Here is a 60948-nt window from a genome sequence, read left to right as displayed (position 1 = left end):
TAGATAGATAGATAGATAGATAGATAGATAGATAGATAGATAGATAGATAGATAGATACATAGATACATAGATGGATAGATAAATGGATAGATAGATGGATTGATAGATATGTAGGTGCAACCGGCGCCCAAAGATGATTGTTCATTTTCTGGATTAACTCAAACTGTCAGTTTGATAACAGTAGGCCCACAGCCTGTTGGAACAAAGACCTCAAAATGCCTTCACCCCCACAACAGGTCACACCCAGGTGTGAATCCTCCAAGGCACCCAAACTGTTCATTGGCTGAATTGACCCCCAGGTGATGACATCATCCGGGCCTATATAAAGTGAAGCACACAATCTCTCGCTCTCTTTCTACTGACTCTTTCTACTGGATCTTGCTCCCGGATCTTCCTCCCGCTCTCTCTCCCTGATCACTCAACTCCAGGAGACCAGCTTCCAGCTGTCCCCTCGGCCCTGGACCTGGCCTATGGCGTGGGATCCCCACGAAGGTTAACCAACCGGTTATCCTCAACTGAGCACAGCACAGAGCGATCCGAATCCTCTTTTGCCTAAGAGCCACAATCAGACAAGAACTACCACGGAGCTTCCTTTCTTCACCCAACCACTGGCATCAAGCAATGCGCAACATCTCCTATCTCATGGACTGGTAACTAATCACCAACTGGGCATTACTACATGTTATAGGACTTTATGAACGGTTAGATACCATTGTAACTTTGTCATAAAAACTGAGAGATCAGGCTTCCGGCCTTTGTGTAACAAAGAGAATGTTCACACCTTCTTCGGGCCCCCACCTCTTCTCTTTGTCTCTCTCTCTCTCACACACACACACACGCACACACACACACATACACACAAACATACGTTTGCTGTTAACTTTAGTTAGTTTATTGTGTCTTGTTTGTTGCATTTATTAATTTGTTAATAAATGTTTGTGTTTACCATATGTCTGATTATTTAATATTACACAAAGATGAATGAGCCAGCTTCTACTAAGAAAAGAACTTTTAAATCCTTCAACTAGTTAAACTATTATATTTATTGGTGTTTAACCCTTAATTAGTAGTTTAATATATTTTATGAGACTTTAATATTAGTTATCACTCCGTCTATGACGGTGGTGCCCCGAGGAACTCTGGTTTAACTAGAGTCATTTTTATTATTATCTTTGATAATTATTGGTGATAACTAATATTTACTTGATTAACGGTAAGTTTATTGAGAATACTCAATCTCATAATCTGAACGTGAGTCAAGGCAATATATTTGATTGGTTCTCCGTGTGACGTTTTTAATAAATTGAAGTTAGTAATTTTTAGTAATTTTTCTTTATTAATTTTCCTCATCAAATATTTCATTTGATAGTCACTATTGATCCAATTAAACCCAAAGTACCCACATTGGTGCCCCGTGTGAGGCTTAGTTATGTTGGCTTGGCAATAATTCATAAGTGTGTGATATTAATATTCATCATATTCTTGGACATTTTACAATTTTTGGATTTTTCATCCAAAATTTTCCAAAGTCGTTCCATTGAACCCCACTTGTCTTCCACAGGAGTAGACATCCAGCTGTACTTACAAACAAGTACAAAGTGGTGTTATTTGATTAATTCCAAATTTAGCTAAAGTGATTTGAGAATATTGATAACCTCTGTAAGCCTGATAGTTACCCTTGAGATTTTTCTATTGCTGCTAGCTATTGAAGTTTGGTTTAGCATTGGAATATCACATATTCAATGCAATCCAATGAGTCTTGTCAGAAATTGTTGCTAAATTAAGTGCTCCTTCCCCTTAACTCATAGCGTGCCCCCGGCCCTATGAACCCGAGAGCGTGAACTGTTGGAACTGCCTTGCATTTCAACCTGAGTGGAGATAGATAGAGCCACAGTGTGCTACCAGCCCTGTGAAATAAAGTTACATACCCAGCTGTTTCTTCCACGTGTCTCAGCTTGAGTAGTACTTTACAGATATAATTCCCTGACTGACGGCACCGCATCTCAGTTAGTGTAAATTCTGGTCCCAGAACCACATGGTGCTGTAGTTGCCCCTCCCCGCGCAGGAAGCAAGCTACCCACAAAGTGTAGATCAGAGGAACTGTTGTTTTAGGCTAGTGTACTACCCAATTTACATCACAAGGTGTCTGCCAAGCAACACCAGAGCCAAAACAATTGCATTGTCGTACTAGACAACAAGTTTAATCTCACCTTCCATTTTAACACAATGGAGAACCCAAGTGTAGAGAATTTCATTTCTTCCCTAGCACAGAGCCTTAAACCTGGCTACCCTGAGTTCATTAACACATTGAACTTAAGTGAGTGCAGGAAAGAAATAGACTCCCTTCTCAGCGACACATCTAAAGGGTCAGTGTTGAAATGTTTGCTCCTGAACTTCCACCGGCAAATTAACATTGTCTGTCAGAGCAAAACAGCATTAGAAAAGGAGATAGAATCCCTTAAAGCTCAAAATGCTAATCTCATCAGTGAAGTTCAGATAGCAAATCACAAAGTCCTGCGTTATTTAGAAGATTTGCACTCAGCAGAGTCACAACTCTTCTCCCACAAAAAGGAATTGTTAGGGCTTAGATCAGAAACTCTTGCTCCACCAAAGTCGTTCAGCCTTGCTGATTCTGGCTTTTCAAATTCAAATTCCTCCCTCAATGAGAGATTAACGCCCTCTCCAGAGCAGACCAAGGAAGTTCAGTCCTGCTCTACCTCCTCACAGCATCACTTTGAGAGTGATGACAGAGCTAGCATAGTCTTGCCTTCACAAACGGTGACCTCACAATGTCCCCGCCTTGAAGAGCTTGAGCTTCTAGCTAAAGATATGGACGTGTTTGATCCAGACAACTGCGATCATAACATTGAGGACCATTTTAGGGAATTAGATCAAAATCTAATTGACCTGCCCAATGCAACACAGAGAGAGAAAGTTAAACTTGTGTGGAAAACCAGCTCAAAAGCTGTCCGCAAAGTTATACAGTCTCAACCTGCCAGAGTCAGAAATGACTACAATGAGCTCCGTCATGCACTGACAGAAGAATTTGCTTCTACTGCAGACGAGATCGCTTCTTTGGTTGCAGCTAGTCAAATAAAACATTCCCGTCAAGAGAGTCCCAGAGACTACTTTAGACGTTTGAGACACGTATACTTTCAAGGAAAGAATGCACCAGGCTTAGAAGAGAACCCAACCTTTAAGTCCCTGTACTTGCAGAATCTTCATCCTTGTATACGTACGCATGTTATTCTTGAGACAAGAAAAGATAACCTCTCTCTTAACGAGGTTAGGAAAATAGCACAGGTGGCTTGGGAAACTGTTGTCAATTGCAAAGCAAGGGAAACAACATCTGCTTCCAGCAGCTCAAACACCGTGAGGTCAACCAGACCTTCTGTCTCAGAACCCCATCCTCAGAACAGATCGAAAGGGGGGGACAAAACACAGCATAGGGACGCAGAGCGTAAACGCCATGTCCGCCAGCTGCCACGGGATAGTCATGCCCAGAGCAGGAGCTGTAGAAGGCCATATTCTGAGATCCTGGCCCAGCATAATGACCTGCCAAACCACTGCTCAGATGATGACCAAAGCATCTCTGACCGCAGCTCAGAACCCGACAGTGACAGCGCCTCTGAGTGTCTTTCTGTACACGGCTACAGGCAGCGTTACAGCCCTGAGCCACGAGTTAAGAAGAACTTCAAACAACAGAGCTCCAGAGTCCGATCCTCTCGGTTCTGTAGGTAACAGTCCGTCTGCACTGATAGTAAGATTAATGCAAGCTCAGCACCCTTACTTTTCTTACAATTAAATTTGTAAACTTTGATTTGTTAGCAGCCGCAGCAAACTCAATAAGACCCAAATTGTAATTGGACTTAACACCTTGTACAAACTTTGCAAATACTTTTGGATCAACTCCTTGTATTTTGTAATAAGCTCACTGGTAAACACTAGTTTAGAACACATCTTGGATTGACACACCAATCATACAACTGTCCTCATGCAACTGACAGCTGCATCTCATCTGTATCTCACCCTAAGTCATTTACATAACTAACACTTCTGTTCTCACTAACCTGAAGAGTAGCTGAGAAACAATGTTTATTATGTATTTCGTATAGTGCCATTGTCATGTTTAGATTTTGTTTTGTAGCTTTTGTTCTTGCCTAGTCGAGATATTAGTAGTGTTTAGCCAATTCCCAGTTGGTGAAATAACTGCCCAAAACGTTGCAAACACTAAATGAACTGACAAATGAACTCTGTACATCTATGGACTGTGAAAGATGCCCTTAAAACCGCACATCGGGTGCAGTCTCAAGGACATCGGGGGGATATGTAGGTGCAACCGGCGCCCAAAGATGATTGTTCATTTTCTGGATTAACTCAAACTGTCAGTTTGATAACAGTAGGCCCACAGCCTGTTGGAACAAAGACCTCAAAATGCCTTCACCCCCACAACAGGTCACACCCAGGTGTGAATCCTCCAAGGCACCCAAACTGTTCATTGGCTGAATTGACCCCCAGGTGATGACATCATCCGGGCCTATATAAAGTGAAGCACACAATCTCTCGCTCTCTTTCTACTGACTCTTTCTACTGGATCTTGCTCCCGGATCTTCCTCCCGCTCTCTCTCCCTGATCACTCAACTCCAGGAGACCAGCTTCCAGCTGTCCCCTCGGCCCTGGACCTGGCCTATGGCGTGGGATCCCCACGAAGGTTAACCAACCGGTTATCCTCAACTGAGCACAGCACAGAGCGATCCGAATCCTCTTTTGCCTAAGAGCCACAATCAGACAAGAACTACCACGGAGCTTCCTTTCTTCACCCAACCACTGGCATCAAGCAATGCGCAACATCTCCTATCTCATGGACTGGTAACTAATCACCAACTGGGCATTACTACATGTTATAGGACTTTATGAACGGTTAGATACCATTGTAACTTTGTCATAAAAACTGAGAGATCAGGCTTCCGGCCTTTGTGTAACAAAGAGAATGTTCACACCTTCTTCGGGCCCCCACCTCTTCTCTTTGTCTCTCTCTCTCTCACACACACACACACGCACACACACACACATACACACAAACATACGTTTGCTGTTAACTTTAGTTAGTTTATTGTGTCTTGTTTGTTGCATTTATTAATTTGTTAATAAATGTTTGTGTTTACCATATGTCTGATTATTTAATATTACACAAAGATGAATGAGCCAGCTTCTACTAAGAAAAGAACTTTTAAATCCTTCAACTAGTTAAACTATTATATTTATTGGTGTTTAACCCTTAATTAGTAGTTTAATATATTTTATGAGACTTTAATATTAGTTATCACTCCGTCTATGACGGTGGTGCCCCGAGGAACTCTGGTTTAACTAGAGTCATTTTTATTATTATCTTTGATAATTATTGGTGATAACTAATATTTACTTGATTAACGGTAAGTTTATTGAGAATACTCAATCTCATAATCTGAACGTGAGTCAAGGCAATATATTTGATTGGTTCTCCGTGTGACGTTTTTAATAAATTGAAGTTATTAATTTTTAGTAATTTTTCTTTATTAATTTTCCTCATCAAATATTTCATTTGATAGTCACTATTGATCCAATTAAACCCAAAGTACCTACAGATAGATCCCTTTCTAAAAGGAGCTGAAGACGTTACATCACCTATGCTGTCTTTAAAGCCACTGGACTCCTTCAACAAAGACAGTTATTTTACCTTGCAGAACACATGAGTTGCTGGTCTATGCTGCCTCAATCAGTTAGTCGTGTTTAGCTTCTGCCCCCATCCACAGCAGTAGCCCACATTGCTTCCGTGTCAGTACTCCTTTCTGCTTCTCCAAACCGGGGATGTGCTGACTGCCATCCACCGTACGTAATACACTGACTATGGATAAGTAGGTTACCTCATACAACCCCACTTTGAAACATCCAAACTCTTCCTTTAATATGAGCTGAGAGAGATTTTACACTTAGGATGCACAGCATGCATTTACAGAAGTGTTTTTCATTACATGTAATAGTTTTGCCCTTATTCTGGTTACACTTTTATTCAAAAGATATAGTTCACTTAGTTTCGCTATTAGTATCCCATATTACCTCTTTGCACAGATGCCTCATTTATTCAAAATCACTCCTAAAAACATGAAATGGCTTTGAGCACCTACAAGAAACAAACCACGAGGTGAGGCTGATGCTAGAAGAATGATTGAGCAGATTGACCCAAACATGCACTGAACGGGATGTTTTTCAAGGAAAAAACACGAGACTGTGATAGTGATAATGATAATAATAATAATAATAATAATAATAATAATAATAATAATAATAACAATAATAATAATAATAATAATAATAACAATAATAATAATAATAATAATCAATCCATCCATCATCTGCAACCGCTTGTCCCTGACAGGTCGAGGGGAGCTGGAGCTGATCAGAAACTGACATTCGGCGTGAGGTAGGGTTCAACCTGGATAGGATGCCAGTCCAATAATAATAATAATAATAATAATAATAATAAAAATAATAATAATAATAATACGCAGCAGTAGAATGATTATTAATTCTTATTGACACTTAAATTAACTGCACAAATTAAAAAAAGATCAGTTTGATGGTTGTTTTACAGCTTTGAGCTTTTCACTGTGACGTTTCAATCACCAGCTGCTGCCAGCAGGCAAAGCAGGTTATTACAAAGATGTAATTGCAGAAGAGCCTGTTCTTTCCATCTTGTCAAATTCACGGTCACCATGTGTTTTGACTTTTTTTATTTTGCTCTTTTGTAAACTTTATTGACACACATTCATCTCTTTACTTCCAGCCCTATATGTTACCCCCTAAAATTCATACACACACACACACGTTTCTATTACACTTCTGCCCTTACTACAAGCCTGACTGAGAAGCTGGAAGTTCCCGATTTCCGATTACAAGTTAACGTAGCATAATGGTTAGTGACGATTTAGGCCAGTAGACCAATCACTGTCAGCAGCGTCACTTACATGGCGGCTTATTTACATTTAGAGGGGGAATGTTTTTTTCACTCTAATATTATTATTCATGTTACACACACACAAACAGGACCTATATACATGCAATTAATGGAGAGATGTTAGAGCGAGGGGGCTGCCAGTGAACAGCGCCCCGAGCAGTTGGGAGTTCAGTGCCTTGCTCAACAGCACCTCGGCAGTGCCCAAGAGATGAACTGGCACCTCTCCAGCCACCAGTCCATGCTCAATTCATGGTCCACACAGGGACTTGTCCTCGCCCACAGGAGTCGCCATCTTGTCAGACTTTGACTCAGCCAAAAAGGGCATTGATGTGACGTTGGGGGTAGGGACATACATCTGTTTGGCTGATGGAAACCTTCTAGGAAAAGTGAGGGCCAGCGGCTAGCTGTCACCATAAAAACAAGTAATGCAGAGGAGTTTGACTGTTACCGTTACAGCTAAGAAAACATGAAAGTTAGCTTACCGATCAAGGAGAAACGTAGCCATTTCCGTGTGCGTTTTAATGCCGTTCAACTCATTTATCTCAGTTCATCGAGTGAATGCTTGGCCTATATTGACTCTGGTTTTTGCCCATCTCCGGTCACTCAGCTGCTTAAACAAATAAGCAGCTGCAGGATTGGCAAACTCCATTTTACCCAGTGCCAGCCTACAGTAGCTGCACCCAACAACAGACAACCCTGGCAACTTGCAATGCCGGCCGTGTAATGGCTGGTACAATGTAAACAGAACGTGGCAGAATGTCATTGTCAAATATGAATTCAGACTAAATATATTTTTTTTAGGAAAAGCAATACTTTCATTCTGTACCCCTCAAAACGGCCCGTGGGTGTGCTATTATTATTGGTTTTTTTAATAAAGATTCTATATATTCAACCTTTAATAGTGACGTATTTGAAAACAACTAACTTGAAATTAACTAAATGTGCACCTTTGAAATAAAAAATGTTTACATTTTGCAGTTGTTTTGTTGATGTCAGATTATTATAACCTAGTGGTAATTAATGCTGGAGGGGCCCCTGTGAATTTTTGCCTGGGGCCCCAACAGAGTCTTGAATCGCCTCTGAGCTGGCATGTCAAAGGGGATTTGGTCTTTGGAGAAAAAGTAAAAAGCATCTCAACCCGTAAGTTTGGAGTAAAAGCTGTTTATCTGCTCTGCTGCACTCATTCGGAGCGACAACAGGAAACATGAGGCTGCTGCTGCTGCTGCTGCTGCTGCTGTGTGGAGGGGGGGGGGGCCCTCGCGGTAATGACTGGAGTCAGGTAACCACAGTAGGCTACAGACCGGCTCTAGTCGTCCTCGCAGACGGGTTTAGACACGAAGGGAGGCGGTGTGAGAGCCGTCGCTTACCGGGGACGGTTTCACCTCGTGTTTTTTTAAACAATGATGCGACCTTCACCACTGAAACAAACTTTGCACAAGTGAAAAAGTTTGATAAACGTAGCAACGTCCGCAATTCGTGTTCACGAGCGTCGCGTGCGAAACAGCTCAGCGCGAGGCTACTCAGGTGTTCAACTACACGGGGGAAGTTTGTGTCGTATTTTAGCTTTGCTGCTAACTAATTACTAATAACGCTGGGAGGAGGATTTATCTCTCTGTTTCTTCGCTGTTTGGGTCGCGTATCGCCACTATTCGGCTTGGTTTCGTTTTCCTCCATCAGTTGATTGGACTTAAAATATCAAGTTGCCAAGTTTGAACAGGTAAGTTTATCTTCAACATTTTTTTTTTTGCATGGGTTTTAATACGATTGGTGTACGTGGTCGGTTGACACCTTTTGAAACTGGGCCAAGAGCGGTGGAAATGAGCCCAGACAGAGTCGGACAGCCCAGGCAGCTGTTGACTTGTCTGACCTCTGTTAAGCATTGCAAACCAAACAGTCATATATTGACTAAAAACCCTTTGGCTGTTCAAACACTGGTTGGCCTACATTTGCACTTTGATTTTCTTTGTGCATAGTTTATACAATGGCCACTTTATCATAGCTATTGTAGTTTTTATCTTAAAAGCTATGACGTGTGTTTAATTGCGCATAAGTTTCAACTTTTCTCAGAATAAAGGAGCTACATAATGGCTGTAGCTCCTTTCTTCCCCTTGTCAGTTTTATGAGTAATTAAGTCCAAAAGCCTCAAGTCTGCAGGGCATTTACAGCAGTTTTATGATGCAGTTAAGATTGTGGAGCTAATTTTTGACACTTTTCTAGCTGCTGTTGCAGCCGCATCTGCACAGCCAAACACAGGCCATGCAGTCAAGCTCTCAGTTTCTATATCAGATTTTCTGACTTTCATTGTTATGAGTTACCTAGTTTATGGCAAAAACATACCGCTGTTTCATCACTTTTAACCACAGCTATAACCTAGGTCTTTACTATATCGTTTCATTAAAAAAAAAAGACTTTTTTCTGCTTTAAAAGCCATCAAACAAAGTGCATGCAGCTGAGCATGCTGATTTACAACCAAAGATCCCAGCAGGAGCTCCTGACACTGCTCTTCTTCTGTCAGACTGAAGAACCGAGGGCCTTGGGGCCATATCCGGGGGTGTTACTCACCTCTGTCTTAATTTGACTTTCAGGAAACAGTTACTTTCATGAGGGGTTTTTAACAAGCATACTTATGTCAGAGGATTCAAAGAAAAGTTGCACATAAAAGATAATTGAACACGATATATGGAAATAGAAATGTCACAGCAGCAAAGAAGCAGGCGGATCACAGATCAGCAGACCAGCAGACACAATAACAGGACCAGCGCTGCCATTGTTTAATCATGCAATAAAGCTGGTGTCAATCTCACATAATCCCTCCTGTTACAAAACACTGTGAATAACTAAAAAAATAGAAAACATAAAAAAGTCATAACAGCCCTGCTGTTGAGAATGATGCTGTAAATAATATCAGTGTTATCATAAGTGATCAGGTCAGCTTTGTAGTGACTTTGGGTTTTGAAACGTCAGCGTGACGTCCACATGTCACTGGCTTTGTCATTCTGTTGTAGTGGAACGATATTCAACTCTGTCATGCTGCTGTCACATGTTCAGCTCTTTGACTCCACTGAGCATTGCGCTGACTGTTCATGTTTTGTATTCTTGTATTCACTGACACTTTTTTAGTCATACTCATGAAGTTCGCCAGTTAGTCTTTTAATAATAATAATAATAATGATAATAATAATAATAATAATACATTTAATTTATAGGCGCCTTTCTAAGCACTCAAGGACACCATACATTTGTTTAAAACAGTGCAACACAAACAATAATAAAAATGTGGAGTAAACAAAATGATCGAAATCAGGTAAAAAAAATAACAACAACACAGTGCAAATGTGATCAAAGGGAAAAGGCAGTTTTAAACAGGTGGGTTTTCAGTTTGGATTTGAAGTGAGGGAGTGAGGTATTGTTCCTGAGTTTCGGAGGTAGGCAGTTCCACAGACGAGGAGCAGAGCGGCTGAATGCTCTGCTCCCCATGGTGGTGAGACGGGCAGGTGGGACGGTCGATATTCGACACAAAGATTAGAGCCCATCCGATATTAGCTCATCGCAGATATATGCTGTCAGCTAGGCTTGTGCGATATCAGGTATTATGATATACAGGATATTTAAAAATCCAGACAGTATGGTCTTCAATACTGTCAAAAATACAGAGGCTCCTCTTTCTATAAAACTAATACAGAGATGGTGTATTAAGGCGATGTAGCCTATTTCACTGTGTGGCGCGTGCCACCAGAGGTTGGTCTACTTTCTACTGGTGGAACAGGTAGCTGCCCTGTTAAACATGGTGACTAAAAGTGGACTAACTTAGTTAAGAAGACAAATACAAGTTCTTGGAATATTTTGAGTTTAGTCCTGATGATAAAGATGAGCCAGCCAGCATGGGTGAAGCTGAATGCACTATTTGCCTCAAGAAAGTAGCGTGTCCACCAACAGCGGCTCCTTCTGCTGCTGCTACTGTGCAGCGCAGCCACATCTACACACACCCAGCAAGAATCAATTGAATAAGGGTGCTTATTTCTTAGCTTTTCATTATTCTATGGGCCATAAGTAAAACTCAGCAAGACTAAATAGGCTTATTGCATACTAAACACACAACATTGTAGGGTAGACAGTCCTAATACAATGACTAATATCACCAGCAACACAGCTTTTATGTTGTTTTTTTGTTTGTGTTTTACACAAATACTACCATATACCACATACCCCAGTGAAATGTCAAGAAGGTATGAAAAAAATAATTACCCCCCAAGCCTACTATCAGCATATACTGTACTGTATATCAGCCAGAGATGAGGAAACACTCAGGTCTCACACACAGTGGATTGCAATGGGAGGTTCGTCCTCAGAAGATTCGGACTCAAGATTTGGGATTTATTATATATTTTTTGGCTTATTGACCTTGTTAATGAAATGCTTGATGAGTTGAATGTAATCAACTCCCTTATTATCATGCGTAACCCTACACATCTGGTGCAAACAAATGCTGAATGTATGCTAATGGATAAAGGAGTGATGATACATTACATGCTTTGAATTCCAAAGATATGCTGCATTTTACACAGACCAGATGATCTGCAGCAGAAGAGAACGCTCCTTACAACCATAGGCGACTTGAGACTTGACTTGAACTTGCAAAAAAAATGACTTGGGAGCATCTCTGATATCAGCTGATAAATGACAAGAAATTTCAATACAGATATGCCAAAGATATTTTTTGTCTTTGCAGTGACAAGTTTATTCTTCAACTGTAAAATGCCTTGCCCAGTACATTTCTCGACAAAAAAAAACCTGTATCGGTTGGGCTGTAATAAAAATGCTATCCTGAATGCAGTGTAACCCAGAGCTTGTTGTGGTCATACCTTGCTTGTGCAGCAAACAAATAAGATATTCCATCTGTCGCTTTGTGGATAAAGCCGAATTCAAAGGGACTTTTCTGTCTGATCTGCTGGCCTGTTTGTTGCTGTTCAGCTGAAATGTTTTCTTCTTTGATGAATGCAAAATATAACATAGAGTGCCGGTCGGTGTGCCAGTCACTTGATTTTGCTGTGAATCTGCACTAATCTACTCAAATGTACAAAGAGGAAGAGAGACGAGTTGAGTAGACGAGATAGCTGTTAAAGGCAGATAAAAGGGCAGGAGAAACTGCGTGGTCGTCAGCACCACCAATCAGCTGAGAGTTTTATCTTTTCAAATCATGTTGAAGAGAGTAAGAGATAGTAGTCAGACTAACAAGGTGGGGGAAGATTAAAAATCAGCAAGATAAAGGGGAGGAGACAAAGGAGTAGCTGGGAGAGATGAGCTCCACCACTCTTTTGCTTGGCAAGCTGGGTGATGGATGGATTTCCAGCAGGAGGGAAATTCCTCACTACCGTATCGCCCCCAGCATATCTCTCTGTTTCTCTGTCCAACCTCCGTTAGTTATATTGGATTTCCACATCTCTTTCCCTCTCACATAGTGCTGCGTTATTATCAGAAACAAACTCCACTGTGATTGTTAGTGCACATCCATGTTTTAACTAAGCTGTTGACATGAATTTGCTTGGAAGCACAGCCTGATTAATGATACAACGTGAACATTACAGTAAATTACACTGTCAGAGTTTCGCAGTTCTTCCTAACTCTCCCTCTCTTTATGTCATGTTGCCATTTCTTGGCTTGCTCTAGGCTGTTATTATTATGGCTATACAGAGGATTAGACTCAAAAACCAGGTGAACAAAGATCACCTGGACACAAGATGAGTAACACAGTGGCCACCAGGTTGGTTTTTCCATGGGCACAAAATGCTAAGACAACTCCCAACAGTCATGATTCAATTTGTATGCATTCATTCAGGGCTTTAAATGAACTTTTTTGATCACCAGCCACTGTGAACACTGAATACATTTTACTTTTCTTTAGATGGTTTTCATTTGCATTGATGGCAAATTTCCATTAAAGTTGTAAAAATATATATATTTAAAAACATTCATCTTATAATACCAATACCAAAAACTAATGTTAACTGCCGTCACATGCTATCTGTGTACATCTCATGCTGCTCATTAAAACAGGAAGCATGAAAACTGTACAGATAAATTCTGCAAATCCATATTCACCTTAATGTTCATATGGGGGGCAGTAGATCAGTCTGTGGGGGACTGGGCATGGGAACCGGAGGGTCGTTTGTTAAAGTCCCATGTGCAATTCTTACAGTAGTTTATATTCAAATCTTGCCTCTCACGACCACTCAATAGTTGTATGACACGTCACGGCATAGTTTTAATGGCAAATGTAGGATTGGCTATACAAGTGTTGCCAGGTAAGGATAACGTTTCCAAGATGAAAGCACACAATCCGCCCAAATGTTTTTTCGGAAAACGGACCAACCTCGCAACAGTGACTCAAACTGATGCAGTGCTTCATTCATCAACAGCCAAATTGGTTAGTAACTTTTCAATATTGCCTGCCAAAGTTAATTTTTACCCACATTCGGGGGGTTGGCAGGTGTCTATTTAAAGCCCTGCATACGTATATGTGGCATGCTTTTTGTTGATGCAGCTAGAAGTGGAATAACATGCAATACTGTTTATTTCAATTATGACTTTGTTCTGGTTAAGATTCATTCAGGATTCAAGAAAACTTACGAGGAGATAGGACTGAACAATTAGAACTTTATGGAAATAACAATGAAGACTAGTGCAATATCCAAATTAATGTCCAGGCCTACAGATCAAATTGTTTGGCACAGATATTTGCAAAAAATCACACCTTGATCATTTAAATATATTTTTCAATGGAAATGAGAATAATGATACAAAAATTACCTGTAATATGATGAATCATATATGACAATTCACCATGACGTCAAAACAATAATATACGTTGTTCTGGGTGGAAAAAGCTGAAGCGTTCTTCGATGGCACCACTAGTAGAAGAAATCATTTCCGCCCTGGGATTATTAAAGTATTTCTGATTCTGATTCTGATAAACAAACCCTTCCGATTGAGAAAACAGAGCAAATGGCTTGAATTACTCGGTGATCTGCACCAAAGTGTAGAAGTATCTACAAGTGAAATTTCATATTTGTACATGGGCATTTACGTTAATTACACTACATTCATCCCTTGATGAGAGAAAGCGAATGACGCTTAGTCGGAGTGGCTCAGGTGTGGTTTACATTAAAAAGTACTTTAAGACTTATATTTTTGAGCTGTTAAAGCATGCCATTTTATTGTGAAGTACTGACATATGTTCCTGGCTGTTTTGACAGCATTGATGTTAATTTGGATGGCCAGCAGCTCCCAGTGTTCAGGGCGAGGAGATCGAGGTGTCCGACTAGGGCTGAGAGTAGCACCGGTGTAAGCGTCCGACGACTCTTGTAAACACAAAGCTAAAATACTTTTGCTGTATATCAGGTGGCACAACCCCAAACACAACACAACACATTTCATTTTGAACTATGTAACACTGTTTACAGTAGCAGCTGGATCGCTTCAGGTCAGTGGAAGCTGCTCGCCTTCTGCCATCCGAAAGTATCTTGATGCCTGGTGTTTACAAACATTCTGAAATGCCATATTGCAATTGCAATAAACAAAAACAATCCCAATGAGGTACCTCATCTGACCAACAGCACGCCTCTGCATTATGCCACGTCTGTCCTAACATACCTGAGATTCCAGCTACACCCCGCATTCAATTGTCAACTATAGTAACAGACTCATCCTTTTGTCTCTTCTTTTCCTTTGTGCCTTGTTTAGGCACAGGAGGCAGTTTACAGACGGCGCTCTTGTGTGTCTGTGTGTGGTATTGCTTTCATTTGCAATAATCTTTTGACTTGAAGCCTCAGAAATCCTGGCTGGCAGTTGGTGAGAAAAGTAGGAGGAGAGATAAAACATTTACCATCGTCAGTTTACTTTATTTGTGTTGTGCACAGTAAACATGCCCTTCGTTTGACACCGGTAACAATGTATTATTCAAGGAGACAGGGATTAGACAGTTAAGTAATGTGTTGTTGTAGTAAAGGAAACGGTCTGAGAAGATAACCAGAAAGTCCTGAGCTGTGTCAGACAGCATAATATTTTAGCCTTTTAGCTTCACAGCAAGTCTACTCTAAAGTCCCTTACACATACACACTGCAAAACAGCAATTATCTAGACATTCCCTGGAAGAATTGAATACAGGAATGAAAATGTCTGAATCAGTTGAATCGGACATTAAATTGACATGACCCTCCTAGCTAAAAATTAAATCCAATGCCTCCTGTTTGCTCCACCCAGGCGCCACCCTTCACCTAAACCAATCAGATTATTTAAAGTAAGTGAGAACACATCTGACACAACAACAATCTCCTGTTGTGTGCTACAGTACATGTGTAAAAAGGAAATTCCCTTCAGTGTCTTTAGAAGATGAATATGTTTATATTTGTAATCCCTTTATTTCCATTTTATTCTTGTTTTAAGTGTTCACCTTGAATATTTGCAGAATTTTGCTACAACACTACATATTTATGTGCAAATGAAACCAATAAGACAACAACATAATGCAACCTCAAGATGCCACACAAAAAGGTGGCCATGGCTAGGTTACAAGGTCTGGTTAGTCATAGAGCACAGCTCAGAGGTGCCATACACAGTCGCAAACAATTACCTGAATGGTGTTTTTTTGTGTATCTGACATTAAACATAGGATATGCATTAGGTACCATGCCCCAAATTGATTAAACACAATTTATTAATGGATGGCAGAATTTAGCCCACATTTTTATGGTGAGTGTATATCTTTGTGGTAGGAGAGAGGAAGAAATGGAAGTATGGTCACAGTGTAGCGATGCCAGCAAGCTGTCTAATTTTACCCGTTCTTCCAAAGCTGCAGCTAATGTGGGATGTTGTTGTCTAGTCAGGTAAATGGAAAAAGAAAGAAATGTCTCATCACTGCCAATTCACAACTGATTTGGAAGCTCACCTGTCACTGAAATGCTCAAAATGCCAACGACATACACATCCCACACTGGAACGAACTGATTTGCCAAGCAGATTTTGTTGGTGGTTTTGTTCTCAGTCCTGATGGAAATGCAGTCCGAATGTTCAGTATAAACATCCTTTTTCATCCTCTGAGGAAGCTTGGAATTTCTTAACAATTTCTTTTCATGCTTAGAGGCATGCCTTTTGTCTGGAGTTCTGTTCAAACAAAATATTACGACTCTTGTTGCACTGCTTAACACTGCAGCGCTGTCAGCACAAGTTGCTTTTCTCTCAAGGCTGACTATCTAAGTAATTAATTTGTCAAGCACATGTTAAAGGCAATATCCAGAGAGGAACGGTAGTCTATATTCAAATGTGGCATTTCCAGACTCTTAAAGATCACTCTTTTGCACTAGATAAAGAACAGTATGGTGTTGCTATAACCAATATAAGGTATATATCAGTATTATGGTATTCTTGACAAATGGATTTTTAAAAACTGTGAAATAACTGGGAAAATGCCTTTTTTGGGGCGGTGGTTTAAGAAACTTGTTCATCATGCCTACTGCTCTCTTGAAGTGGGCTTTGAATACTGTTTGCAGTCCCACTCTGATTTTGTTTGATTTTCATTAGGCAGTGTTACGCAATATTCTATCCAGATCCAGTGTGCACGCTTTACCTGTACACCAGGTATGCAGCTTGTGATGGAGACTTTCAGCTGTCCCTACACCAGAGTAGTATTCCTGCAGTCAACTGCAGTCTCAGTCTGTTTAGCAAAATGCCATCCGTCCTTTTGTAGTAGCGATGCACCAGTCAGTGGCGGACAACTGACATTATTTGCCTGCCCGGGTCAAGAGAGTGTAGTTGTGTTTATGACCTTGTGTTAACTTTAACCTAAAGAGCACATTATGTCGATGAGGAAATCCTCTGCACCAGCTTGTTGACCCTGGTTCAGCCGGTGATGTGAAGTGCTGTTGACGGAGTTGTTATTGAAACCCCATAGCGTTGGGTCCTGGGAACCATCTAGGACATCTAGGCCTTGTCCAAATGGCTTTGGAGCTTGGTGAAAATGTATATCAAAGAATTTCAGATGATTGAGCCATTTCATTTTAACATCCCAGACACTTCAACAACGTTCAAGACTTTCATGGAAGATCAGATATGTAGTTGTTGTCTTACAAATATACTAGTTAATGTTTAAGTGTTCCTTCTGTATTTCTTTACATATTACAAGAGAGAATGTATTATTAAGGTTTGCTGTGTACATGATTTGTGAAAGGCTGTCAATACTGTCAGACATAATTTTAACTTGCTGTTGGTTAATGTCAGATAGAAGAAATCAAAGTAAAAGATTTGAAATCAATAAATAATCAGAAAGTTACAGAAAGAGCTGTTAAAAAAAACGTTATATTATAGACAGAATGGGAGACAGAGGAGTGGATGAGGGCAGATGTAAGTGAGAGAGAGATGAAAGCAGAGGAAGAGGGGAAACCGGAGAATGATGAGGTACACTGTAAATTCAAGTGTCTTAATACAAACTCTGTGCATATAAAGAGATCAGGTCTGTTGAAATGTAATACAACTCAATTGGAAATTGCCAAAGAAAACTGAGTTTCAAACGAGATATTAAACCGAGAGGGCAGCGGCTGTTTTTTCACCTCTTTGAGCTTGTTAGGCCAGATACTTTATTTTAACAGTTAGGAGGTTTTACGTTCTCATATTTATGGTGCCAAAAGTCTGCGTTTGCTCCCTAGGGAAGAGACATCTGACAATCGCAGAGGAGAAGTCAAATCAATGCACAGATTTTGCACAGAGATGCTGTCTGACCCTCTTAACATTAGGCTGCTATGAATTGGATTTTGATCCTGTGTCTTAAATCAATTGTCCTCAATGCCACCGGTGATGAAACACATTTCCTACATTTATGTTGGACAAATCATATTGATTTGAATTTCTCCATCGCATACAACTATAATCTTAGAGATGAACAGCTGCAGTTTGGAAGACAAGTGTCTGGGTTGGAAATTAGGTTGTTTGTTCAGTGATGATGACGAAGGAGGGAAGTTAAACATTACGTTGCCCAACTAAACATTTACAAGGTGACCGGGCGCACTTTTTTGACAGAAACTTTATGGCTCGACATTGCGATGTCTTATCAGCTGGTAGTGAATGACCTACAGATGTATTTGTAATGTTGTACTGTGTTTTCCTGGTGTGTTTTTAATTCCGATTTTCGCTGTCCTGTGTTTTAGGAGATATGTGTGTAATCATGACTGAGCTATGAGGCCCCCCGAGGCATGCTGGCCTTCGGGCTTTTTACTCCATGACAATAGCGAAAATGAAGCGAGACCGGATTACACCAGTCCTACATTCCTCTCCAAACCTGTTTCACACACTGACACACACACACACACACACACACACACACACACACACACACACACACACACACACACACACACACACACACACACACACACACACACACACACTAATCCTGCACAGACAGACAAATCGCTGAAGCAAGCCAATACATGTCTTATACACACTTTCTAAAAGTGCAAAGACAAAATGTACCAACTGCATGTGTGTACATGGGGAGTCAGGAAAATAATTAGTAGGAAATCCTAGAATAGTTTTAGCAAATACAGACCAAATCATTGAAAGGGAGTTTCCTTGTAGTTTTGTGTGCCACTACAGTACTGTTGTGTGCTACCATGTGAGTAAAATTGTCCCGAGCCTGAACAGTATCGTCAAACAAGACATGTTTTTAAGTGACTGGTCTTCAAGCCAATTCACATGCCTTTTTTCCACATTCATTATGCCGTGGGAATGCCACCCGTCGAAATCCTGTGATCCATTAAAGCAATTGAACCTCTTTGGAGTGCAAAGCTTGGTGAGTGATTAAACCACAGGGCAGCACAAACGAATAACCTGAAACGAGAAGTTTCAGTGAAGACCCCACACTGACAGAGTGTGTCACTGAGCAGAGAAGGAAGAGCCACTTTGGGTTTTAAAAAAAAGCTTTTTGACTTTGCCATTGGCTTTTTGCATGTGTACTATGCTTCTAAAGTGTTCAGTTCTGTTATTTTCATAGTCCCAATATTTGTTGATTAACAGATGTATTGCGAAGAAGATGAGAAGATGTTTGGTATTTTAGCTTGATAAATGACTAGCAGATGGTTAAAGTTACTGTCACACTGCGAGTCTGTGAGATCCTGGCATATATTGTAAGGTGTCTCAGCGTGAACTTGATGTGTGTCTTTGAGCTGGTTTTGGTGGAGATGCAGGCTGAATGTTTATGCTGTCACAGCCTCAAGTGTCTTGTCAGGACTTGTCAGAAAAGGTGTCTCAAACTCTGATCCCCTTCTTCACACCGCTTCCTCTTGTTCATGCTCTCTCATTCGTTTTAACCTCTGGTTGCTTGCAGGATTTTCCATTTATATGCCGTCTCTGTCTTATCTGTCTTCATTTCTTTACCTCTCCCCTTACATTTCTCACTGCTTCTCATGGCTTGTCAGCTGTAAGGCGAAGAGTCGACAGGTCATGAGAACTGGGTCTTGTGTCAGTCTAGGTTTGTTGCACTGGGTTTTGTTTGAACAGACTATGAAAAAGTCAGTGTTAACCTTTTACTTCCTTTTTCTGTTTTTTTTTCTCTACCACCAATTTCATCATCATTTTATGCCATCTTGCAGAAACTTGACCGATGTTGATTTCTCTAAAATTACAGGTACATATACAGTCATATGTCATGCATAGCACGGCCAAATGACTGCCAACACACAGGGGCATGACATGGCTGCAGCGGCATGCGCACAGCTGGTTTGTCTATTATATCCAGTGAAAGGCTCTACATAGACAGCTGAAGGCGTGCCGGTGCATACTTCTCAACTCTATTTTTATGCACTCATGTACTTTAGACTTAAGTGTATCAGTTTCTAATAATGGCTCAGTTTTGGAAGTCTCAATCAGTCAAATTACACCAGCTTTGGGATCGGTTGTTCTACTCCTGTGAAGAGGTCATACAGGTTAAAACTAGACACAATTGTGTAAAAAAAAACACACTACAATCTGTTTAAGAAAGATAAAGATGCATACATCATTTCACCAGAGGCAATGTGAGGCAGCAAAGCAACCCTGTGGGTGTTTTTATACTTCACATTAAAATAAATAAATCAATGTATCCATGATCCTTTAGTTAATTAATTCAGTACCACTTAATATAGCCTCTGCTTCCAAACTCTACATAACCAACTGCATTATCCCTTGGCAGAACTCAACATGCATGAAGTTAAGTTTGCAGTGGCCACACGCTGCTGACAGTCTGTGTAGCAGGTAAAAAAAAACCTGCTGCACTGCGTCACACCTACATACACTGGCTGACCGTTCCCCAAGTATTTTGGCTGTTAGACCAATGCAACTATGTGACTTCTTCAAAGTTGAATTAAATAAATAATCCTGCATGTTAATCATACTCAGTGAACTGAGATGACTCATCTAACCTGCATGGCATGTTATTATTCAGCTTCAACATGCGTATGTATGTTCCAAATGACCGTGTTAATCTCTGCAGCCGCTCTGCTGATTTGATGGGAGGATGACACATTTTTTTACAAAGGCTTCACATGCTGTCACTTTTGATCTGCTGCTCGGTTTAATGGCTGCGGAACTGATTTTCTCACCCAGAATCCTTCCTGACTTAATATTTTAAATGTGTGCGGCAGATGGAGATTTTGACATGGCTGGTGATCAGAAGCTTGCCCATATTGGGAATCACAGAGAGGGCAATATCAAGCAGTATGCAGCCATGAGCTATATTTAGCTTCATGTCAACCATCTGTGTGTTTTAATAATTATTTGATCAAATCCACTTTCCCTGGGTTAAACCCTAGTGGCTATTGCCTCCAAACTTTATGATCTCTTACTCAACTGGAATTCATGTTTGGTATTTCATGTTTCACTTGTACCTGGAGAAACCAATTCCCACCCAAGCAGCCCCTTGCATTGTTTTCATGCAGGGCTGAATGCAGACGTGCATACTGTAGGCAGAGCCAGGCTAAGATCAGCCTGTTTTACAGAGACTCTATTGTTGTGCGTGTGTTCGTGTGTGCACGTTTGAGTAACTGCCCCCCCTCCCACACACACACACACACACACACACCCCACACCTTTTTTTATGGCTGTTTAACATAGAGACAAAATGAGAGCAAAGGAATTTGTTCCTTTGAGATGGTATTGTTTCATCATATTCCGCGCTCTCAACACAATTTAGTCAAATTGTCAGTGCATTCAGCTTGCTTTCGTCTATCTGGCGTACACCGCGACCTGTCGGAAGATTTCTTTTGATATTCCCTTGCAGCGATGCCTTTGATGCTCTTGAGTGCATGCATCCCGTTGTGATCACTCGTCCAAGCTTACTGTACATATCTGCGCAGTTACTACCCTGATAAATATGGGATTGGTAAGTTAATGATGGCTTTTGATGCTTTGAAGTGCACGCATTTATTGGAGCGTATGTGTTTCTTCCGAGGTTAGACTGAAGACGGACTGTCATGCCTGTGAAGTGCAGCCGTGACAAATAAAAAAGCTCTGTTGTATGTTGTTGACTTTGATGATCCCTAACACGCTCCAAAGTCTACTATACTGTTAGCTCTGTAATGTAGGTGCACACATATCACATATTAACCTTTCATCTTTTACTTTACTTCACACACACACACACACACACACACAGCAGTGGAATGCAGTGTTTTCATTCCCCCGACCTGGACTGTCAATCAGAGGAACTTGGCAGTGTGCTGTTGCTGCAGCACCATCCAAGCTCCACAAATTCCATCCATGCCACCCACCAACCCACAAACACACCCACACACACACACACACACACACACCCTCCCACTGTGTCAGATTTATTTCTCTCTAGATAAGCAGGATATCCATCTCCAATAATGCAATTTCTGCTGCAGTCTGTAAAGCAACTGAAAATCAATAGCTGATGAAAAAGCACTTTACAACAATCTGCTCTGTCCATCCGTCAAGCTATTGAGCTACTGCCTCTTTGACTGCCCCGTCTCTGATTGAAGTTCTTGAATTTTGTTTTACAGTTCGTTGGCCGTCTGTTTAATTCTGGCTCTTCCTGAGCGATGACCAGTGACGACAGCAGAGGATGCGCAAGTTCAGAGATCAGGGTCGTTGCGATTGCATGTTCTGCCTCTAATCGTCTGGAGGACAGCGATGTTTGTACTCTTCCTGTTCCCAAACACATGAGTGGAAGGATATTTTCAATTTGCATTAGCCTTGGAATACTCTTGTCTCACAGGCCTGAAACTGTCCTTCAGTCTGTTCAGTCTAAGTAGCGTTGCATTTTTTAAAAATCTTCTACTTGTCCGCTCCTATCTTGTCTAGTTCTGCTCTTTTAGGCTGTGCTGTTTTCTAATCCCAAAGAGTTGAAAAGACAGTAATGTTGAATAGAAGCAGGATAATAAGACCTGTAGAAGCAGCGCCATGAATGAGCCTCTAGCAGATGAATTGCACTTCAAAGCAAAAATTATTCCAGCGTGGCATCACTAATACTAGTATTAGAAATTAATAAAACTATTAATGTGAATACTCAAATGCGCTTACAGCACTGTATGTGATTAAGGGCATACAATCTAAACACTCCGTTACCTCTGCCTCCCACTCTCTCTTTCCCCTCTCTCTGTTTTCACTATAATCATCCCCCACCTCCATCCACTCATCTCTCCAAGAAATGGAGCAGAAACTTTAAAGTGCAGAGAAGCAGGGTGGCCAGCGGTCTAACAGCAGCGTAATTGCATCATCACACAAAAACAAAATGTCACTGGGTGGCCTTTTAATGACTCTCTCCTCCCCCTCCCCCGACCCCTATAGACCTGAAGCTATTTCAGCAACCCATTGTGTGTTCAGTGGCAAGTATCTACAGAACCAGCCAATGCAGAAGACTGTTGCTCTTTGATCTTTCTACATAGCTCCCGAGCATTAAGTGCAACATATAGTAAACTGTGAATTGGGGTTTTGGACTGAATCAAACATGCAGTTTGAATACATATCCCCTCTGGCTGATGGGAATTATAACAGGCATTTTTACCATTTTCTGACATTTTATGGTCAAAACAATCAACTGATTAATCAAGGATAGTCATGATTTAATGACTGCTGTGTTCATCCCCATGAAGTCAAAGTCAAGAACCCTGTACTCTTACTTTTCTTATATTTTGCGTCCATACCCATTTTATTTATTATTGAATTTAAATAAACTATATTTCCTGATTCCATAGTTTTGCATATTATGGAATGAGATTTAAATTCACTGACCTTTTCATTTCATCTGGTGTAGCATTTTTAATCTAGCACTGACATTTTATTCTACATGCTGGTTAATACAGAGCAACAGCCGGCATGGGTTATTCTAAGTGCTACCTACAAGCTTACACTGTGATTGTACTGATTACCTCTCAAGCTGTCTTTTCACCTTCTTTTTAATCTCTCAGAAAATGAAATGCTTTGACGTTTGTGCTATTTTGCACAGTTTGAAAACATAAACCTTGCTTTGGATTTAGCTAAACAAACATCAAAATAGTTTATCAAAAACGTGTGCTCTTCTTTTGATTTAAACAAAAAAAACAGCCTTGTAGGAGTAGTATTGCTTAAGATGTTCATTCTTACAGTATATACACTGAGTTGAGCACTTGCCTGTGAGTGTGTCAGAGAAATTCAAGAGTAGTGAGCTGTGATACTAAATGATTCTTATAGTTTTTCATTCCAGACACCCTGCTGTTCTTTCATCTGTTGCCACAGAGCTAATGTCAATACACCAGCACTCAGCATATAAACTTCATGGCACCCCACTAGGCAAATATACATTGTTATATAAACATGCACACATACACTGAAGGCAAATATACATTCTTTGCACTAGGACAAGAGGAATGTTTCATGCTGACAGTTTGCAGGAAGACTGAATGACTGAGAGGCCGCAGGACTTAGTAGAACGCTCCTGGATCTCCCTGTATGCACACTGTAAACTCTCATAATGCAATATATGATTACTTTCACATCCTCCTTCTGTTACTTTTGATTAACCAGTATAGAGCTGGAACAGTTGTCTGATTGCCCAATTTGTAAATGACAGGACATTTATTAGCAACACTTTTGAAAATCAATTGTTTTAGTATTTTTTATGCAAATGCCGAAGATTCTCTACGATTACTACTGTATATCTAAAAAAATAAAAAATATCCAATTTCCTTGAGTGATGCTACTGACTCAGACTCGGTTGAGGCTGAATGAAAAATAATCAGTTTGTGTGGATTTAGAAAGAAGCGAGTTCACCAGACCTCTTCAGCTGCTCCTCATCTCTGCTTGAGGCTACATTAGCCGCTACTAGCACAACACACTGTAATCTTTAACCGAACTGTCGTCAGTAGAGTTGCATTGAGGGTAATGTAGGTGGCATATTTTGACAAAGAAGAAGAATGCGTGAAATGAAAAATATGACACCTCTGCCACAACAATTACTTGGACTCTGTATGGACCGCGTTAATGTTATCAGTAACACCTTTTCTTCTTTTTCTACTATGAGAAGTGAAAAATATTGGCAGCAAAAAAAGGCCCTATTCACTAATTGGTGCAACCCTACTACTGTATATAGGCTCTGCCATGATTGGTCGCAGAAAATGTGTCAACGTCAATATTTTGATCCAATGCATTATTTTTGACTCATTATGCAGAGGCGTACTGATTTGTACCGTTGCTAAAAATGTACACAACCATTAATATCCTCTTCTCTCTTTAATTAACTTTAAAGTGTTACATTTGAGAAGGGAATTTACTAGAATGGGTTAGGTTTGGTTCCCCAAAAACTAAATTATAAGACCTCTTTTTGTCATTAGGCCTATTTATTTTTTGTTATCTTGCAGTTGCCAGTTTAAACCTACAGTTTTTACTTTTTGTTTTGTGCTGCATTATACATGCTGATACAATGGCATACAGTTTGCCAAAATAAAATGAACTAAAATTAGAGGAAAATTAATTGTTTAGATTAATCGGCGTATGGCTAAAATAGTCATTAGTGGCTGCCCTACTACCAACAATGTACTCTGGACTACAATTCCTCCTGCCTCTCCTCTAGTGTTTTGTCTTTGGCCATAGCACCTTCAGTCCCCTGTATGACTGAGGGAGAATGAGAGACTCAAAATTGTGGGAAGTCATACACTGAGGTCAGCCAGCCTACAACTTTCTCAACTGGCAAGTGTTTGTGTAGGACACCAAAAACCTGTCAGTTTTAATGGAACAGAGGCTTAATTAGTCATCTGGGTTGGCACGTAAAAGGTGTTAAAGGGTTCTTTAGCAGCCGAGCTGTTGGTGGCCTTGTGCCATATTGGTATTTTACTGCTGCTGTTTGGTTCTGAGATGTATTGCATTAACAGAGGTCCCACATCACATGTGTGGGTTGCTGTGCTTTCTGAATACCACGAGGGTTGTGGGAGTTGTGTGAAAATTAACAGTTAATGTGCTAAGATTCAACATTATTAACACTTCTGATGGTTTTATAATGTGGACTCATAAAGAAGAGTCATGAGTTATAGCAAATCCTGAATGATTTTAATGATCTATTATATTGTCATCCTCACTTTCCATATTGTAACTTTACTATAGTTGTTTTGCTGTATATGACATCTGGAGAAGGGAGCCTCCTTCCAAGGGGTCCCAACATCAGTCTGAGATGGTCACACAATGATTGAAGGAATAAGAAGCCAAACACATTTCTACTACATTTATTTTTCTAACTTCATCTTTTCTTTTGAAATTCTGAATACACTTCTTTGAACAATCAGGGCTGTACGCAATATTTTAGAAATACCAAGATCCGAAAACTAAGCTTGCCTGGGGGTTTCATGCTATTTTTAATTGGTCTAAATATGTGCATTTTAAGAGGCTCCCTCTCTCTCATATCCTCTTGTCACTCCGTCTCCATTACATTATTTCCTTTCATGTCTCTCTGTCCTCTACTCTTTTTTCTCTCTTTTACTCTGTATTCACTGTCTGTCCTTTCTGACTCCTGACTTGTCTCTTCTGCCAAAGTTTATTAAAAATATGTTAGTACATCTGTATTTGAGTCTGCATGATTTTGGATTTGAAATAAAGAAATGTGTCTCATTACAGTACATAAATATAAGCAAAATGTGTGTTGTATATTAATAAATTTATACAATACAATATACAATATTATTACATTATAATGATGCTAGATGTTTGTGTTGTTGTTAAATTGAGCATATAGGTTTCACTGCAATTACCAGAGAACATTGTGTGTGATTACATTGTTTGAATTGGATCCGGTTCAGTTTTTGTTTGTGTTGAACAGCCCAGGGACATAATTCTAATCCTATCCTGGGAACTGTGGGCAGTACCTACCGATTAATGAATAAACAAAATAAACTATAAGCATTAATTCTTACATGTATTTTCCTTATTCCACAGAAAGATACAAATGTACACCTTCTGAATACAAGTATCCCTCTTTTACCAAACTAAGGCTTAATTGCCAAGCACACTTTCCACTGTTTCAACAATCACCAACTCTGGTTTGGTTTAAATAACCAGAGCAGCGGCTTGTTCTTTCAGGGCAGACCATTAAATTAATCAAAAATTGGGAAAAAAAAAAAAAAAAGTTGCCCTAAAAACAACCGGTTATGTACTAAAGATTCGACAATATGCGTTACAATCATCCAATGGACCAACCCTAGCGCTGTGGTCTTTGCTTTAAAGAGTTCCTCCTTTATCACTCTGTTGTCTGTCTATCGATATTTATAATTTTCTGCCTTAACTGTCCTCATCTTTTTCTTCTTTTTCATCTTCCTCTTCCTCTTTTCTCTTCTCTCTTTTTCTCTCTTCTACTTGGAAAACCAGCTAGAGGTGCATGCCGGTGTGTATGTGTGGCACAACCAGGACTCCAGACTAACTTTTTTCACTAGGAGCACTGTGGCCCCCAACTGAACATCTTAGGAGCGCAACCAGAAATTTTAGGGGCACACACCGTAAATCAATAATAGATGCAGAAAATTACAATGTGCTGTTTCAAATTCAGTGTCACATTTTAAATGTGCACTTTTGAAGATGCAACATATCGCTGTCATGACAGTACAATATTAGAAAATATACCATACATTCAGAATTAGAGGTGTGACGAGACCACGAGTCCACGAGAGCAAGAAACGACAAAATTTTAACACTGTTTTAAAATTTCAGTATTTTCTTTTCAGGGTGGTTGATTTTAGCAGAGATCTGTGGTGGTGCTGCAGGTGTTGTTACATAGTACTTGTGATAGCTGCAGTGTAGCCTATGGTACTTACGGCTGTAAAGTATACGGTATTTGTGTTACGGTGCTGGCACTATCTTCTTACAGTGCTTACATATTGTTCCTGTCTTTTCTGTCACTCTGTTGCTGTTTAGCCTCCTACATATTGATATGGCGAGACATCTGGTTGCACATGCGCGACCGGATGTAAATTGCACACATTCAAATTTTGGTCACAAATGCAAGCCCTGAAAAACTTGAGCAAATGCAGTGGGCGCCAAAACCGAACACTGCGTGAGGCAGAGAAGATTTGGTTGAAAATGATTGAGGAAGAGTCAAATTATTTTTCTTGTGCACACATGCCCACACAATACCTTAAATTATTACATTTCTTAAAAGTGAATTTAATCATATAATAATAATAATAATAATAATAATAATAATGATGATGATAAGGGACATGTTTAAAAATAATAATAATAATATTTACCTTTTTTCATGATGGACCATGCTGATAATCCTTTAAATTTAACTATCTAATGAGGTTGCAAAATTTAGTTTAGCTGGGGACAGATTCTTATGGGAAACATAGTAGACCTAATCCAAAATGTCTCAATTCTTCCACTTCTTGAACACTCTCCTCTTTTCTGTCTGTCCTGTACAAGATTTGTTCTTTCATTTGCATCATCCGTTTTGTGGCCATAAGGTGATCGGAATAGCAAGCCGGTTGCTGCATTTCCCTTCGCCTTATTCCCCCCTTGCCGTTTCTTTCTCTGCTGCTCTTCTCTCCAACCATCTTGACTTTCTTAGCCTCTTAACTTTTTGACTTTGTCAGCCTTTCCTTCTCTACCCTCCTGTATCATGTCTAATTATCGAAGTCAGTGCATGTCTACAGGGAGCTCCTCAATACCTCCTCATCAAAGCCTCTGTTTGTATTTGCTTGTTTATCTCTGGCTGCTATTCTCGGCGCTCTCCTGGAGCCCTGATGAGACACAAGCCTCCACTCCCTATGGAGGCTTATACTGTAAGCTGTCACTGCACCTCCAGTCATTCAAAACACTGCCGAAATGAGATTTTGTCTCATTCTACCTCTGTTGCTTATGAAGGATATCTCTTGTCTCTCAATCTCGCTCTGTAAATATACTGTATATCACGTATATGCTGTATATTCAAATGCCTTTCTGCTGATCCTCTGTCTCACCGGTCTCTCAGTTCTTGAGAGGAATCCAGTTTAATGAAAGGCAAGCTAGAGGTTGTTTCTCCATCAAGACATTTCCCCTTCCCTCTTTGTCTATTATCCTTCTGTTGTCCCCACCATACACAGTTTACCTACAATTTAATATTGTCTTATATGGGCCCCCCCTGTGATCCTGCCACCCACCCAAACTCTCAAGGATGAAGAAATCCTAAAGGTGTTAGTAAGGAGAACTTCCTCACTATGTTAACCATCTCCCCTTAAGGCCCTGAAAGATCTACCATATTAGAAGAGCAACAACAGCATCATCTCTGCTGAGTTGCCTTCTGGGTAGAAAGGAGAAACCTCATTTGTAGAGAATGCGAGCGTCGGCTGTGAGGAGTGGGGTTGGGGGAAAATGGGTTATGTGGCGGATGTGTCAAAACTTACTGTGACAGTTTGCATGCAAGTTTTTTTTTCTAGAACTGGAAGTGTTGTAGGTAAGGTAAGATCACCATCCAAGTGTTATGTTCCTGTTGGTGTCCATAGATTTTAGCTTCTTTATGAAGTCTTGCAGGTTATGCATCTGAAAAGTGGGAGTGTTTGTGTGTGTGTGTGTGTGTGTGTGATGGCAATTAGCAACAACGGCTGTGACAGTGTCATATTTGTTACAGAAGTAGCGTGCCGTATTGCTCAGAACTCACCTAATAAGAGGTCTCAGTTGCTGTGATGGCTAAATGTGTTTTTTTGTGTAGGACAGATCTCCTAACTCCACAGAAGATTGTCAGTAACTGGAAGATTATTTCTGCCATTGCATATAAAGCTCAGATTTTATTATACAAAGGTATTTTTTTGTTTGAAACCTACACCGTGCAGAATTCTACGTGGGTCAAAAAAAAGTGCCATTTCTCTGCTGTTGACTAAAAGCAGAGTGATGGCTCGGGATGGCAGGAACTCGCTAATGACTGAGTTGCTGTGAGCTGGTTTGCTATGTATGACTCTAGTCTATGCTCTCTCATGTGCTTCTGAGTTTTGGGGAGCTCAAACATTGTCCCATTTAGTGTCAGCTGCAGGGGAAAACAAATATTGCCTAATGCTCGTTTTCTTCAAAATGCCAGCGGCTATGTAATGACAAAGGCTTAACGGGGTGTAGGGGAGATGTTTTCGGTAAGGGTAGGAATGGTGCATAGGATTAAAGGTCATGATTCACAAAGGCATGACCGACCATGATATTTTTCCAATTGCATGTTCCACAAATAGCAGAAGCTGAAGTCCTGATCTTAATGTGTCACCACTCACCAGCGGCCTCTACTGTATATCCCTTGTTGCAGCATGGGTGTTTGGGGTCTAATGCAAAAAATGCTGTTTGATTATTTTCTTCACACAATTCAATTTCATTTTATTCATAGTGTCAACCCTGACAAAAACCTTAAACAGAACCTGTAGGTGGACGGCCATCCACCTTGACTGGACAAACTCTTTAGACCAAGGACAACTGCATTTACAAAATGATCTCAACAGGAGACGATGCTAACTAGGGTTTTAAGAGAATAGCAGAGGATACATCTGAAATAATGTTCCTTCTCTCTCTCCAGTTAACACAGGAATAAATATATCTGGTTCTCATACTAGTATTTGTTTAACCTTTTGCCCTCTAACCTTCAAACCTGTCTTGTTGTGTCACAGTGCCAGAATGGATGAGACGGAGAAGTATAAACAGCGACTGGAAGCCATTGCTGTGAGTCCATGCACGCACACAAAGAAATATTTGATATTTTCTGACACCCCTAAACGTACAAAAACATTGCAGTGCTGTAGGTTTACAGGTGAGGTATCTACTTCAGATTTGTCTACATGGGGAAAGAGAGGATAAAGAGACTTTGCTCTCCAAGCTGTCCGTAACTCCTAAATAATTCATTGAGTGTGCACTGATGTGAGCCAGGGTGTCCCTGGTCCCACGAAGACAACACTGAGTTGCTATGGCGACAGCTGCTCTGAGCATTATGGGATATAGAGTATACCTATCACAAGTTTCCTTGTGACAGATGGTTGACCAGGTGTCCCCGTTTTACTCTTTCCCAGTGATGTTTTATTCACTGCCGCCTCTTCCCATTCTTTGTTTCTGTTCATTAATTTACATCAGCTTGTTAATACGTCTGACTGCTGATCTGAGTTTCTCATCTTTCTTTTTATTTGAATAAAATTGTACTCTTTTTGCTCTCACTACCTCTCTACCTAAACTATCAATATCTACATTTCATTCCTTTCTTTGCAATTGTCCGCCTTCTTTTCCCTGTCAGGAGAAGCGTCGGCTGCAGGAGGAGCAGGACAGAGCCAGGAGAGACATGGAGGATGAGAAGCTCCGACTGCAGCAGCTCAAGGTCTGACACACATACACTGGATGATCTAACCCGCCTCATTCATTCATGCAACCTTAATTTTACTCAGCTTAAATCCTCTGCAGACCTATTTTAGCTTGTAGCAAGCAGATATCAAAATGTATTTGGTTTTCTCACACACACACGCACACACACACACTCACACTCATGCATACACACACGCACACACACACACACGCATACACACACGCACACACACACACTCATGAACACACCCAGCTGTGTAACCTTCCTTCTTCCTGGTTCTGCCAGTCTATAGCAAGGTTAGAAGCAAGCCTTCCTTTGCTGAAATCAGTTTTTATGTGAGTGTTTACATACTCTGCAAGTCACAGATTGGCTCTATTGTTTTCACATCATTTCCAGACTGCCGTTCCCACTTCCTACTCCACTGTGCTACGCTGGCCTGGGGCACATTCCTCAAATTGTGTGAAATTTATGCAGTGTGTGTTTGTGTGCAAGCGGGTATGCATGTGTCAGCCGGTGTGGCCATAGAAGAGAATATTTTGCATATGCTCACTATAGGTTTGTGCACAGTGCTCCAGGCATGGATTGTATCTATATAATCAAGTTGCAAGAGGCTTCGGAATTTAATTTAAAATGATCATGGCGATACTTACTATCTCACAGGAGGTGATATCATCATAGCTTTGACTACATTTATCAGCTTTGACATTGACTCTAACCCCAGGGTAGATGTAAGGATGTGATAGGAGGGAATAGCAGCTTATACATAGCTCCTGACCTGCAGAAAGTTTTAGAGAGGGCTGTGCCCAGTCAGCCAAAGGCACAGGGAGGGGAACAGAGCAGAGCTTGTTCAGCACTGCAGGAGAAAACACAGAGATGGTTTTGTGACGCTTATAGTTAAGTAGGTAGCTACTGGGTATTGGTTGCCAGATTTTGAAAACATGGGGCCATAGGCTGGAGGGGAGTGTGGGTTTTCAGATGCTTCCACCTCAGTAGTAAGTGAGAAGCTTTCAGTCATCAGAAAGTATAGTTGCTGTCAGTACTTTGTACTGGATTTTATTGAATATAGCCGCATTATTATAACGAGATAATACTGCCTTTTTTAATAGATTCCATTAACTAGAGTAAAAGTTCCCTGCAGACAGTCTCTGTTTATTTCTGCTTGTCAGGGTCAGCTGTAGACCAGTTCTGCAAGAGTTTACTGTCTGGCTCAAGGGCACTCTAGCGGCGCAGATGCTTGCTGAAACAAGCCCTTGAACCAAGGTCAGTTGGTTTCAACACGGCTGTCATACTTACTAAGTCCCCTGTTATTTGTCCTGACATACAAGGAAACAAATGGCTTATTATGTTTGAGTGGAAAATTTGTCTCCTTTTTGACAGTTTCTTGCTTGTAACCATCTCGGTGAAGTGTTTAATATCTACCTTGTACAGCAATTTGAATGTCCCCATTCATTTTTGGTAGATTATTTTTTCAAGGTGAAATGTGTTTGTGTAGAAGTTCTGCAAATAGCAATGGGAATGCATTTATGTGAAAAAAATAATGACAGACTTTGTTTGATATGCTTGACACATGACTGTGCAACCAATGATGTTATGATACAATCATCATAACATCATTTTAATCTAACTTTTATCACCAGGGTTCTCTTTCTGATTGGTCAATAGTATAGCACCATGTTTGTTTGTTTGTTTGTTTGTTATGCCTCTGTGCCAGCGACAGCCGTGGCCAAAGGCATTATGTCATGTCCGTCCCTCCGTCCTTCCCATTCTGAATACAATATCTCAGGAACCCAATGTGGCACAAATGTAACCTGACTCGTCAGATGGTTTGTTTCACAGAACCATCTGAGAGGGCGTCATTGGAAACTGAATGGGAAAGCGCAGGCATTTCCAAAACATACCTGGTAGATGATTGGATGAAACATCTGTCTATCAAACTCTTGCAGAAGACAATCAGGAGAGGAGAGAAACATATTTCCCATCAAGAAAAGCCTTCAGAGACGTTTTTTTTATCTCAATGAAGAAAAACTCTCCAATTCTTGTAGCATCTAAGCTAACCTCTTTAGTAGCCACTATTGTTGTTTTGAGCGAGTGGTCAAGTCTTTCATGTTGTCGTCACCCCCTGTCCCCCCCTTCGCCCTCAACTGCCAGTAGCCCCTCACAGGAAGCTGATTGTTCTGCTGACTTCAGGCCGTAGCACAAACGTATTAGTTGGGGCATGACCAGATAGATTTTTGTGTGACATAAACGTGATTCTTGCGTTATCTCGTTATTGTAATAATTCGGCTGCTGTGCAAAGTAAGCACAGAACTGATCGATTTTGAGGTCAAAGGTCAAGGTCAACCTCACAAAATGCATTTTATGCATGTTTGTCCATATCTCAAGAATTCCTACACTAATTATGACAACATTTCACAAAAATGTCAACTAAGATAAAATTATGAAGTGGTGACATTTTATATTCAACAATAAGGTCAACTTTGACATCATAATGTTTCTCCATCCATTAGCCAACGCTATAACTCAGGAACAGAAGGGGAGACATTTGGTCGTATACTGAATTTGTGACACTAATCTTGAAACTGCGCTGACTGTATAAATGTTCTGTGCTTCCGGGTTGAAGATGTGCCATCATCGTTTCACACGTTTTACACTTAGTAGTAGACTAACCAAGGGCTGTGTGATACAACTATATGTATCGTATGACGATAGAAAAAAGTCTGTTTCATATTTTACTATATTGTTTATCTCGCTGTGTCATAATTCATGCACTTTACAGGCTGAGGGGTGTGTGAAGATAAATTAAGTCAAAGTCGCTCCGAGCGTTATTAGTGCAGCCATAGACTGTGTTTCTCTCTTCATTAAGTCATCAGAAAACAACTGGTACACACACGCAGACCAGTCTACACATACATGACGCATGGCACACATGTTCCATGTGTGACTCCGACACAGGCTGCATTCCTATAGGGGAATTAATAAATGTTTGCCTAATTACAGCTGTGCCGACAGTCTGACACAGCGCTGTGAAAGTGAAACTGCAGTTCTAAATATACCGTCAGCTCTTGTTAAAGAAAGATACATTCATAACACATTTATGTTATAACAACAATACTTTTGATTCCTGTGTCCGAAATCAGAAATCACTCAGTAAGCGGCTGTTTGATAGCCTACATTAAGTAATATATATATTTATTTTGACTGAAAATGTGCTATATCGTGATACATCAGGATATGAAATGACCTATATCGTGATTTGAGATTTTGGTCATATCGCCCAGCCCTACACTAATCTTTTATATAGTCTTCAATCTCACTACATACAGTATATCATGCAAGTCTGGCCTGACATGGATGGAAACTGCAGCTTCCCTGGTCAGCAAGTCAAGTTTTCCAATATATACATTAAATATCCTTATTAATGTCCTGGAAAAAACAGCTGTGAATGCTTTAGAGATGAATATGTCATATGTCATTTTACATACTGTACTTATTTGTACATCTTTGTACATATTTGAACTCTCAGGATTGCCATGGAAACCTTTGTAGGATATGTTGCTCATTGTTACTTTATACAAATACTCACACAGCTTTTAAGAGTTTGTGCTAGATCACCAATGGGGTGAGAAATGAAAAAAGTAAAACATTTACTTAAAACTTAAAAGAGCAGTGGAAGTGGGGCGTTATTTAAATTAAAAAGTCGGATTCGTTTCCGGTGGGGGTTGGCCTCCGCCAGGGGTGCGCTTTGTCACCAATCCTGTTCGTGATTTTCATGGACAGGATTTCAAGGCGTAGTCGTGGTGGGGAGGGGTTGCAGTTCGGTGGGCTGAGGATCTCGTCTCTGCTTTTTGCAGATGATGTGGTCCTAATGGCATCGTCGGTCAGTGACCTTCAGCACTCACTGGATCGGTTCGCAGCCGAGTGTGAAACGGCTGGGATGAGGATCAGCATCTCTAAATCTGAGGCCATGGCTCTTAGCAGGAAACCGGTGGATTGCTTACTCCAGGTAGGGAATGAGTCCTTACCCCAAGTGAAGGAGTTCATGTACCTCGGGATCATGTTCACGAGTGAGGGGACGATGGAGCGTGAGTTTGGCCGGAGAATCGGAGCAGCGGGGGCGGTGTTGCAGTCGCTCTACCGCACCGTTGTGACGAAAAGAGAGCTGAGCCGGAAGGCAAAGCTCTCGATCTACCGGTCAATCTTCGTTCCTACCCTCACCTATGGTCATGAAAGTTGGGTCATGACCGAAAGAACGAGGTCGCGGGTACAAGCGGCCGAAATGGGTTTTCTCAGGAGGGTGGCTGGAGTCTCCCTTAGAGATAGGGTGAGAAGTTCAGCCATCCGTGAGGAACTCGGAGTAGAGCCGCTGCTCCTTAGCGTTGAAAGGAGCCAGTTGAGGTGGTTCGGGCATCTAGTAAGGATGCCCCCTGGGCGCCTCCCTAGGGAGGTGTTCCAGGCACGTCCAGCTGGGAGGAGGCCTCGGGGAAGACCCAGGACTAGGTGGAGAGATTATATCTCCACACTGGCCTGGGAACGCCTCGGGATCCCCCAGTTAGAGCTGGTTAATGTGGCCCGGGAAAGGGAAGTTTGGGGTCCCCTGCTAAAGCTGCTGCCCCCGCGACCCGACCCCGGATAAGCGGATGAAGATGAGATGAGATGAGATGTTGTGTTTTTGTGTATCTTGTAACGGTCTCTTATTGGAGATGTAGAGTAGGCCGCTCTGCAAACCACAGAGAATTGCACTCCTTGTAAATGCTTGAAAGTGCTCGTTTCTGTGTTTTGTTAGGAAGGAATGGTAAGTAGCCTCAGACATTTTTCGTTCACTAGGTCATGTATATTTACTGGAACGGTGTTGAAATAAAATGGGAGTAAAAGTGCACACAGATGCTATAGATTCATGCTAGAATCCTCAGTTGGATAGCTGAGATAAAGACTGGTGACATGCTCACAGGTGTTCTGTCTCTCACCTTTCTTCTCACCGTTGCACCCTCAAATTACAACACTTTACCTTCCCTATCTCAGTTACTCACTCAGGATATGACACTGCTCTACAGATCTTACTTCTCTGTCCCCACTGCTTCAATCCCTCATTTACTGTTACCTACATAATAAACAGCCTGTATTTTACCATATTACTCTGTGAGTAATTTATCGAAATTTAAATTTTTGTGTCATCATTTTTGCCTTGTAGCTGGTATTGTGTAAGGTGACATGACTTTAATTATTATATGCAACACATTGCATTTTGGGATTGTTAGAAGAGTCAGATGTTGTAATACTAAGCAGGTTTTGAATAGTTCACACTGGAAAAAAATGCAAATTTACTCAAAACACTCAGTAGGCTATACAAATACTTAACATTTTAAGTTTTTTTAGAGCCACACTCCAAATGGAGGGCCATAAGATATTATTTATTATTATACAACAGTTGCCTGATGCAAAGGCCCTGTTTCTGCTACTGAGGAGGGTAACAGTGGCGACAGACAGCTTCTGGTATACCAGCATTCCCCTGGGAGTAAACCAGCTGTCACAGATGTGCCCAGGATGTGCAAGGAGGCAGGGACACACACGTCTTAAACCAACCACAGCCTGAGAGCCACTGCCATACAGAAACTATATGATACGGGACTGGAGGCGCTGTAAATAAAATTGAATTGAATATCTAAACAAAAACTTGCTATGCCGTTCTGAAAGCTCGCTTAAAAGTTACTGGAGACCATCTATGGAGAGCCGGAAACGATGGATCAACATGCTGTCTGATCGAGCTGTTAACTCATCAGAAACCCACATCATGCCACCAACGCGTCTGTCAACAGACTCTTTTTCAGTGGTTGCGCAATAAGTGGAAACATTCAGATAAATGTAAATGATACAAAGTAGTGGTAATATGCAGACACAGAGTAACAAGCTTTTGTGTAGGAAATGTTATTTGTTGCCTAAATGATTAAATAAACAATTAAATTCAATTTTATTTATAGTGCCAAATCATAACAAAAGTTATCTCAGGACACTTTACAGACTAGGTAAAGACCACACTCTGACTTATTTATGATTTACATAGACCCAACAATTCCCCTGTAGAGTACGGTGGCAACGAAAACCTTCCCTATTACAGGCAGGAACGTCAGACAGACCCAGCTCTGTGGAGGACGGACATCTGTCTGCACCGGTTGGGGAGGATAGTGATGATATTCAGCACTACCTCTCGTGTGATATTCAATTATGTGGAACTTTTCAAAGATGTAGACATTCAAAAAAAGTCCTAGTTTATTTCCTGTTGAGGTGTATGCGAATGAAATCAGCTGACAGGAAGTCACAAAGGCTATTGCCTAGCAATGGAATTCTGTCAAAAAGGTCTACAGAATCCAAAGAAACTAATAACACACGTGTTAAGCCCAGCTCAGACCAAAGCTTTGCGACTAGACAAAACTGTTAGAACGTTGCAGGTGAAAGTTGCAGCCGTGTGAACTCACCTGTCTCGTCTGGACTCAAACCTGCTGATGTTGTCGCCTGCGACTCAGCTTGTCAAAGCGCCATCAGCTGGTTTTAAGAAATGTCATCTGTTTCAACTGCCAATTAAGTTCTAGCAAAGTACACTGGTCAAGTCATTTACCAACTGTCAGCTGGTTGAATTGGCAGTTATGGACAGAGGCTCAACTGGCGTGCGAGATAAAAAGAGACGGAGAGACAGAGAGAGGGGGTCGAACAAACAATACAATGAATAAGGTGAGGGAGCGCCATAATCCAGAACAAAGCAGTGAATCAGGGGGGAAAAAAGTTATTTTCACTGTTTTATCACTACTAGTAATGCCGACGGAGGAAGTATCTCACTACCTCTGTCCTCATTTACATTTTATAATGCCAAAAATTATATCCAGCCACAAAAAAATGCCTGAAAAGTCGGAGGTTAGAACAGAAGTCCAGAGAGGCGTTGCTATGGAGATGATACACCATCTCACTGGTGGGAACCGTCAGGTTTCAAAACATTGCAGACCTGCATGTTTTCAATTTGTCGTCCCGAGTCTTTAGTCTCAATTGGGCTTGAGTTAGCATGTTGTGTAGCTAGGCAAACTACAAAACCTTTGAGAAAAAAAAATAAGAAATGGGATTGGGCTTTAGTATATCTTAAGAACTTTGCACACAGTGGTATTGTCATGGTATGTGAACTAGTTTTTATTGTGGACATTACTGAGGACACCACTCTGCCACCGTCAGTTAGTTTCAGTTGAACATTCTGTTGCTAGTAGAAACCAGTGCTGACAGAGTTCTATAGCAGTTGGACTGATGTTGTTAGCTTCAGTTTACACTCTCTGAACAAGCAAATAATAGCAGGCAAGTATTTTATCTACTTAAAAATACCCTTGTTGGACCATTATCTGTAGGTACTCAATTTAGTACAGCTATCCTGTGACAGTTTTTTCAATTGTATGCAATTTTATATGTTAAAAGAGTTTTACTGTTCAGCTAAGTGCAGTTAAAGAGTTGACAGTTTGCCTATGACAGTTAGTTAGCCTACGCTTGTTAATCCAGTTAGCAAATGTTAGTCCATTCAGTTTCTGTCAAACTTTCGGTTTAACCTACAATATAACTGATTGTGTAATGTTTTGAGTTCATTTAATTGTTAAACTACACTCTAACTTCTTATCTTTGTAACCATGTATCATTTTAGCTGCCTAATTTAGCTTTGTGTTACCAAGAGTCGTCAAAACATTACTGGTGAACTCGAACCATATCCGACTGGTGGTACAGTTACCTTAGAGCCTGTAGTATATGTATTTTCTATGTCTTGAAATTGATATATGCATCACAGTGTTGTATATTTTCTGTAAAAGTTAAATTGATTGAACATTTCATGAATACACCAACTAGACAAACAGCTCTGTCTGTTTATTGAGGCTTATTCAGCATATTAAGTACATCACAGTGATGCAAAAAAATTTAATATAGCCAATAATAAAACAGGGGCTTTTATACAACCAGAGATATTAGCAGGATCGCAACTGTGATAAAAACAGTACTGTTGTAAAAATCTGTATAGCAAAATCTGTGACGCTGATATTGTCTCACACTATGTACACATCATGTTTTTCATTACAATTTGCTTGCATAATTCAATTCAATTTTATTTATAGTGCCAAATCATAACAAAAGTTATCTCAGGACACTTTACAGACTAGGTATAGACCACACTCTAAACATAGAGCATATAACGACCACATGTTATCACAATACAATGCTGCTGAAAATTGACTCTCTCTCGTCTTTCCTCTTCTTTACCTCCTCTTTCTCACTCCAGAGAAAGTCTCTGAGAGACCAGTGGTTGATGGAGGGAGCGCCCTTATCCCCAATGTCCCTGGACACCCAGAGCCCCTGCTCCCCTCTATGGGGCTCCCAGGCCCAGGAGATCGAAAACAGAATTGACAAGTACAGTTACTCTCTCTCTGTGTGTGTGTGTGTGTGTGTGTGTGTGTGTGTGTGTGTGTGTGTGTGTGTGTGTGTGTGTGTGTGTGTGTGTGTGTGTGTGTGTGTGTGTGTGTGTGTGTGTGTGTGTGTGTGTGTGTGTGTGTGTGTGTGTGTGTGTGTGTGTGTGTGTGTGTGTGTGTGTGTGTGTGTGTGTGTGTGTGTGTGTGTGTGTGTGTGTGTGTGTGTGTGTGTGTGTGTCAAATTTTATTTCCACCAACCTGCACACTTGCCGGACAGGGATAGACAATGTTGTCTAGACCCTGAAGACTACATTCCAAGATCCCAATCTTAGTATTGCAAAGGTCCACGGCTTTGCCTTTCTTTCCAGAAGCCTCCTCACACACACACACAGCACATGGCTTCGGGATACTTAAAACATACTCCTTTCAAAAAAAAATATGCCCACTGTAGTGTTCCTTAGAATGAGATAATAAAATAACAAAGGTTATAATACTATTCAAGCATCAAACTGAAATATAAACTAAGAGTGCATTTTTAGTATAGATTTGATGTGTCTTTTGTGTTTTGATTCGTCTTAGGTTGCAGTCAGAGAGTCAGCGGTTGGCAGAGGAGGAAAAGAAGCTGGAGAAACTCAAGGAGGGTGGCCAAACGGTGAGGAACTTGCACACACACACACGCACGCACACACACACACTCACCCACCCACATACTCTGTGGACACAGAGGGGTTAGGATTACGTGTTGAACAAGCTTGCTCCATCATCTTCCATTATGCAGAAAATTTCCCACAACTTCTGTCTGTGGCTTCTTCTTGCTATGAATAATTCATTTCCTCTCTTAATGTACCTTTGATGTAGCACCTCTTGTTCAAAAGCAGGAACTTCATGAATGTAAGCAGCTCTGTTATATAAACAATTCAGCACTCGATCCGCTCTGGAATTATTGTTTCACCTCAAGCCAAGCACAAGTATGTTTGCCTCACCTCACAGAAGGTCTGTAAAGTAGAACAAAATAGTTCTCCCTCCTCTCTTACTGTCTGCTGCAGGGTCTTTTTTTTTTTTTTTTTAGTGAGGTGTTTCATAGTTATCACATATTCATCTTTTGAGTTTAACTAAAATCAACTGGAGACATAAACAGAGGATTACATTTTACCAGGCTTTGACTGCATGACCCTATCCTCCTGTGAAAATACACCACTTTAAAAGAGCTCTGACAGGAAAGCTTTGGTTTAGTGGGCAGACTGGGAGTGATTGACAGCTAATATCTGGCAATGCTAATAGATTTTTTTTAAATCACTTGGTTTGTCTTATGTTTTCTGATGAGATCAGGGATGTGATGATATGCTCATGTCCTTTGAAAAAGCTGCCTTTTAACTGTGAAAGGTACACACATATACATGATTGCTGTTTATCTATATAGAGCTGATGTAGTTAAGTGCATGCTACACCCAACTGTGGAAAGGAGTCAACTTTTCAAAGGTCATGTAGGGCTTTTCAACTCAATCGCTCCCTCTTGTGACCAAGCAGATTGTCATGGCTATTTAAATGCTACACTCACCACTATTATCAGTCTGAGGCACGACAGTGGACACATTAACTATTTGATGTGTAAGACTTGTACTAGTCAATCTTCACTTAGATGAATACATCTGGCCAAAGGAGATCTTGGTACATCATGTATACATGAGCACAGACATACCAAAATCTTAAAGTAATTAATAACTCAGCCTTACTTATACTCAGCCATAAAAATCACACGGGAAAATGGCGACAAGTTTCAACCCCCTCAGAGCGTGACAGGAAAGAGTCCAAGTTTGGTGAAAGTTCAATGCTTGGATTTGGCTCGACTTTGTCTGGTCACGACTGGTCCAAAGTCAATGGCACAACCGCTTTCCACTGCCTCAAGTTAGCAATATGCTCACAATGCGCCTTTTAAGAGCAGTGTACAGATATGTCTACTTTTACAACATGGGTGCTGTGTGTGAAAATGACAACCGCATTGGTCTGAAACTGCGCTACACTGTGCACCACTTTGCACCGGGTGGAAGAGAGAGAGAGCTAAAGTATTCTGGATTGTGCCTATTTTCTTGAAGCTTGTGTGATTTTCCAGTATTTGTATTTCATTTATTTTTTTGTTTTTTATATTCCCTTCAAAATACAGAGATTCATGCAACACAACACAAACTGTCACAGTAAATTTAATCCCCCCACTGTCCCTCTTACCCAGCAGGAAGCAGTGAAAGCAGCAGAGGCCGGAGGAGGTAAGTGGGACCAGACAAACATTTTGGTGCAGAGAATTGTTAAAATCATAGTGGGCATTTTAGAAGTTCTTTTAGCATTTCCACAGTCGATGCAAATTACACAGTTTATAAGCATTAACCATCTGCCTCCATTTTCCACACGTTATTCTGTTCAATACATGTCAACCCTGCAACAATCATGTTAAAACCACTGTGTGCAGACACACTGCTCGCTGCGGGCACTGCTTAGCTTCTAATGCTACTCTTACTTAATTACATCAGTACATATTGATAAGATTTCATTTGTGTAATTCTTTAAGTCTTTATTTTTTTCTCTTAATAAATGAAAAAAGGACTTGTAAACTATCTAAAGAAAATAAGCATGTACCGGTACTTAATTTAGTTTTAGTTAAGATTTCGTCATCGCCTAATGTCGCACCCATGCATCGATATTGTGACAAGATCATTTATCCCTAGTAGCACATGTGTGTTGATTAAGTTCAAATTTGTCTTCAGTTCATGACATTGTTACAGATGCATCTTAGTTTGAATATTTTCTGGTAAATAAGTACTCCATCTTGCAGTAAGGATTTCTACATGCCATGCCTCAGTGAAAAACACTGCTACCTGCAATATATACATTTTTGTCTTCCTCAGAAGTGGTCCAATATGCTGTTGTGCAGAACGGAGAAAGCAATGCAACAGCATCAGGTGGGTATAGAGTTGATTAGTGTATCATAAAATGCACACAGACATACACCACAATAGTCTCATAAAGATCGTGTGGAGTGCAAACCCTAATTATCTAGCAAAAACAAATCCTGCATGCATCTAATCACATCCATATTCTTATTGATGTCAACATCTCTCATCACTTTGAACCTGAAAACCTCTTATTTCCTTCGCTCTCTCTCTTGTTAATTGTTATCTAATCACCATCTTACCACAACCCCTCAAACACTATGAAGTCCCCTATAGAAATACTTGTCTGTATGTACTGTACTGTATATACTGATCTTAAGAAATTTGCATTACAAAGGAAGGAGTGGTGCAGACCAACCTATACTTCACAAAAAGTTCATACACGCGGTGATGAATAAAAATGCATGTTTAATAAGATTGTGCACATATACTTGTACTAATATCCACTCAAATGCATAACTTGCATTTTTAGAGGGCAACGGGTACGTGGACAGCTACTCAAGTGGACGAGAAAGTTCTGAAAAGGAAACTGACCCATCTATTAGTATTTAAATCATCATCCACGGTCGTTAACTTCAGACTGCAGAATCTATATTTGTATCTAATGCTTGCTCTTTATTCTGTTGCTAGTTCTCTTTCGTCTTGTTTCTAACATTTTCACAAAGTACTGGGCCTCATGCAGCAACATTATCTTCATTTTTCTCTTTATACTTACTCTTAATTTTTTTTCCCAAACCTGCTCTTACCCAGGTGTGCTGAATGATGAATCCCACTTGATCACAATTGTTTATTAGATAGGTAACACTCGCTTAACAACACTTAACAAAGTACACCGAGTTTAAAAAAGCCTTTATTCATTCATATAAACCAACCACTAATTTCAGTTAAGTAACGGTACTTTGACGCTACCTACTATGAAATTCAGGGTTAATAATGTTGCGTATTGATTGCTGATTTACTCCGTTGATTTACTAAGTGCACTTTCACAGATATCTTCTCCTTTATTCACAATGATATGTATTTAACATTTTCAGAAACAACTGAAGATGAAGTCAAGACAAACCAAAGCGTACTACCGGTTGAAGCTGCAACTGTCCTAACGAACGGCGGAGGCGATTTAGGAGACCTAGGAGTAGATGTCAGGGACAACACTCAGTCCACCGCCAACGGACCAGTTGTAGCCTCTGAGGGTGTTATTGACATGAGATCGGAGCCTGGGTTGAGCCTGGGTGTTTCTGAGGCAGAGCCTGCTCAGGTTCCATATATCAACATTAATGAGGAGGAGGAAGAAGAAGGGACTCTGGTGATGAGAGCAGAATGTGTGATCATCACAGATGAAGGGGATGATGTTCCTGAGGATCCTTCACTCCAGGAAGACCCACAGGAGACTATGCAGTCAGAGGAAGTCCCTCCACTCAATCCAGAAGCAGGTCAAGAAGGAGAGATTGCTGTGGAGGATGTAGTTAAAACAAAAGCAGCACCAGAGACTTCCACACAAACGGAGAAGAGTGAGGCAACTGAATCTACTGAAGAGGCACAACCAGCAACTGGAGATGGAGAAGCGCAGGGTGACGTGAAGACAAACGAAGATGAAGAGACAAAAGCTGAAGAACAGGACAGACAATCGGAAGACCCAACCTCTGTGCAAGTGCGGTACCCAGCCAGTGCTCTAGAGGGCACCGCAGTGGCTTCGTTGCCAGTCTACTCTGAGGCACAACCCTCCACTCACACCCCTGAGTTAGAGGCTGAAGGTGAAGCTGCAACTTTACCAGAGGGAACCGAGGCAGCATTAAAACCCAAAGATCCTGCCCTTGTGCCTGGCCACTTCCAGGATGTGCCTCTGGCTGATCCCCAAGAGAACCAGAGGACAGAAGAAAGGCCGGGGGAACGGGAACCCCTCCTGTCACCGCCCAAAGCCCCAGATGCCCAAGCAGAGCCAGCAGTAGCTGCCGGCACAGAGACTCTAAGCCCGGCCAGGGCTAGCCAGGGAGAGGAGACTGCTGCACCCAAACACAAAACCTGCCAGTGTTGCTCCGTCATGTAAATGCCCTCTCTGTACATTCATCTCCTCTCTGCCTCCTCTCTGTCTCTCTTGAATTCATAACACACTCCTTCCCCTGTCTCTTTGTTTTATGCACCCATTCTTTTTCAAATCAGTCCACAAGCTACTTCCCTTCCCTCCCCTACTCTCTGCCCTCATCTCCTGCATCCATCAAGTGAGCTGTCTCCAACGTGAAGCGTGGGGAGGCACGGACTGGACTTGTCACTGTTAAAGTGCCTTGAGGAGCTCCATACCCAGAACTACAATTTGAAATTCTCTTTTCACACAATGTGGACCAATTCTGGCTGTTTGAGTTTGATTGGTTAGCAGATGAGCTAGCCAATCAATATAGGACCATAAAACCTTCTTATTGGATGCAGTTAAGCTAAAAAAAAAAAAAAAAGATATTTCAAACTGTTGTATGATAATTGTATAATTCATTGGATAAATTTCATAATCTAAATATGATATATAACATCCAAATATCTGGAGAGGATCAGAAAGGACATTCTTCTCATATAATGACTTTAAGCTGAATATTTTAAGAATTGTGGTCTTTTATGAGAGATACATTTTTTTCACACTGTAATACAGGTTTTGACAAAACAAAGGCTAATAGTATGAATTGTTCTAATTTATAAAGAACAGTGTACACCATTGAATATTTTGTGGGACATTGACAGTTTTAAAAGAGAATTTATTTTAAATAACCTGAAGGTATGAATTTTGTATTTTTGCCAGATGTGCTTTTGAAAGAAGGGCTCCAGAGCTCCATGACATTGAGAGTGTCTGACATGTCAGTTGAGATGATTAAGGGATTAATGATTAAACTGACATTTGTGATAAATTGTTTGATGTACTGTAATGTTCATCCAGCATTTCTGTTGCTCAAACATTTGATTTGCCCCAAAGAACAGCATTGCGTCATGCAAAAACAAACCCTCGGATAAGGTTTCTCCATATGTTTTATCATATAATTTATTTTTCTATTCCTTAACCAGGGACAAATGGTTTAAGATAGTCGTCTAACATAAACTCCGTCTGCTGGTATTTCTCTATCCAGCTTTTTTGTTATTGTCCTCCTGCAGAAAACGAACTGGATCCATCTATGAAACAAAGCGAAGGTTCACAGGAACTGAACACGTGGCATGGTGTACCTGGTGTTCCCTGCAACAAGTCTCAAAAATCCTCCACAAGTTTATAGAGCTTGTCAAAGCTGTTTGGGTCCCAGTAGTGTCTCCTTAGATGTCCTCCTGAGCTGAGAGCTCCCAGGGGGTCCTGTCCAATAGCAATGGGATTTCAGAGAACTACTACATGAGGGATCAGTACCTTTTATATATATTAAAAAAACAGTGATCTTTTCCTTTAGTGAAGTAAAAAGTGTAAAATTGTTTCTGTTTTTTTCCCCCAATTCTTCATAATACAATTTCTAAGAAACTGAAGACATAAGAACCAGATAATGCTGCCTGCACCCACGGATAAAACATTTGTACAGGTGATTTTTTTTGTAATTGTAAGCATAAAAGCGATGAGTCTGAAGGGGCGTATTGTGTGTACTGTTGCCAACATCATAGTGGCGTTTTGGCTGCTAAGTTGGTGAGGGCTGGAGATTAACCAGTTTCACTGAATCTGGAATGTTCCTAGAAATGGTTGGTATTGATATTGCAAAGGACTAATGGGGATGCCAACAAACAAACATTGCTGAAACAAAGTTGGGTATTGTGGAGCTGTAACTTTCTGATAATTTTCCAACAGTTTCCCTCGTGAATAATCGGATTGAATTGAATAATTCAACTGAATAGTTTGAGTTCAGACAGTTGACGTACTGTAGACATCAGGATTTATAGTGATTTTAACAAACATAATGCAAATATTAAAGTAGGATTAATCATACTTCAATATGTGCATTATGTAAAGAGTTGTGATTGCCTGCTATTTACATTATCTTGAGTTACAATGAAGTCATTGTTATGTGACAAGTTAGAAAAGTTGATATAATCAAATTATTCTAATTTTACATAGAACACAGTCTACACTAACACCACATTCAGATAGATTCTGCTGTGCTGCCGCGTCCAGATCAGATGTACAGGCCTATGACTTCAACATACCGAGACATATTTGCTGTGTGTCATTGCTGTCTGTGAGCCATTCAGCTCCTCTGGACTGTAAAAACTTGGTAGAGCCTCCGGGTGAACTGGATCTTCGTCTCTTCGTTGGCAGGTGGGCTATGGTTTCAGACAGTATAAAAATCATTGTAGCTGCAGAGCCTCTTAGACCCAAGCTAATCATTATGGTGACCAGTGCCTCTATATATCCCAGAACATCTCAATAGAGGGGCCCAACTTTAAGTCTTTAAGTAAGTTAAGTTTTACTTCAATGGGACAGTCTTCCATATGTCCTGTCAAGACTGTGTGATGTTTAGCTTCACCGTGGATCTGAACTGTCAAAGGAACTATGGCTGTTCGGCAAAAGGAGGGAGGTTGACCAGAAGGAGATGTCGAGTTCAGAGCTCAGATGAAGTGTTTAAAGATGCTGTCACCTGTTAGGATGAATCCTAACAAGGAGCTTTGTCCAGAGCAGCCCCGCCACAGCAGCTGAAAAGAAAAACAGGATTTTGAATTGAATTGAATTAAATTAAAGAGACTTTGGTACATGATATTTGTTTGCAGTGTCAATCAAATGTTAATTGATGTATACACGTTTTTTTTATCTAACTTGCAAGTACAACATTAAATATGTCTATCGTATAGTATGATGTTTCAGGTTTACAGAAAGCCAAGCTCTGCATCATGCTGATCTACAGTGGAGATCAAAATTAGAGAGCAAATATTAATTCTGAAAAACTAATTTTTTATTTAATATTAGCTGTGGCTATCCCACTGCTTTACTAGCATATTTTTTAAATAACCAAGGCAGTTCAACAAAAACCTTTTTTTTTGTGTGTGAAAAAAGCCGTGAGCAAAATTAGAAAACAGTAACCATTGTGTCAGAAAAGAAGATTTAAGGATTCGAAAATGAATAGGAAGCTTAGAGTTCTTTGCTTTGAATGACTTCAGCACATCTGCGCCCACAGGACATCACTAGTTTCATACACTGCTCTGGTTTGATCTAGGTCCATTCTTCTCGCAGTCTCTTCCACAGTTTGGTAACTGCAGTGGGTTTCTTAGACATTACTTTTTTGCTACAGATTTTCCAGAGATTCTCTATGGGGTTTAGATCTGGGCTGGCCATTTCATTGTTTCAGTATTCTTAGCCTCAAATAACTGCTTAACCTGTTTTGCAGTGTGACAAGGGGCATTGTCTTGCATGAAAATTGGAGCTGATAGGGAGACAATTGCAGTGAAAGTATTGCATGTTGCTGAAGGAGGTTCACTTAAACATTTGCATTTACACTGCCATGTAGCTGAACAAGAGGCCCCACTCTGCTGCAGAAAACATCCCCCAAACCATGACACGTCCTCCAAATTAAACTGACTTTACACACGTTGGGTTCAGTCTTTCCCCAGTCCTACGACAGACATAATGTTTCCCATCAGACCCCAATAAACTGAATGCACTCTCATCACTGAAGTGCACTTTGGACCAGTTCTCCTCTGTCCACACAACATGCTCCTCAGCAAAGCCAAGTCCAGTCTTTTTATTCTTTCTGCTGATGAGAGGTTTGGTCACTGCAGAGTGGGCTTTCAGTCCAAATTGTCTTAAACGGCGAGACACTGTAGAGAGACAGATTATTGCCCTGTTCAGCACTGAACTGGCGAACAACTCCAGCTGCAGTGTTGAACCGATTCCCCATTGAGAGTCTTCACATAATCCTGTCCTCTCGTGCACTTGTTTTACATGGACGACCGGCCTTTATGATGGACTCAAATGGATCTGTGTCCTTGTAAAGTTTAAATATTCCCTTAAATCCCAGACTTGGAATGCCCAACCTCTCTCTGATGGCTGAGAGGGTCATCCCTTTGGCCTTCATCTGGACAACCTGCTGCCGCAGGGTTTCAGTCACCTTAGAGCTGGAGATAAATAGGGTGAGTCCAAAAATAAAGTAAAATGTCACCAGGTGCCAGATTAACACCAATAACTGGGAATATCTGAAAATGTTCTCTAATTTTGCGCACTGCTTTTTTTCACAAAGTAAAGGTTTTTGTTGAAGTGCATTAGTTATGTAAAAAAAAAATGTTCAATCAAATTATGGACAATAAAATAATATTTAATTTGTCCTCATCTTCTCTCACCAATCATTTTCTTATTTTTTTCCCCGGTACTTAGACATCACTCCTTGTGAGTTTTCTTAAGTTTAGCTAATTCAGAATTTCTGTTTTTCAACTCAATATTTCATTTCACAGCAGACCCTATTCATGTAAGACATTCTGACATACACAGAAGGCAAAGCACTCGTGTAAATAATAAATGTGTATTATGATTTCAGCAAATATTTTAGTGTTTGCTTGTGTGTGCCTCAAGTCTCATAAAGGTCTTTCGTTCCCAGAGATGTATCTCACTGTGGAAATAAGGAATGTTGAATTTCAAATAGGAAAAGCACATATTACCTGACAGGTCTTATTCAGTTGGAAAAAGCTATATATTGCACGCTGGCACTAATTTCCAGTTTTAGGGAAAGCAAAAAATTGCTGTATACCAAACAAAGTAGAAGCAAGTCCTTAATAGTGTTTTTTATTCCCTCTCACTCTCAAATGTGTATTTATCAATATTTTTTTTCTAAAATACTATAAAACTACTTGTGTTCCAGTATAAACATAGGTATCATAATCCAATTTAAACATGCAACCCCCCACCCTCACATTTTATTGAATTAACAATCTGTGACTGACCGTGAACCCACGACATGACCATATTTAAAAAACCGCCAGTGTAAATGAGTAACACTTAAAATGTTCACATTTCACAATCACTAAATACACAGGTCAATAAGAGACTATAAAACCAACAAAGCCTCTTTAACAGTCACATCTTCAGTCAGACACCTCAGTGCAACTGTGACGTGATACTTCAACGACAGACATGTTTGCTGTATTTGTGACTGTTCTCTGTTTGGTGTCTGTGAGCCATTCAGATCCTCTGCCCTGTGAAGACCTGGTCCGGCCTTTGAGTCAACTGGATCCTTTTCATTTGGAGGGAAGATGGGTTATGGTTGCGGGCAGTCTGAATGACACTGCAGCTACAGATGGCCTTAAAGCAAAAATCAGTGTAACTATTGATCTGCACAATTCCACATACACCCAAGCCAGCCGTTTTGGTGACCTATGCCGGTATGATTTCCTCAACATCACAATAGATGGCGGCGGCTTTAAGCTCAATGTGAATACCTTTAACTTTACTGGGACCGCATACCAAACGACCTGTCCAGACTGTATGGTGTTGAGCTTGGATGTGGAATCACCAAATGCGTCGTCCTTCGATATCTACCTGTTCAGCAGGAGAAGGATGGTGGAGCAGAAGGAGGTGGATGACTTCAAGGCTCAGGTGGAGTGTTTGAACATGCCTCCACCAGTCTTAGTGGATCCAACCGAGGAGCTTTGTCCAGAGAGGCCGAGAAAACCAGCACCAAAAATTGAAGAGAAGACAGAGGGTCAGACTTAAGAGACTTTGGTACACGATGTCTGTTCACACAGCGTGGATATATGTTGATGCATTTCAATGTTATTCCATCAGAGAAAAATAAATGAATGTAAAAAACACAGCATGTTTATTGAATTAGTTTGGTAATTGAGATAAAGAAATTAAAAAATGTGAAACTCAATTTACAGCAGGTATGTCTATATCTATTTTATATAGTATCTATGCACTGTATGTTGGCCTAGTATCACCAGACTAATTTGCAAATACATAATAGTCTGGAACCTCTCAGTTAATTTTCAATTTCCAAGGGGCGTTATTATCAATGGTGCAGACCAAAAAGCCTCTGGACACAATGAGATAGACCTACAACCAATCACAGCAGCAAAAGAAAACAGCGTAAACAGTACACTAAAATGTATATCTGAAAACCGGGATGCAGTATGACCATTACTTTCAGTACTACATTCAAGCATGATGCTCCTCTGTCAGTCATCGTGTTAAGCCCGCCCCGCACGAGAGGGGAGATAAACAGGGATAAACAAATCTCACATTTCAGATGTCTATGAGTTGTTAGCAGTGTCCGATTTTTAAATGACTGTTTAATGCACATAGGTCAAATTGTCCCTGTATGTCCTATTAGAGAAAAAAAAAAAAAAAGAATCAGAACCTGCCTATTTTTCTTCCCTGCCCCATTAATCACCACCACAATCTTGTGACTCTTTTGGGGCCCAACAACTAGACTTGAACCACTGGACCAAACTACCTTCCTGTAGTAAAGTAGTTAAAACTAGCTGCACATTGATCAGCTGCAACAGTAAAGTGCTGCTTATAGATGAATGTATCGGTATTAATAAATGTCATATAGCAATAAATCAGTCACAGGGGCCAATTTTCAGGAGAACGAGTAATATTCTTTTGAATCACTGACTTTACTTTAAATTGTAAGACTATTTTTTTGCATAGTTGTACTGGTACTTTAACTGCTGTAAAGGATGAGTAATTTCAACCCCTGCTTACTGGTCTGACAGCAGCAAAGAATGCCACTTGGTGTTTGCTGGAAAGAGCCCATACTTACGATTTAAAATACATGGAATACCTCTGTGGTTAGATATCATTTGAAAAGAATATATTGGAAAAAGGCAGAACGTTGTTAACATTAACTTAATCTAATTTTTCATCTTGTAGCGAGTGAGGGTTTTTGTATTTTATCTGTGTGTCTGTTCTCGTTTTGCTTTTTAATGCATATTTTTCATTATTCGTTACATGCATTTTGACTCAGATATTTGATTATCCTAAACCAACAACAACAGTACAGTGTTTTCTCCACGACCAATTCATGGGTTTATTTCCATCAATGCAATTACACAATGTTTAATCTATAATCAAACTTTATTAAGGTTTCTGAAATAATTGCTTCATCTCACATCCTCAAGGCAATTTCAGTCAAAAGCAACTGGACTGGTTATTTGTCTAGGAAGATGTTTCACCTCTCATCCAAGAGGCTTCATCAGTTCATGTACGCATCTGACCAGGCTGGGACTGGTCCAACTGGCTGCTGTGAGATCCAGGTATTTAACCTCTCACAAGGCCGATGATGTCACTGAAACCCTTTGTGCTCCAAGTGCCAACGCCCGTCGTTAGAGTGACAGTTGTTGGTGGGAAGTTGGTTTCGACTTCGTTAGTGCTCTATTGAGTCTTAACAACAGTCGTTGGGGTCACAGGAGGCCTTTTGTGAACAGTTCTTCTTTGAGGTTAGATTGTTGAATCTCCTGGGAAGGGATGAAAGGGCAGCATTGTAAATTGGAGATAAGTGGTGTCTCAGACCTCCTCCTCTGTTTAGCGATGGTTTCTCTACTTTTACATAGATGGCTTCTTTTACTCCTCTTTCAAACCATCTGTCCAAGATTTGGACATTGTTGTCATCAAAGGGGTTGGCTTTCTCCTTGAGGTGTAAGTGGACAGCGGAGTCCAGGCCTGAGAAGTTAGCGCTCCTGTGTTGGGCCATGCATTTATGCAGTGGTTGTTTTGTTTCAACAATGTTGGACCAGTCCCAGCCTGGTCAGATGAATACATGAACTGATGAAGCCTCTTGGATGAGAGGTGAAACGTCTTCCTAGACAAATAACCAAGTCCAGTTGCTTTTGACTGAAATTGCTTTGAGGATAATGATGACCTGGACAAATGAGAATATTCACAGGCCTTCATCTCACAATTACAGAATCGACAGGTGGAGAAGCGACTCGGACCTCTGTCATCGATAGTGTTGAAAACAGGTGCGCTGAGAGAAATTCTGCGTTCCAGTGCCATGGGAAGTCCGATGTTTCAGACCTTCAGATTCGGACCGAATTAAATGATTGGTCAGACCTTAAGCAGAAAGATATGAGAATTGAATATTGATGAATTTCAACACCTGGTGGATTTCTTTTACATTTTAGTGCGCCGTATAATTATTGGGAGCATTTTAAGATTACAAAAGAAAAGTGTAAAAATGCCAGAAAGGTAAGGGAGGCAGGTCAGGGTGGCCCTGGGTGGTGGATGGATCCCAAAACACAAGACTTTCATTTGGGTCTTCTTGTTCTTCTTGTTCTAGTCCTGGCAGTGTTTGTGTCCCAGAAGTACAAATAAAACCACAACATTTTCTCAGATCTTGACCAACTTCTGTTACCTCTAAATTTAACCTTTAAGGTCCACTTCCACTGGTGTGTCACAAAATGTACTCAAAACACCATTTCATTTCACAATAACGGAATGATCTGGTGAAAGAGAAACTTTACTCCCTGGTGTTTTCAGTATTGTGAAAAAATACCCCTATAAAAGCAGAAAACCAACAATATTACTCAGATACTTCAGAGCAATTGAGACCTGATATACCAACAGCGTACATACATTACAATAGACAGCAGATATGACTTCAACATACAGAAACATGTTTGCAGTGGGTGCCACTGTTCTCCTCTGCTTGGTGTCCGTGAGCCGTTCAGCTCCTCTGACCTGTGAAGACTTGCTCCGGCCTTTGGTTCGACTGGACCCTCGTCATTTGGAGGGCAGACGGGCTTTAGTGGCTGGCAGTCTGAGTCATGTACCATTCATGGAGCATTTCAAACAAAGAGACAGTGCCACTGCTAACTTCTCCGGCAACACCACCAGTGAAAACAACATCTACTTCAGTCGCAGCCTGCGTACAGTTAACAAGTGCCACTATGCGTCCTACAACATCTCTCTGGAGGGCAACAGCTTCACCTTTGACAATGGCAACGTCACCACGACCTTCACCTACACATCCTGCCATGACTGCATACTGCTGAGCTTTGATGTAGAGTCTGGGACGCGGCAGCATTTCTACCTGTTCAGCAGGAGGAGGGAGTTGGAGCAGAAGGAGATGGATGAGTTCAGAGCGCAGGTGGAGTGTCTGAACATGCCTCAACCTGCTGTGATGGATCCTACCAAGGAACTTTGTCCGGAAAAGACGAACAGCGATCAAGCAGCTCAAACTAAAGAGAAAACAGAGGGCCAGAAGGACTGAAAGACATTAAGAAGAAAATGAGTGATACAGTTTTGATAAATTTTTTGTTAAAATCATAGGGTGGAGGTTATGTGTTGGAAACCAGAAACGCTGTGTTTCTCGCCTGTAATCCAATCTGTAACTTAAAATTAGTAAAATGGCACCTTTTCAGCAGTTTGTTTTTCAACTTACTTGAAAAAATTAAGCACATTTTTTGACAAAAGGGGTATAAAAAAAATGTGTATTCCTCATTAGAGACACAATTTACCGGACACAACACTGAAAATATACTGTACAATATATGCAATTTAGTGTACACTTGGAAACATAGTATTAGAAAATCACACATTAGAACACGGCATGCTCAAACTGATAAATTCAATTTCAAGAGTTTCTCTCTTTCAAATATATTTTTTATTAAATGTAACTTCGAAGGCCCTGAAAACAAATTCTCTGTATCAGCTTTTTAAGGAATGAGCTCCAACATGAACACAATTTCTTAGTTATGTCAAGTTCCATGCAATCCAATCATGTTTAGTATCAGTAAATGCATTCCTAAGTAGGAAATCCATTCACCTTTGTTGTTTTATGTATTTGCCTTTAGGTATTTTACATCTTCGGCAGGGCTGAGGCAGCCCTCATGTGTCACTCTAGTTTAAACTTAATTATCCTGACTTGAAAAACAAATTTTTAAATAATTGTTAATAAGGGTTTAAAGATGGATGAATGGATGTAATTTTTTGTAATGATAACTTGTACAATACAAATTAACATGCAGCCTTGTTTTTATATTCTCAACAGGCTTCAAGCTACCTGTAGCTTGTTGAGTCAGTAGATGTTTTGGAGGAGAGACTATCCAGTCTGATGAAGATTGATGTGGCATCACTTTTGGCAGGGATTTAAATTCCTCCACAGACGCGCTCACAGCGCTCACAGCGCTCACAGCGCTCAGAGCGCTTACACTGATTCAGTCAAAAAATTAATTTAAGTAAGATAAATCAAACCGGCCACAAAGGTTTTGAAGTTCAATCTGTTCAATTTGAGATAAATATATTCATTCATTCATCTTCATAAAAAGTAGTTTGAAGCCATTTTACTAATTTAAAGAGTTAAATGTATCTGTACAAACCCAGCCCTCACCACAGCGATTTCCTGGTTCATCCAACAAGGAAGTGCCAAAAACTGCAGTCCACTAGGGGCAGGTTTAATAATAGAGCAATTTCTCATTGACCCCCATGTAAATAGGCTGTTTTTCACAGCATAATTAAACCTATTTAAGGCCTGGTACAAAAAAAACAAATTCTAGTCTGTATGTTTAGGTCATATCTCCATGACAACACTGAGAGGGGTGAATTCTTTTTGTACCAGGCTATTTTTTATTTTATTGGACAATATATGTATTAATCATTTGGGGTGTGGCATTTTATAAATAATTCCTGCCTAACAGTGAACCATTAACATTGCAAACGTTACCACAGCACAGTAAATGAGAGCCAACCAGTGTTAATATTTAATAGTCACAGTAGCCTACTCAAAACTTTTCTTTATTTCACAACCAGAGAATCCACACATCCACACAACAGGGGACTCTACTCTTTGGCATTGGCAGTATTGCGAAACTGGCGGTCTCTAAAATAACTATAAAACAAGCCAGGCCGTTTTGAACCATCTTAACTTCAGTTAGACAGTGTTGCATGCACAACACAATAGACAGCAGACAGCATTTCATAATACAAAGACATGTTTGCTCTGCATGTCATCACTTTCCCCTGCTTGGTGTCTGTGAGCCGCTCAGCTCCTCTTGTCTGTGAAGACTTGGTCCGGCCTTTGGTTTACTGGTTCCTCGTCATTTGGAGGGCAGGCGGGCTGTTAGTGGTGGGCAGTCTGAGTGATTCAACACATCTGGGGAACTTCAAACAAAGAGACAGTGCCAGCATCAACTTTGCCAATGTCAGCGAAACCTCCAAAATGTCCTTGAGTCTTCAGTTTTTGGGGCAGCTGTCAATATTTGCACTCTGACGTAGCACTAGAAGGCAGTAGCTTCACCTTTGATCAGTTTAACCTCACTGTGACCTTCCTCTACACGTCCTGTCCGAACTGTGTGGCGATGCGCTTTGACAACGAGACAAAGACACTTGTGCGTTTGTACCTGTTCCGCAGGAGGAGAGAGGTGGAGCAGAAGGAGTTGGAACTTCTCAGAGCTCAGCTTGAGTGTCCGCACATGCCTCCACCTGTCAAGATGGATCCTAACATGGAGCTTTGTCCAGAGCAAAGCAAAACAGCAGCTGTGAGACACTTTGGTTCATGACAGTTCATGCAGGCTGTTCTCAAGCAGTTTTCATACATATACCAACAAAAATTAATGTGCAGTCATATTTATTGTGTGTGTATTCCCCAAAAGTGAAATGTAGTATAAGATAGCAAGCCACCGTGTATAGAAGCCAGGTTGCATGCTTCATAAAACTCAGTACAATTCCTGTCCTTAACTTAACCAATCTAACCCTAACCAAGTGTTTTTTATGCCTAGCGCTAACCGCCACCTTTTGTTGGCTAAAACGATCATGTAACATTTTTGGTGTGTTGTTGTACTTCTGGTTTAGCGTATTTCGACTTCCTAGTGTGTTTTTTCATACACATTTCTAAGTGTTACTTTTCGTAGTGTTTAGTACAGACCTGTTTATGAGAACAGTAGTTGCACATGACAAGATTATGGACATTGCCTGTAAAGTTGCATTAATGCATTCATTCAAGAACTTTTTATTGCATGTGGTTCAAATAAAATTGATCTTCTTAAACCATTCCATACATTGTATTGTGTGTGACACTCACTAAAGGAGCACTTGAGTCATCTCGGCTGTGATAAAGGATTTGTCATATTTCTCATATTTTTAGTCTCAAAAATTAGCCGAGAACACTCAAGCGATGTCACGAGTCCTTTTCTGAAACTTCAAAGCTTTCTCCAGAGGGTTGTACTGTAGTAGTAGAATTGCCCCTTCAATGCAGTATGGTTCTTTTCATTTCACGGATTTCCTCCTCTAATAAATGACTGTTTTTCCTTTTGCTTTTTCTTTGATATATTAATTATTAATGAGCTGTTTAAAATAAAATAGAAATGTATACATAGAAAATCAACTCCTCCTCAAAGTCTTTATCTCAGCTCGTCCCAAGATTTCATCATCATCTCAAGGGAAGAACAGAAAGTCCTTGAAAGTTAGTGACAGAATAACAGAGAAAAGTATTTCTGAGATAAGATAAACTAGAACTTTATTAATCCCCAAAAATCGTAAGATCGCTCGAAAACACAGATAACAATAAAAGTAAGGTAAATTAAATGAGTGAATACAAAAAGAAGTAATGAAGAAATAAAGGAAACAGAATAAAAAAAGAAGAAAAGTAATATTTTGTATGATATTGAAAATATTTGAAGTGATACTGGAGAGCAATAAAATCAATATTGTTACATCACACATAATATTGATTCAATATCGTATCATATGATATCATATATCATTGTTCTCAGTGTTCGATGTTTCAGCTGTCCTTCCTTGCAGAAGGGGTAAAAGTTATACCATGTGATGGTCACTGCTGGCAACAGACCTCCTGTGGCGTTCTGTGTTGGTCTCAGTCTAGGGCTGAAGGTGCTCCGATATGACTCCAGTGATGAGAAGCATTGTCTATAATACTAAGCAGTTTTGGCAGATTCATTGATTATTTTGAGTATTGTAAAAAAAAAAAAATCAGCAACAATTTTGATTCATTATTGTCAGTATTAAGGTAAAATTTTCCAGTATTCACTGGTCCTAGCTACCCCACTGTTGTGCAAAACTGCTGTGTCTTGTATTTTTCTATAACAATAAACTGAAGATTTTGCGGTTTTGGATTGTTGCTCGGACAAACCAAGCAACCCCCCACAATTATCTGGCATGTTATAGAAAATAACCTTGATAATATGTGTATCCGCATTGTGAGCAACTGGTCTTCATCCTGATCACTGTCAGCAGAAATACTTACTTATTGCTCTGTGTGTTCTTACTCTCTCTAAACCAGGCAAATGGAGATCGCATATTTAGAGACTAATGGAATTATTCCAGTGCAAACATTGGTAATCCCCCAAATAATCAAATGTTTTCATTGCACAATAACAGAGTGTACGGCTGGATAATGGACAATGAAGTTTTTCTGCAAAACTGTTTTATACTTGTGCAAGTTGCACTATAAAAGCAGATCCACTCTTGATGAGACACAGATAAAGGTAGGAAGAGGGGATATCTATGTCAATTATTGTGATTTCAACAGACGGAGATATGTTTGCTGTGGCTGCCATCTTTCTCCTGTGCCTGATGTCTGTGAGCCATTCACCTCCTCTGGGTTGTGAAGACTTGGTCTAGCCTTTAGATCAGCTGGACCCTCGTCGTTTGGAGAGCAGATGAGCTTTAGTCTTGGCAGTCTATTCCTACACACAGTCCAATCCTTTGGATGACCAGTGCTCTTACCTGTTTTACAACTTCTCAACAGAAAGCAGCACTTTCCCCCATAATCTTGACAATTACTTCAACCTCACCGAGTCTTTCCTCTGTACACCCCGTCGAGACTGTGTAGCGGTAAGCTTTGTTCTGGAGAGAGAGAAGAGGGTGGCAGTGGACTTCTACCTGTTCAACAAGAGGAGACAGGTGGAGCAGAGGGAGATGGAGGAGTTCAGAGCTCAGGTGGAGTGTCTGTACATGCCTCCGCCCTCTGTGATGGATCCTACCAAGAACCGCTCACCAGTAATCCAGCCTCTCAGACTGATGCAAAGACATAGAAACAAAAGGCCTCAGAGACTTTGATTCATTCATTATGCTCATTATATTTGTTCACATACATTCATTCATTTATTCATCTTCAACCGCTTATCCCGGGGTCGGGGTCGCGTGGGTGCTGGAGCCGATCTCAGCTGACATCAGGCGTAAGGCGGGGTACACCCTGGACAGGACGCCAGTTTATCGCAGGGCACATATGGTTGTCTGTGTACAGACACAGACAACCATTCACACCTACGGGCAATTTCAGACTCATCAATTAACCTAACACATGCATGTCTTTGGATTGTGGGAGGAAACCGGAGTACCCGGAGAAAACCCACACAGACACGGGGAGAACATGCAAACTCCGCACAGAAAGGCCGAGGTCGGGATGCGAACCTGTGACCTTCTTGCTGTGAGGCGACAGTGCTAACCACTACACCACCGTGTTCACATACTTTAAATGAAATTGCATTACTGTATGTCAGTGAAGCTTTGTGAGATTTTGAATGTTTTTTTAATTTAATTCTTATCAGATAACATCAATAAACTTGTCCTATTACATCCATTAGTTCTAACTAAGCTGACAGATATTCCATAACACGCAGAAAGGAGATTTACAGGATGCATAATTAAGTTGTATTGGTTGCCCATTAACTTTCAGTGGAAATTAAATTGCTATTTTTGACAAACTTGTCAGTAATATAAGAGTCATACCACTCATAATTGTCAGGTAAATATGAATCTACAGCCAGCAGCTGGTTATCTTAGCTTTGCAAAGACTTGACAAGACACACCAACCCAACATCAAACAACTAGTGGCGACAACAGGTGACAGTTGTGTTGCTCTTTGTATTTTATTAACAGAATCCCAGAGTGCATTGCCTAAAGTGACATGCATGATTTTTTGTCAGATTTCAAAAATTAGAAAGCTGAATCTTATATTGGTTATGAACTTCTGTACTGCTGTATGTAGTCTCTGTATAATTACTGTAAACAAAGACATGGTTGGAGATCTTATTCCAGTGCAAACACTGTTTTATTCCCAGAAAATGCTTAAATATATAAATAACTCATTCACAAAAACATCTGAAGTGGGAGAGAACAAAAAAACAGTACAACTAGTAATCAAACTTTCTTTCATTGCACAATAACTGACTCCACAGTTAAAGATTAGGGATCATGAACCTGTACTGTGTTGCAAGACTGGACATTCTTGTCAAAAGTTATGCTTTAAAATCAGACAAGCGTCCCCATACCGCTCCACTCTTTGTGAGAAATAACAACCATTCATCATGTTTGCTGTGTTTGTCACCTTTCTCCTCTGTCTTCATGTGAGCCACTCAGCTCCTCTGGCCTGTGAAAAATTGCTTCAGCCTTTGGATCAACTGGATCTTCATCATTTGGAAGGCGGATGGGCTTTGGTTGCAGGTAGTCTCAACCACCCGCAATCCATGGACGCCCTGAGACTAAGAGACAGCATCACTATGTACTTCTCCAACACCAGTGAAACTTCCCGCTTATCTTACACCCAAATCAACCGCTTTGTTGACCAATGCCAGTACCTGCCCTATAACATCTCAGTAGAGGGCAGCAGCTTCACCTTTGATGTCGGGGATCGCTTCGACCTAAATGGGTCTTTCATCTACACGTCTTGTCCAGACTGTCTCGTCATGCGGTGGACTGTAAAGTCAAGGAAGAGGCAATCTGAAGACTTGTACTTGCTGAGCAGGAGGAGGGAGGTGGAGCAAAAGGAGTTGGATGAGTTCAGGGATCAGCTGAATTGTTATCAGCTGCCTACACCGGTTGTGATGGATCCTACCAAGGAGCTTTGTCCAGAACAACCAGACAGTCAACTTCAAGCAGCCGCAGCACCTCAGATTGAGGAGAAAAAAGAGGAACAAAAGGCTTGAGGGACTTTAGCACATTGTTACATGATATTCAGTTCCACAGTATCGCATCAAATATGACAGTATTGCTTTGTACCAGTTTAACATTTTCACATTCCTTATATTCATCTAAATATTTTTGACTCAATAGGGTAATGAAGGCATTATGTATTTTTCATCATGGAGTGTCACCCTAAATCAGCAATTGAACATTGCCAATAAAGCAAGACATGATGGTACTTATTGTGTTCCAATGTGTTCAATATGCAGACAAATCTCTAATGTAATGCAGCAGACAGTTTGAGCAATCAGTGATTATTTGTCTTTCTTCCAATAGTTAACAAAAAATAAATTAATGAATTTATTATTAATATTATGGGCAGCCTTCTCACTGATTTCATACTCCACTTTTGCATTCAACGGTTGAAGGATATAGGGTGTTGTATGGCTTTGGAGGCAAATATGTGAATCGTGATTCAAGGTCATCTGAATAAAATTGCTTTCATGTGAAAAAAAAAATCCTTATCTTTTTCAATCTGTTTGAATATACCTGTATTTACCCCCTGTCTCTATCTCCCCAGATATAAGAGATTAAAGTGTGTAGTGATACAATCACCCTTTTATCCCTCTGGTACATTCCTCATGCACTTGCAGGGTGTGATAACTAATGTGTGTTGCTCACTAATTGGATTAGTACTACACATTTTCAAATCCACAACGATAGGATAAGCCTCGAGCATGTGCATTTGTGCATGCACACGTGTTCATTCATGTGTATGTGCTAGTGAATGTTTGCTAGTGAGAACACAATATGCAAATGTGGGCGTGCAATCGGTGCACTAAGGATGTGAGTGTGCAGAGGGGAGGCGGTACGGGCAGCTAGGCTGTTGAGCTGCAAGACGTTCCTTTTGTGTTTATTAAACATCGTTCAGTGACCTGAAACAAGAAACAAGAAAGTTTACTCTTTCAGAAGTGAGTGTTTGTCATTTAGAGGG

The 60948-nt window shown here is 40.5% G+C and overlaps 1 protein-coding gene across 2 annotated transcripts; it reads left to right on the top strand.

Moving 5' to 3' along the window:
* The first annotated feature begins 8298 nt into the window (after positions 1 to 8298).
* palm3 (paralemmin 3) lies at positions 8299 to 44994 on the top strand. 2 transcript variants are annotated; one of them, XM_083938551.1, is made up of 8 exons: positions 8299 to 8712; positions 30119 to 30170; positions 30733 to 30813; positions 39092 to 39219; positions 39798 to 39870; positions 41449 to 41479; positions 42116 to 42169; positions 43195 to 44994. In XM_083938551.1, exons 2-8 carry the CDS (start codon positions 30126 to 30128, stop codon positions 44202 to 44204), a joined length of 1422 nt encoding a protein of 473 aa, XP_083794677.1. In that variant the 5' UTR covers positions 8299 to 8712; positions 30119 to 30125; the 3' UTR covers positions 44205 to 44994. The 2 variants fall into 2 exon arrangements, with proteins under 2 accessions (XP_083794677.1, XP_083794676.1); XM_083938550.1 differs by having other exon boundaries at positions 41446 to 41479.
* Positions 44995 to 60948: the final 15954 nt, after the last annotated feature.

Source organism: Echiichthys vipera (assembly GCF_963691815.1).
Source record: "Echiichthys vipera genome assembly, chromosome: 2".
Classification (NCBI taxonomy): Eukaryota; Metazoa; Chordata; class Actinopteri; order Perciformes; family Trachinidae; genus Echiichthys; species Echiichthys vipera.
The sequence above is the reverse complement of the archived record's forward strand: the minus strand, read 5'-3'. Positions and strand labels throughout refer to the sequence as shown.

What these genes read in the sequence shown, in the direction of transcription:
- palm3 (XM_083938550.1), top strand. Translation starts at nt 30,126, where the DNA reads ATGGATGAGACGGAGAAGTATAAACAGCGACTGGAAGCCATTGCT. An exon ending in AGCGACTGGAAGCCATTGCT is followed by an intron (nt 30,171 to 30,732) that starts GTGAGTCCATGC and finishes TTTCCCTGTCAG; the next exon opens with GAGAAGCGTCGGCTGCAGGA. An exon ending in ATCGAAAACAGAATTGACAA is followed by an intron (nt 39,220 to 39,797) that starts GTACAGTTACTC and finishes GATTCGTCTTAG; the next exon opens with GTTGCAGTCAGAGAGTCAGC.